A 63,340-nucleotide genomic window follows, 5' to 3' on the forward strand; every position below is an offset into this window, starting at 1 on the left:
TCGTGAACGTCCTTCTTATGACACCGCACCTATTTTTTGTGCAGTTGGGTGTATTCCATTTTGGCTCTGGCTAAGCACTGGTTTGTGATCCCAGGTACCAGCCTTCAGTTTATCATGGAAGCTACTTGCTAATCATTTTGTTACCATAGGTAATTAGTCTCTCCTAGCTTTAATTTACTTCAGTGCTATTCAGATGATCTGAGAGTAATGTAAACTTAGTAAAACTTTGAGGATTGCTGGCTGAAACCACTTATTATTCTTCCCGCCCCCCCCAGTGCAAAGTCTGAGCTGATGCCACCAACTATTAGTAGCATTATTCTTGTATAAACTGTTACTGCAGGTGGATAGCACTTTTACCCAACAGTATTTCTGTCTTATCTTAGACTCAGACACTTACTCTCCTGATTTCAGTTTCCTCAGCATTAGTCCTAAAACTGATTATTAGACCACTGTTTCTTGTCTGCTTCAGAAAAATGTACTGAGGTTGGGCTGGTTCAAGGATGATTACCTAGCCACATAGACATTTGGGCATTCTGGAGCCTATACCTTACAGCTTTTTTTAACTAGGTCCGTTTCTCTCTTTTTCCTGATCAGACCTTAAACCTAGCTGAGTGAATGCTGACAGTATAAAGCTTAAATGTTGCCCCTTCATCACTAGCCTTTGTTATTTGAGCTCATAACTTTCCGAATGCAACGTTTTACCAGCTGCTGGAGTTTAGCACATACAAGTTCAACTAATCTAAACAAATCCTGAATTTTAATCTGTAATCTTTTGGTGGGTTCTTCAGTCTGGTCTCTTCCAAATCCTTTTGTTAACATAGATAATAGTAACCCCACAGGAGCTGGTACTAGCTCCAAAATGTTAGGTATCTTTTTTCATCAGTGAAGGTTCTCTAGATTTCATTAGTCCTATTGCTTTGTTTTAGAATTTCACCAGCCAAAGACTAAATACAGCCTGTGACATTTACTAGCACAATCTACACCTTAGTTATCTTTTTTCTGATTTGGGAGTCCTTCCTCAGAGTTTTCTAGAGGTGTGAACTTACAGTATAAGTTATCCTCAACCTTATTTTCCCACGACGAACTGTCTCCACAATCAGTTTACCAACCACATGTTTCAGTGAGGCATGGTAATTTTAGCAGATACTAGTTTTCTGTTCAGACTGACAGATTTTACCAACCACAAACAAAAATGTGGCCTCATGACCCACATTAGCACGGGTCATATGCTTCTTAAATCCTGTTAGGTCTGATGCAAGAGCCTCCATAGTCAGAAGCTCTGGCACCTAACCTTACCATAACTCTAGCCCAGATACTTGTTCTGAAATGTTTTTTTCTAAATGTGTGTCATATCAAGCCATAGGGCAGTCATGGATGGAAGAAAGTTTCAACAGCAATTTACCCTATTTCTAGCACTATGGAGCTTTGCTGGAGACAATGTAGTTGTACCAGGTACCCCTTTTCTGCATTTGCCAGCTCTTCGTGGGTGTTTTTGTAACCCTAGGGTACTTGGTTAAACTTAAGGTTCCAAGATTTAAAATGACAGCAGCAGGGTGACAGTTAACCTGCAATCAAACTGAAGGGCAAGCTACTGCCAACAAAGATCTGTTGCTTTGTTTTATTGCTAGCTTGCAGTCTGTACTGGGCTATTCCAGTGCTAGGTTAAAGAGTAGTTGAGAGCTATAGTTCAGGGTTGGAGAGCTACTGCAGCTTGGGTGCAAACTGCTAAGGGAACACAAAATTGAAGAGCTGATGCTAATGAACAGACTCTCTTGGCAGGTTTCTGACCTCACTAGGCTGTGGTTGGCACAGGACTAGTTCCAGGGTTTAGAGAATGGCAATAAACAAGGCAGTGATCTTACTGGAAAGGGAACAGAAAGAATGCAGGGGGGTTGTTGCTTGCAGTTTCTTTTCCATTTCTGCTTGAAGTTCATGGAACTTGAAGGATTTTTATTCACTGTTGAAGTCTAGGTTCCTTGTGATTTCTAAAAAGTAGCTCTTCATGCTTAAAATTATAAGAACTAGAATTCCTTAGATGTGGCTTTTTCGTGAATATGCCAGAATTGTATTCCATGCATTGTTTATATCATTTATGCTGTTACACATACAAACACACACAAATATAAACAAGTATTAAAGTCTGGCAGTTATTGTTATATTGCAAACATGAGTTTTGTTAGTTTCCTGTATTTGCATAGTTAACTTTATAGCAAGGAATAATGACAGTGTAGTACCTGGCAAAGATTAGATTAAGGTGGCAGAACCAAGAGAAAGCAACTGGTTTGTGTTAGCATTTGCTAAATGTCTACTGGTCAGTCCAAGCCTAAAGAAGCCTGACCTTAACTAAGGCTGCCTGGGTCCAATGAGGAATACTTGAGGGAATGAAATACGGAACGAAAGAGCTGCTTGAAAGATTCTTCTCTTCCTAAATCTAAAATTAAGATGTATCTTCTCCGTTTTCCATTTGGAAAGTAGTCATACCTAAGAAAATAGCTGTCAGCTATTGTATACAATGTCTGCTTGTGAACTTACTAAATTGCTAGTTAATCCTTGTAGCTTGTAGCTGGTCCAGTGCCAATGAAAACACTGATGTGGAAATTAATGTTATTGTTCAATTAACTAAGCATAATGTACCAGAAAGTTAGGCCCAGTACATAGGCCTCCATTAGCAGTGTTTTAGAAGATGTTTGCTTTGATGGCTTTTCCTTCCCTTGCAAACATTTGCTTAACAACATCTGATATCCGTCATGTAATATTTGCTCTAATATGTAGCTGTACAGCAGCTATAAACATTTTATCCTCCCTTCAGTGGATCATCAACACGATTCTTGTTTCTTGCATTATTACCAAGAATATATAAGGTTTTGGATAGTCTCTGGTTTTGTATGTCTTGGAAAATAAAATATATCAAGAAAATATCAACAAATTAAAATCTCTTAATGTGAACAGATAGCATTTTAAAGGTTTTTGCTTTGCACTGAGGATTCATTTGATCGTGTGAAGACCAAACCGTGGGTCTATAATATCAAAACAGGAAAAAGCTTTGATTTAAAAACTTAATTGCATACACATTCTGACCATTTTGTAGAGATCACTAGTTTTTCTTGCAATTCCATGTATAAAAATATAGCAAATAGTTTTATTTCATCTATTATCTCAAGTGACTTTGAAACACAAAGTGCATTACAGAAGCATTTTGCAGTGCTTTGCATAGAAAAGGACTGGGAAAAGGTCTGTTAATGAAGTATTTCTCCTTTTTTAGTTTAAACAAGCTATTAAATACAGTATTTCAAGACATGTTTCACCATCTTTTCTCTGCTGGTTATTAGAGCTAGGACAGTCTTTAGTGTCTCAGACTTTTATGGGTTGCCAAATAGCACGGGCAGGACAAGAGATGACTCATGTCAGTTGTTGATTGCCTCTTGGATGAAGCAGGATCATGAGTTCTTGCTTCCAGGCACAATGAGAACATCACCTGAACTGCCTCTCTCTCAGAAACCTGCTTACCTGTTCCACGAACTGCCTGCTTTCTGTTTTGTAGATTGTGGATTTGTTGGGTTTTTTTAAAACATCTTTTATAAAAATGACTCCTCTGCTATGTCTAAGATGTGGATGTAGGAGATTCTGAAACAGTCAGGAAGAATGTAGGAGAAAATTAAAGCTTATTTATGTTTGCTGTTAGTCTTAATTATGTCTAAGATGCTTATCTTTCTATCTAAGCAGAAAGATAATTAGCAGCATATGAATCAGCAACAAAATCTTTAAAAATAATATTAATATCAGGCAGCCTTTAGCATTTATGCTAAAAGAGGTTACTTTACTGAAACATTGCCAAGACATACCTCCAAAGTTTATGGAGAGCCAAAGTGTACCTGAGTGGTTCAGCCTGAGCAGATGCAGCGCTATCCCAGTGGGTGGCATGGGTGGGTGGGTTTATATTTGTAGAAAACATGCAAAAAGTTATTGCAATGGTTCTGCACATCCTGCGTCAGAAAGGCAATTTTTATGATACTATTGAGTAACATGGTGGCATTAAAGAGGGACTGCAAACTGATCAGTTTTACTACTTGGTAAACTCTCCTGAGGACATTAAATTGTATCTTGATGGAAACTTACTGCAAAATATTTTTCCTAATAGAACAATAGTTATTTAGACTTAACCTCATTACAGTGTCTGTTTTAACTAAGTACTAGAAGTGAGATGGCTTATCAAGAAACAAACCTCCCCAAATACTTGCAGCTGAAAAAGCTAGGAAATATTTATTGTTGAAATATCCTGAAATATTGGTTTTGGAAGGGATTTCCTTGAAATGAGGTAATACCAGTTGAAGTGAATAATTCAGTCAATGTACAGAAAAATATTGTAGTAATTATTGAGAAACAGTGCACAGAATTTTAAACCGCTTTTTGTCTTTAAGGTTTTCTACATGGCTCAATGCAACTGATAGCAATAAACATCTAGGATTTAAATCTGCTAAAAAGTTTATAAAAACAGACTATTAATAGCTACAGTAAATGTGAGTAGCTAAAGTAAATGTGAGGTTGTGTCAGGAAAGGAAGTCTTCTAAGCCTATTTAATTGTCATGGCTTATTTGTTGAATATACTTAATGTTTCCGTGCAACTTCCCTGACCACGCATCATAAAGCCCTGTTAAGTCTCTCTTCAGCAGAAACAGTTAAGTAGTTCATACCTTTGTCTCCACAGTTTGTATAGTTTAGCTTTAAGTGCTATGGAGAAAGCAGAAGGGAAATGCGCAGTGCTTTTGTTTTCTGATTTTGTTTCAGATACATAGACAATCTTTAACAGAAGATATGAATGTGTCTGAATATTAGAACGTGCTAAAGAACTGAAGTTTTCCTCTTGCCGCTCTGATGATATCAGACGATGATATCATCAGACTTCTGGTATCCATTTAATCTCTCGTGGAAGAAAGTTTCTCATGTAGCCACCTCACAAATGAATGTAATCTTTTCCTATGCTGCAGTTATTAGTACCAATATTGATAAATCTGATGTGCTAATACGTTATGTGCTGTATACTCTTAAAATCCTGCTATCTGGCAGAATCTCTGCTTCCTCTTGGCCGTTTGCCCTGGAGAACCCAAGTGCTTCACTTGGGAATACTCCAGGGAAATACTCATAATTGTCAGTTCCCAACCTTGCCCTGGTTTGCGAAGCAGGTCTCATTTTCGTTAGGCTGGGCAGCAGGAGGGGGCTGCAGTAGGTCAGGCTTCAGCTCCTTCTGGCAGAGGTGTGTAGGACTTGCATCATGACAGCAACAGGCGAGAGTGGCGGTACAGAATGACTCGGAGACTAAGCTTCATCTGCATTGTGCCCTGGATTAACATGGCCTCTTGCAGCAAGGAAACAATTGTTTCTCAGTGCTTTAAGAATATCACTGCTTTAAAAATTAATCTAGAGCTTGACAGCGTTGCTGATGTATGGATGCTGGTTGTATTTTCCAGGACTGAAAATGTGTTGTGCAAAGCATTAGATGCAGCATGGTAGCCAAATTCTATTTCAAAGTGAAAGGTACAGCTTTAATGACAGTTCTGCAGAGACCAATTATTGGTGTATTCTTTCTCTCCTTTATATAGGCAACACTTAATGAAGTATACACATTACTAATGTCCATCCCGGAGAGAAATGAACTGTGAAAAAATTCAAGCAAACATGTTCCACCTGTTCATACAAAGGATTGCATAAGTAACACATTGTGTTTCCACAAAACTTTCCCCACCATTTGCTGCTGCTCAGCATGTACTTCACTTAGTTTCATCCAATTAAAATTTGCAAATAGAAAAGCTTTCCAGTGCTAACAGACTCGTGCTTTACCGGAGATTTGGAGCCACGTGTTCCAGGAACAGCTGGGTACACTACACCGATACAATATAAAGGCAACGTCAATCACCTTCTCTCACTTTTTAATAGCTCCCCTCCATGGTTCTCATTCTCCATCACTAGAAACTTAAGATTAAAGGAACTTTACTGTATTTCAAGTACAGTTTAATCCATAAAGATGGATCTCCTTCATAGCAATGGCGTGCTTATCATTCAGCATTTACAGAGGGACTACAGGGCTTACCAGGATTTCCTTAATTTTATGTCACATGTTGGCGATCCCCGGAATATATTCTCAATTTATTTTCCTCTTTGGTTTCAGCTCAACCAAGTGGTTGGTACTAAAATGATATGGGTGGCAGTCATTGGTGATTGGTTCAACCTCATATTTAAATGGTAAGAAGTTGGATTTATTTTAAAACTTGGTATTTTTAATGACGGTTACTCTATGTGCCTCAAGTTTAGAAAACTTTCTGTGAATAATGTACTAGTAGACTTTCCCCTGTAGTTATAAAACAGGAATTCACAGTGAAGATATTTAAGATATGTTTGAAATGACATGTTGATAAGACAAGAAGAACCTATAGAACTGTTATAGAGTAGTTTTGGCAATATAGTTCATCATATTCATTGTAAGTTTATTTATTATGCTTTGTTAGAGCCTTCTTACATAAAAATCTCTTTATTGCATTTCTGCTTCTTTTTTGGTAGGATTTTATTTGGCCATCGCCCGTACTGGTGGGTGCAAGAAACAATGATTTATCCCAATCAGTCAAGCCCGTGCCTTGAACAGTTTCCTATAACATGTGAAACTGGACCAGGTAAGAAATGTTGGGGATTACATTGGTATATTTCATAGACAGTGGCTTTTGAGGGGAGAGGATGTGACTTCTGAAGATCTTATATGATATTCAAATCTCAGAGCTCATGTTTCAAATAGCTCCAAAACACAGGAAGAGAAAAAGGAAGAAATAAAATGTGATAGGTATTTGATTGCTGTATGACAAGAAAGTTTACTCCATTGCCTTTGAATATTGCAAGGGAGGGGGGTTTGCTTTAAAAAGAACTCCTACTAGAATAAACCAGCACATTGGAAAGGGATTTTTCACAAAACTTGTGTCATAGGTTCAGAAAGAGTGATTCACCTGCTTTGTAAGGTTGTTTTTAGGAACAGTTGCAATGCCAATGACATCAGCTTGGTGAGAGAAATTCCACGTTGCTTAAGAGTGTTCCAAAACAGAGCAGAGGACTGTTGAGTTGAGGGCTTGTGCACTATTGCAAGAATTATTCAAACCACAAAAACTAGTAGGTGGTTCAGTGTAAATAACAATAGTATCAGCAATCGATCATGTGATGTATCACAAGTGGAAAATGGAACCCCTCATCCCAGCACCAGACACTGGCATGGAATGGGGGGGGTGGGGGTGGGATGTATGTGTACAAATAGATAGGGGAAAAAAATTTCTTTTAAAAAATGTACCTTTGTTTTCCCAATATATTTTCACTTTTTTATATCTCATTGTCTTCTATGTGGAACTCAAATGCAGTACTGCTGAAGTTAAATGAGCTTGCGCAACCCTAATATGTGAAATAAGGTAAACTTGCTTGGAGCTAACTGACTGAATTTAGTTTTATTCATTGTACAAGAAAATATTGACTGTGGAAATAAATGTGCTTTGTGCCTCATCAATGTCACTGCAAGCTTTTAAATGGTTTGCAGAGCTGTATTTTGTTAAGAGTATCCTGCATTATATCCTGTCGTAATTTTGAACGAGAAGCTTAAGCTCTTGTATCAGGCAGGGTTTAGTAATGCCTGGTCTATATGTGCTCTGCAGTCTGCTTCAAGTGAGTTCATTGGGGACCTAACCCAAAGTATTAAGGTCCTTCAGGTTTTTTCAAAAGCCTTCAGAACTGAGCCCATTCAGCACCCTGTAACACCAAGTCCTGTCTAAGGACCCAGTCATTGTGTTTCATTTTGATTCATTGAACCAGAAGGCCTTTCTTCCTGAAGTAACAAGTCATTCTCGTTTCTGTCCCGTAGGTATCACTGTCATATTGATTCTTTATGTGTACTTGCAATGACCACATTTTCTCCCACCTCCAGATTTGCCCTTGACCATTGACAATATCTGTCCCTCACCTGTTCCCCATTAACAAGAGGCGGTGCAGTCACTGCAGCTATTGGGTGCACATGGGCCTTGTGTGAGCTTACATGGTGCTTTACACACTTTTTAAATATGCAATTTCTGTGAAAAGGTTAGAGAAGCAGCCACAGATGTGCGAAGGGCTTATCCAAATAGTGCTAGGATGGCTAGAACCCCAAACTCTGCGGCTCAACAAAAGGGAAAGCTTAGGGAACTGTTTATATGATGACATGGCAAGCAATCTAGGACCTGAATTTGGTTGGTACTTCTGGAATTACTAAAACCCTACAGCCACCTTTTCTGTGGTATTTGTAAGGTTTTAAGAACATAAACCTTAAGGTGGAGTTTACTTTTTCAGGTAGGTAATTTGCAGATGAACGATGAAACATTTTTCCTAGATGACAACAAAGAGAAGCTTTCCCAGTGCTGATAAACAACATTATGGCTTCTTTGTCAGTGACATTTATTCTGCTGTGAGGTTTAGAAGTGTACATCTGTTTTGTTACGCAAGTAACAAAAGTGTTGGTCGCGTGACCACCAAAGGTACTGCCAGGCAGAATGCCGAAAGTAGGGGCAGGGAGCCAGAAATCCTTGTGCTTGTCCTCCCTAGGCTTTCCTGTTTTGCTGCTTCACTGAAATATTCTTTAGCTTTGCGAACTGGTGTATAGTGCTGGGTCATAACACATTCTTAAGCCAAAACTATTTCTTCTGCCAGTGAAATAACCCTGTCCCTTTTACTTTTGTCTCCACAGAAGGCCAAGCTGTGTATAGACAGATTCCAATGATCTAATTTTCTCTCCTTCCCTATTTCAATTTGTTGAATGTAAACGTGGTGAACAGGGGAGAAATGGTGACAGAGTAATCCTAGGAATCATTTCCCTTGCATCCATGGGATACATACTTTGTTTTTTGGTGACTTTCACAATTGTAGGAACTTGCCTGTGGCTTCATATTGTTTCAAGTAAAATTAAAATGTGATTCATTAAATTAAAACAAATTACAGGTATATTATTATACCTGGACTAAAAAGAAATCAGTGTTCATTTCTATATGAAGTGTGTTCCCTGTTATAGACTGCTGTGGATAAAACAATTAGTCCAATATGTAACAGCATTGTTTTATGTGCCAGTTTCACTGATAATCTCTTTCCAAGCTTGTTGACATTGTACACCACCTTAAAATTTATAAAATAAAGCATAAAGACACAGTTTTTCCATCACACTTCAGACACATTGCTAAATTTATTACAAAAATACCTAAAATGTGAATTACCCAGACTGTAATATTACTAATGAGACACAGATGACAATCACAATTGCTAACACCATGGTAATTGGAGAAGCAGATAAAAGGCAATTTGGAAGGGCCATCTAAAGTTATACTGGTACTTTAATTTAGAATCTTACAAGGAGCTCAATCTCTGTTGTTCCCCTTAATTATTAGGTAGCCTATTCAAAACCTCCCTCATCTGATCCTCATATAGAACTTCTACATTGTACGCTACAGCCCTACGAGAGCCTTGATGCTCTGGTTTTTAAATCACAATTCAAATCTAAGTATAGAGAAGTGCTGTGCTTTCCAATCAAGATACCAGCTCACACCAATATAAGGTGGTTAAGGTGTTACCTACTTGATTTCGGACAAATATTCTGGAATCCATGTAGAGGAGTCTTCTGAAAAATTCATACTGAGAAAATAAGCTATTGAAAAGCAGTTGACATTCTTTCAGCCTTTGTTAACCATTTTCCTTCTGAATGATTAGGTGCCTGAGTAGCTGCCAGTAGACTTCTTCTATACAACAAATGTTACAGTCATTACTTTTAAGCTTGAATGTTTCCTTTTTGTTTTTACTAGGAAGCCCATCTGGACATGCCATGGGATCTTCCTGCGTCTGGTATGTAATGGTCACAGCAGCACTTAGCTACACGGTTAGATGGAAAGATAAATCAGCAGTTACCCTTCACAGGTCAGTGTCTTTCCATTATTCTAACTTATACAGATACTTCTTTATGCACGTGCTCTGTTTTTAATGGACTTATTTTAACCAAATATTCATAGTCTGTTTTGTCCAGTTTGTAAAAACAAAAACAAACAAAAAAAACCCCAAACACAAAAACACCCAAAAAACCCAAACCTTTATTATGATCTACTTCAGCTGAAGAAAAAGAATGTTAAGAGGATTTACCCATTTGCATAGGTTGGCGTTTATTAACCTACAGTCACTGCATATAGTATCTCTGAATCACCTCCCATTTAAGGTCATGTCAGGTCCTCAGTGTTGGAAACTTTACCTTCTATTAATTTATGTGTTGGATCTTTTGATTAGTCCATAAATTTATTGCTTTGATGGTAGCCCTTCTTACCCCTTTTTACAGCAACTGCGCATAATGTTGTCGAAGTTCAGTGTAACATGTTCCTCAGCTCTTTGGGGAAGTCTTACAGGTGCTTTGGTGGCTGCCCTTTCCAAGCCTGACAAGGCTGTTCCCATACCGTGTGAATTTTGTCACCAAAGTAATGAACTTTTGCATGTACGTATGACTTCATGATGAGAAATATGTTTAAGGTACTAGTGCTAATTTAACTTGCCATTGATAATTTTCATCACTAAAACCACGGTAGTGTCTTGGACCTGAAACTATGGAATGTGGCTGCAAGAGCAGCCACTCTTGCTTGTGTTGTAGTACTGACTTGCAGGTTTTAATCATCTGATTCTAAACTTCTCTACCTGTAAACCTCTGCTTGGTAAAAACTTGATAGTTACACAAGGGGGCCTGTTGTCAATTACTAGGTGAAATATCTTGTCTTAAATTGTTAAGCATCTTACTTTTCCCTCTTAGACTGACATGGTCATTCCTCTGGAGTATTTTTTGGATTATCCAGATCAGTGTGTGCATCTCGAGAGTGTTCATAGCAACACATTTCCCTCATCAAGTTATTCTCGGAGTATTTGCTGGTAATACTGTTATTTTTTCTTTTCTTTTCAATGTATATGCAAAATTTGAAAAAAATTAAGAATGAGAAAAGGCAGGAGATTTTTAGCAGTGCTACTCAGGTTGCGGCTCTAAGGGTGCTCTGCGTTCTTTGTAAGAGCAAGGATTTGATACTAGCCTAAAGGTAAAATTGGCAAGGTAGCAGGTATCTGCTGGCTTTGTAATTCACCCAGGGAGCGAGCCCTTGTCCATGCGCCAGCTGGTGCCCACTACATTATGTCCACACTGCTGCAGGCTAATGCAGTCTGGTTTGCACTGGCTGTATCTTATCTTTATCTGTGCTGCCTGTGTGGAAGGGATCAGAGAGGAAGTTGCTCCTATGAAGCTTTCCTCTCAGGAGGGAGCTACTCAGTTCACTTCAAATGGTGTCCATGTGCAAACTAGGAGGTGTGCAGCATGGACACATGCAGGGCCAGAGACCTGGGGCAAAACAGAGAAAAAGGGAAATTAGCAGCGCAAACTGCTCCGGGTGATTTAAAAAGCTAAAGTATATTTTTCAGAGTTACTTAACTACATTTCAAGTTGGTATTTAGGGAGTTCAAACTATGAACAATCTCTCTGGTATCTGTGTGATCTCAAGGAGGGTGACCAGCGCACTGAGCTGGGGCTGCCTGCTCCTGTTCTCTTTCCTGGCTGCAGAGCAGCCCGGGCGGTACTGGCTAACAGCGGGCAGCCCAGTCTCCCTTTTTGCAGCCAGGATAAAATGAGCGAGAAAGAAGGTAAGTGTTGTCTGCGTCTTTTCCTTCAATGCTCAAAGCCCGCGTGGGAGCTGGTATTGAATTCAGCATTGCTGGGGCAGGTCTTTGAGTGGCGCATTCTCATGGAAAAGGAATGTTCTAGTTTACATCTAATAGGTGATAGGCTGTCACCTGGGAGATGCAGTCAGGCCTAAGGCAATGCCTCATACGAAAAACAGGTAGTGCTTGGTATTTAATTTCCTTTTTTCCAAATTAGCAGTACTGAATGGGAGAAAAAGTTTTGTAATGTACTACCAATGTGGTAAAATATGTGTGTACATGTACATATACAGAAAAACTACATAGATACATTCTTCTGCCTTCAGAAGTCAAATTCCATAGGGGCACTGTGAAAAGTGCTTCTTCAAAGTACGCGTCTGGTGCTCCTTGTAACACTGAGCTTCTAATCCGCAGGCATTCTGGTGGCAGAAGCATTTGAGCACACCCCTGCTATTCAGACAGCAAGCTTGAGAACGTACATCAAGACAAACTTGTTTCTTTTCATCTTTGCCCTTGGCTTTTATCTGGTCCTCAAGCTCCTCGATATTGACTTGCTCTGGTCTGTTCCAAAGGCCAAGAAGTGGTGTGCCAACCCAGACTGGATAAACATTGACACAACGCCATTTGCTGGACTGGTGAGGAATTTAGGTGCACTCTTTGGCTTGGGTCTTGGAATTAATTCTGAAATGTTCATCACCAGCTGTAAAGGTAAAAACAGCTGTAAGATAAGTTTCCGCGTATTGTGTATAGCTGCTTCTTTAGCTACGCTGCAGCTGTATAATTTCGTTAAGATACCTACTCATACTGAGTATTTGTTCTACATTCTCTCTTTTTGTAAGAGTGCAGCTATGCCTCTGACTGTAGTTGCCTTGGTTCCATACTGTGTCCACTCGTTAATGAGGACAACTGAAAAGAAACTTAATTAGATAAAGTTTCCAAATGGTTAGCAGCATGGGGATGAACTGACCAGGAGCCCTCCGCAAAGGCAGTTTTGCAAACTCATGTCAGCCGAGGGGGATGCCACTGCATCTTTGATATGCTCCTGGTGAGGAACCAGTACATCCAAAATCAGTACATTCAAGAATGACTCGGGCAGCTCAGATGTATTAACTGCTGATTTTATTCCTAGAAATATTGCAATGAGGGACACTGCAGTATGGTTATGTATGACCTAATACTCTGGGTCATAATGAAGTTTTAAAGTATAATCAATTAGTTTAATTTAGCTATTTGGTGGCCTTTTAGTTCTTTCCATCTCCAAATAGATGGTTGTATATAGTGATACTCAGTATTTAATTTTTTATATAGAGAGATGTTGCATGTTAAACTGCTAGTTAATGGTGTGACTGTATCACACCACCTACAACTGTACAGCTGTACCCAGGCACTGTTAAAAAGGCCAGCATAGTTATAAGCAAGGGTTTAGATTTAACTTACTGAGCTTCCTGAGCAAAACAGCTTCTAATTAAGACAGATGAGAAAAAAAATAAAAGTTTATTTCAATTAGATTCTGTAATTTTACATTACTGTGTGATTTTTGTTATTTTTACTTTTTGAAAGTGGTCACATAAATCATGAATGATATGGAGTACACCTTTGATTTTGAAAATGCATAAATACGATGTAACAAATCTTTGGGTTCTGCACATCTACACAGGGCAACAAATGAAGAAAGTTGTCATTATTGACATTATCTCAGCATATTGCTCATGCTCCTGTGTTGCAAAGGTAAATGAGTCCAGTTCTGTCGTGTCAAGAGTCTCAAGCCTGAACCAACGTTGGCAGTTGTGTAAGTCATGACAAGGTGATTGCAGACTAAGTCATTGCAAGTTTGTATTCTTGTCTGCTTGGTTTACCAAAGCACACAAGTAACCAATATGGTAAATACAGGTTTGTTACATAAAATTGATGTTCTAAAGAGGCAAAGGCAGGTATTTTCCCTTCGTATTTGTTGATGTTGCCTATTCCCTTTCGGTGCACAATCTTTAAGCAGTATTTTGCTGATACCAGCTCATAATACTTAGTATGCAAGCAGCAGAAAGCTATCGTGTGGGTAATGAGGGCTGCGCACATATGATCTGATAGCAATAAGGCTTAGAAGACGTAAACACGATATTGCTCCTAGACTTCCAATTAGTGGTGGGATAATTGAAATGGAAAGAATCGTGCTTAATTGGGAAAACAAGGTGAATAGTTTGAGGTGGCCCTTGGGAGTGAACATGATACAAATTGCAAAAGCAAACCTGAAGCAGGCATCCTTATTTAAGAGCCTACTAACACTACCTTGGCTTCAAAAAGGTACTAATCTGTTTTTAACAGCCTGAGGAGCATTCTGCTTTATGCATCTCCTGAACTTCTATAATGATTCTCTGAACTCTTTTTCCTGCAGCAGCTGGCCTGAAACCAGTCTTTTCCTTTTCTATAACTGCTTAAGCAAAATGACTAAGCCAGTGGGACTAGAAACAAATAATGAGCAAAGACAGCTGAGCTACGTGATTTCTCCCGTGTTCAAGTTGCTCTGTGCTTTGTTATTCCTTACCAGTGAGGTGTCCTACAGAGGCAGCTCAGAATCCTAGAAGATTGCTCTAGCTGTCCTGTTCCTCACTCCTGGCCAACAGTGGGGGATTCTTTGTGCGCAGCCATCTGTGGCTCTTGTCGGGCCTACTGGCACCATTGGCTATTTTAAGCTGGGAGTTATGGGCAGACAGCATGTTTCTAAGCTCCTGCCACAGGAGGGTCTGTGCTTGCTGGTACTGACAAAGAATCTTGGTGTCTCTGTTGGGAGCGACACAGCCGTTGACGTAGAATGACAACTACCGTTGCTGCAGTATTCTTTTAAGCACCGTACAGAGGCGTAACATGGGCTCTCACTCGCATTCTTGTAGCATCCCGTTAATTCAGCCTGCAACTTCAGGGAATGCTTCAGGGAAGGGACAGGGACCAGCTTCCTGTCTGAGCCACATCTGCAGAAAGAATTCTGAGACTATTAAAACATGACTAAAGCCAGGAATGATAGGAAAACTGAATAAATTAATTTAATCTTGCCACTAACTTCAGAAATTAACCTGTGGATAAAGTCATAGCAGTAGAGTAAGACACTTTCTGAGCAGCTGCGTGTGCTAGGCTATAGAGTTTCGTGCAGCTGCCTGAAGAATCTGCAAAGAGGAGTCCTGAAACTTCCAATGGAGTTAGCCTTTTCCAGAGTGGTGGGATAAGCAAGTGTTTTGAGATAATCTAGTGGCATTCTGATAGAACTAGTTCTGTAAATCAGGAGCTGGCAATTTAGTTGATACAGCAAAATGGGTCTAAGTGTCCCTTAGTCAGGCTTTAGTGAATTTATCACAGCTGAAAATTATACTTCAAGCCTTATTTAATAAAATTGGGTGGCGCCTTAACTAAGAGCTCACAGATTGTTAAACATTTAAACTGTAATTTCATCACGCTTTTGCAGCTGTTTATATTGTTAATATTTGGAACAGGTACAGAGCATATACCCTTAGACAATGATGGGCTGAACTACTCAACCTAGTTGGAGCCCCGAGGCCCCCTTTTGAATTAAGCTTTTCCTACATAATGAGGAGGATGGAAAGCGCTTGACTGATCCCCTTGCTCCCGCTAGTGGGATCCCAGGAGAAGGTTAATCTTTTATTCTTGACCTAGAGATGCCCAAACTGGGATAATGCAATTCCAAAAGTCCTTCCATCTGTCTGCAGAAACATTCTTATGAGCCAGGAGCTAGACGAAGTGGAAGTGTCCCTCGCTCCTCCTACAAAAACAGCTGACAAGTTGGCATTAAATTCAGTTCACAACACTCACTTTTGCCAATACGCAGCTTTTTGTCCTTCCTGTTCCCTGCTGGAGGGCTCTGTCCCCAGCCAAGGCTGTTCTGGCTTAGAGTAGTCCAGTTGGAGCAGGGGCTGCCTTGGCAGAGCAGTTACTCAGGTGCCATCCCGATACAGGATGCATTTATCCAGAGGAGGAGGGTGGCTGGGAAACCAGGTAATGCAGCGGCCGTGGACTATGCAGAGAAACATACAGCGGGACACACCAAACGACACTGCAGGCTACTTACTTCTGTCAAGACTAGTAACTCCAGGCTGCCCCTGAAAGATGTAAGCAAACTCCTTTGGGTCTGCTCACGGGTCCTCTCCCCAAGCTCCAGGGCTGGGAGGTCCTACCTGTGGGACAGCTGCAGAGGAACGGCCTGTCCGGCTCTGCCCCCAGCAGTCCATCAAGTCTTGTTGTTCATGCCCAGACGCACCCTGTAGCTCCGCTTGCACTTCAGTCCCTTCGCACTGAAGGGCCTTATAGTCGACTGGCTGTCAATAGCACACAGGTATGAAGCGGCAGGAGGTGGCACCCAAGAACGCAGCTGTCTGTGTGTGCCCTGAGTGCCTTTGTTACAAGGGCACGCTTCCCGATACATAGGTCCCGATATTCACCACCTGCCTAAAAACAGGTATGACGTATGCTAGTAGTACCACCCAGCTGGGCCTGAGTCGCGTGCTCCTGCAAGGAGGTGGCAGGCTCCTTCGCAGGCAGGGGCTCGCGTAGTTGCATTGGCCGTCTCAGCAGCTCCGTCCTGCGCAGCAGACCCTTGCTACAGACATGATCGGAATACATACAAATACTCGTTATCTGCCCCAAGATACTCATGCACTTGTCTGAAGGGTAAGAGGTGAAGTGCTAAGCACAAGAGCCAGTAAAAAATACCATTTATTGGTGTAATTTGGGCTATGAAAATTGTGTCCTTTAGGCAAAGTAGTTATGGAATAAGTACAGATGGTAATTGTAGTTTTTAATAAAGAATAGTTACTTTTCCATGGCCTTAAATACTAATATAAATGAAATCTCATACTGGTATGTTACTAGGATTATTGATAGTCACTCTGTCAATAGTTTCAGTCCTGAGCCATCCAAACTAATTATTGTTCTAAAGGCTACAAAAAGACTAAAAAGATTAAAACAGAAGGCCAATAATGCAGCTTCCTTTTTCATTTTCAGTTAAGGATTAAAACAGACTTCCTTGGGAAAATAGCATTTTAGTGTCAGCTATGTGTTTTGAGTATGTTCTGTTGAAGTAATTCTCTTAATGGAGTTGTACAAAAGTTGAAATTGTTTTTTTGCTGCCTGGAATTAAGGGATGTATCGTGTAAACTTTTTGCCCTTACAGCTCTACTCAAGTTTCAACAACCATATTTTCCATATTCTTTTATGGACTGCCAATGTTCCGTATTTTTTTAAGAGAAGCCATTGTGATGTGATTTGTTGCAAAGTGGGTGAATCCCCACCCCCCACTAGCTACAGATTTTAAGACCCGGAGAATGACTTTTCCAGTTAATACTCTATGATTTGAAATCAAGATAAAATTTTGAAACTGTAATTTAGACTTCCTGTCTATCATCTGCGTTGTCTCCAAGATCCCAGTCACTAAAGGGAAGAGTCCTGTTGTCCTACAGATAAGAACCAGTAACGTGTTTCAGAGAAACATGCAGCAGACCTTACAATAAACTGTTATAGATACCAGCGTCTGCCAGAAGAAGATGCTTCCTGACCTTTGTCATTTCTGAATGAATTGTTGCTCAATTTATCAACTCTGCTTAACACAAACAAACAGTTAATTATGGCTATTTTTTCCCTACCTTTACTGCATATATTTATGGTTTCTGTAAAAAGACTCCTCATTGTCTTGCCTTCTGAAAAAAAGAGAACATATTATCCATCACCATCTCAATAGAAGTGATTGATGTAAATAACTGTGATGATTAACTGTAGAATATTGCATTGATTCAACCAAAGCATTTATTCCTACTCAAAATCTGTTTGACAGCTTTGACCAGTGGTGAGTGTAGGGCAAATGATCCTCATCAGCTTTGGCTCCTCTTCTTGATTGCATTCCTTACTTTTGTGGAGCTGCCTTCTTTAAGTGCTTAATGGTTGTGTTGGAGGTGCACTGCTATGTCACGCTCGGGGCGCAGGTGTGTTGGAGCTGCGGCTGCACACAGCAGCAGCCCAGCCTCCCCGATGTGTATGGTGTGAAGGGTGGAAGGGTGGGGGTTCCGTACACACAGGGAGGGTACCTGTTGTAATTCTCTGCAGACCGAGCATGAGGAGAGATTTGATCCCTTCAGATACACAGCATCATTCTTGGGATTGTTTTTTATTCATACAGCTTACCTAGACACGTGGCAGTTTCCAGAACACCAGAGCAGGGTCTTCCTCGATTGCTAGTTGAGGAATGAGAGGACAGTGCAGTCTGACTGCAGGTGGTGGCAATTCCCCAGCTCACCAGGAAAGACAGTTCCCATTTTCAGGCTTGCTTTCCCTTTGCAGTGGGCTAAAACACTTCCTGGGTGCTTCAGCCTGTGTGCAGTCCCCTGCATGTGCCTGACAAACGTGCTCGGTGCAGGAAGCCACGTACGCTTAGGGTACCACAGAACTCAGAACATTGTTGAGCACTTTGTAGCACAGTGGGGTACCAACATACACGGTACCTACCGCAGAGTATTGGCTTACGGAAAAAAAAAATATTTCACTTTTAGAATTGCAGTAATTCAGCTAATTGGGGCTCCGGTGGTAACAAGCTTATAATAAGCTCCTTCCATGGCCATCAGTTCATCATGAGTGCCCCTTTCAATGATGAGTCCTTGCGACATCACAGCAATGATGTCAGCGTTCTGGATTGTGGACAAACGGTGGGCAATGACGATGCAGGTACGCCCTTCTCTGGCCTTATCCAGCGCTGCCTGCACAGTCTAAAGGCAACAGACAAAGTGGCGGAGTGAAAACATGCAAACCAAATCAGGGCTCAGAGCTAGAGAATCAAATTGCTTCAGATTAATTAACCATATTGTGCAACACTGGTAAAAGTGACTATGAGGCTAAATCAAAGGTTATGTTACTGGTGTGCTGAGCTGGGTCATGAACTCGGTTTAGTAGCAGTACAAGAAGGGACAGGTGAACATAGGCAGCAGTGGAAATGAAGGGACACCTTTAGTCAGCGGACATGCTGAATATCAGCTCAGTGTGGACATGTTTTTAAATTTCCACCATTTGTCTAATCTCCGAGTGTAACCAAGCCACACAGATTATTTCCCAAGTTCCCAGGCCCCTCACTGCTGTTTTTATTGGCTATTCAGGCTCATCGGTCATATGCTTGAATATATTTTTGCTTGTTTTGTTTTCTTTTTTAACATGCAGAAGCTATATTTATGAAACATTCCCACTGAATGCTTTGAAACCCAGGGAATTAGCACGCACATCTCTGAAAAAGTGCTGCCGCTCACTGGCAGTCGAAGAGCCCCTGTAGCTGGCTGCTGTTTCTATAGCTGTGCTTCCTGGATCTTTCAAAAAGATCATTAAAGGTACAAGTGCTGAATTAACAATGTGGAATAACATTGCGGTCATGTAGTGGAGTATGTTGGGGTGTCTCTGCAGAACAGAAAAAGGTGTTGTACATTGTAAGCCGTTGTACCAACTTTCCCTTGTTGCTTATCACTGCGCATTTACCTTTTCACTTTCTGTGTCTAAGGCAGATGTAGCTTCATCCAGTAACAAAATTTTAGGATCTCGTATGATGGCCCTCGCTATAGCAATGCGTTGCTTTTGCCCACGAGACAGCTGGGATCCTTGAGCCCCAACATTAGTTTCGTATTTCTGAAAAATACACAAAAGGAAGATTTTATTCAGATGTAAGCAAACACACCAGTGTACAAAACCTGAAGGAGGAGCCAGGATGAGAGAGGCAAGAGTGCTGACCATTGCTGCCTTCTCCTTAAAAACCCCAGCAACGCAGAAATACTGTACAAGTGAAACCCGTGTCTAGGGAGACGTTTCCGAGCCATGCTTTGCAGTGCACACAGCCCAGGGGCCCGGCACTACAGTGACAGGCCTGAAAGAAAAATTTGATAGCAAGATGATGCTTGATTTGTCTGAGGCAAAAGAAATCCCCCCACCCTAGATTTGGGAGAAGAGGCTAAAAGTGATTTAAGGGCTTTCTGGCCAAGTGTTTTGTTTGGGTACCTAAATTGTATTCATACCTTTTATGTTTTGCTGATTTATATTTATATGATTTCAGTGCATTTAAATACTTAAGTGCATGTAAAGCAGCCAGCTTCAAATATTTTTGTCTAAGTATCATGCCCTAGTCACAAGGAAAATCTCCCACAGCTAGGAACAGGATTGGTATTTCCCGACTCAGTGTAACGCTTTGACTTCTGAACTGTGCTGCTGCTTCTTTCTTGTCCATGGCTTTGACAAAATCTTCCCTTTTCTCCTAGTCCAGAGTTGTAACTGCTGGTTTCACTTTTATAAGTATTTGCCTACTGTGTAAAAACGCAGTAGCAGCTCACACCCAAAATCTCAGGAACATATGAGGAATGGTCATGACACCCTCTTTGCTCCTACTGTTATAGCTGTAAAAATAAATAAAAGTTATATGTGTGTAGCAAACGTAACTGGGTTTGGAGCAACTCTTGCTACAATGAACGCCGAGCAGCCTATCTGTAGTACCACAGCCAAGGCCTCGCGGGTACTTACGTCAGGCAGTGACATGACAAAATCATGCAGCTGAGCCTTCTGGGCCACTTCTATGACTTTTTCCATCGTTGCTTCTTTGGTGTTGCTGCCATATTTAATATTATCAGCAATGCTGCAGCCAAATAGCACAGGCTCCTGGGACACTATTCCAATTTTTGATCTAAGAAACTGTACATTTATTTTCGTGGTGTCGTGCCCATCGATTAACTACCAGGAAATAGGAGAAAACTTGAAAAATATTCTAAAACACCAGCCTGCAAAACCAAAATAGTTTATAGCAAAACTAAATGATTTAGCCAAATTATTCAAATGCAAACACAACTGATTTAAAGTAATTTGAAGAATGCACTTATATTGAAAGGACTCGTTTGTGCATGATACGTATTTTCTGGGTATGTCTGTGATCCAGCCAAACATTAGACTATTTGCTTAATCTTAAGTCCATTGAACTATTTAATTGCTTAAGGTTAGGCACATGCTTTGTTGCCTTCCTGGCATAGTGATCACCACACTTACTTGTTTCTTCCAAAGAAAGAAAAGTCAAACTAAATTGGTTAAGTATTTACATGAGAAAAAGTTATAAAAAATTTTTAAACTATCCGTAACTGCATAACTGGAAGTTAAATCTAGACAAATTCAACCTGCAAAGAAGCTGCATGGGGATATTCCAGACTATTGTTACACCATTCAGGCTTGATTTTTGCTTGGGCTCCCACAATATACACCACACGTTATATGTTTCATACAGGAGCTATCAAGGTGAATGCCTATGGCCTACATAATGCACAGGCATACACCTGAGGCTTGTAGTATTCTGCTCTTGCCCTGAATACATCTGAGATGATACTCAGGAATTGTCTACAGAACTACAGAATCATTTAAGCTGGAAAAGACCCAAGATCATAGAGTCCAACCGTAAACCTGGCACTACCAAGCCCACCACTAAACCATGTCCCTAAGCGCCACGTCTACACATCTTTCAAATACCTCCAGGGATGGTGACTCCACCACTTCCCTGGGCAGCCTGTTCCAATGCTTGACAACCCTTTCAGTGAGGAAATTTTTCCCAATATCCAATCTAAACCTCCCCTGGCACAACTTGAGGCCGTTTCCTCTTGTTACTTGGGAGGAGAGACTGGCCCCCACCTCGCTACAACCCCCTTTCAGGTAGCTGTAGAGAGCGAGAAGGTCCCCCCTCAGCCTCCTTTTCTCCAGACTAAACAACCCCCTGAGGAGCTCCCTCAGCCGCTCCTCAGCACAAACCCATCACATGCATGTTCTGCAGTCCACATCTGTTTGAGAAGGAGCTGAAGCCCCAAGCTGCATATGTGCGTGCCCCCACTGCTAGGCCGCACGGAGGACACATTGAGAGGAGTCCCTGCAACATTGCTGAAAGCAACAGCACACAAACCACATTTCCTTTGCTTACCACACTTCCTTTCTCAGGGTCATAGAAACGCTCCAGAAGCTGGACACTGGTGCTCTTACCACAGCCACTACTCCCAACAAATGCCAAAGTCTGTCCAGGCTTGACAGCTATAGAAAGTCCTTTCAGGACCTGAATATCAGGCCGAGAAGGGTATGTGAATTTACAGTTACGAAATTCAATGCTTCCCTTGAAATCATCCTGGAAAAAAAAAAAAAGAGAAAGATGCTATAATGAGCTTGGAACTCAAAACTGAGTGGTAAAGTACAACGTAACCCTTCCTCCGATTCCATTCTTGCATCTCTTATTTAAAATATGACATTAATGCTTTTGAAATTAGCCCAGAAAGCAGGATAAAAACCACACTGGAGTAGCTGTCCTGGAGATGAAGCCATTAGTCATAACACTGTTGCTCTGCTTAAGACTTCCCTGTACACCACTGGTCAGAGGCATCAATTGGAAGTAGGATTGCCTTGCAAATGGGTAAGTTTTTTGTTTTAACACAGATGTTAAGTGTAAATTTGGTGACAGTCCAAATACATTTGTCTAAACAATCTGGATTTGGTAAAAAAAAAAATAAAATCAGTCTACCTTTACAACGTAAAAACAATACATGTATTCAGGTCAATTTTCCCAGAACTCTTAAAAAACTGTTTTACAAAACTCTGAAGGGAATAAAGATAGTTCATTGTCATGGTTTCAAGCAGAATATTTAATGTATTTAGTTCATAACAATTATTTCAAGTTTTTGTTTAATTCTGAAGGAAGTAAGTTAAATGAAAAATAAACTATTTTAATTTTCTGGGAGTGACTTTTCAATTCACCAAAAAAATGAGCATTTTCATTTTGTCTGACTCAAAGACAATTCGCCCCCTCATGAACACCCCAACAGTTTGATGTGAGTGGAAAAAAGCCTCCATTGTAAGCTAGCGATTGTCAGGTTTAAGTGCAAACTGTAGAACAGAAAAAAAAAAAAAAGCCATTCTGTGAGTCCTCTGAATTGGCTCCGTTCCAATTGACAGTTTTACAGTGACAAATTTCTAATAGCCACACTTTATATTGCCTTTGCTGTCTAGTACAGAGCTTGCTGCTTCCAAAAGAGCAAAGACAAGTAAGAATTACACAATTGGCATTACCTTCCTGTAAAGCAGTGGTCCTTGTTGACTTACAAATTGCTAGTGCAACTTCAATGCTTATATTGAGCTGAATGACATCACAAATTACTCATCTCCATTCTTACCCATTTTTCCCCTTTTTCACTGTAAACACTGATTTTAGGAAGCCGATCGACCAGTTGAAAAAAGCGTGCAGCAGATGTTTTGGCTTTGGCATAGTTTGGGGTATAGGAAGAAGCTCTTCCCAAAGCAGTTCCACTGGTCACAATAGCAGAGATCACCCTGTGGGAAAGGGAGACACGGTCATTCTTGGGAAGCCATCAGGAAACAGAACGCTACACTGAGACCAGCACTTCTGGAGAGGAGCCTGTTTGTGGCTCCAGGCAGGCTCTCACCTGAACACAAAGCTGTAATGGAGTCCTTCAGTGTCAACGAGAAACCCTCCGTATCTGTAAGACACAGCGTTGGCAATGAACACTACGCTCTGGGCAAAGCCAAAGCAGAGTCCATAAACATGTGCTTTTTTGATTGCAGCTCTATAGGGCATATCCATGTGCTTCTCAAAATTGTCGATAAACATTTTCTCTTTAAGAGAGGGCTTCACTGGAAATCTGGAGAAGAAAAAAAAAAAAAGCGGGGGGGTAAAAGCTCCTAATTTTTACTTGGAAAAGTAGAGTGTGTACTTTCACAAATGCATGATTCTTTCATGAACACAGGCCACTAATGCCATGTATAAATTGATTCAAATATGACACAGACTGGCCCAAATATCAGACAACCTAAAGAGAAACTTTCCGACAAGCAGTTATCTACCAACATCCTCAATAGTAATGCTCTGCCTGCTCCACTAGAGCTACGTTACTGTAAGCACACTTAGGAAATCAGGCACATGCTCTCACTTGTGACTTACTTCACATAATGTGAATAAATGGGACATCCACAAAAGCAAAAACAATTTTAGGAACACTGTTATTACCTTGATTGCATGCATTTATTAAAGAAAGATGTTTATTTCAATTATTTTATGTGTTTTGCTTATAGCAATAGTCAGAGATGGAGTTAGAAGGGATGCTATCCCCAACTTCTGTTTCGTAAATTAAAACTACTTGAATTTACTACATTTCCTCACTTGCTCATCCTCCCTCTTGTTTATGTCCAAAAAGCCTGATGAGATAGAACATATAAATGGAGGGTGACACCTTGATTCCTCTAACATTAGTGGAATGATTTCCAGGATTTTTACCTTGCACATAGACAAAGAGTAAGCAAATAGTTGCCTATGTACATAGAAGAATGCAATACAGGAAATTATGAAAGGATCCCCATGAAAATTTCTCTGGAGCTTTAATTAATTGTAGGCTTTATATTGTGCTTTGTTGCCAGCCAGAATATGGGTTTCTGTCCTCAAAAAACAGCACTCTAATTTCATCTATAGAAGTAAATTGACAGTTTGTTTGATCCTGATTTCACCCTACTTATCTCAAGTAATTTTATTAAGAAATTGGTTTAAAATGCTGTAGTTTGCCTGGACTGTGATAGTAGCTTCATAGTGTGACGCTTCCCTTTGGGAAGCAATAGTCTGGTATACAGCTTATGAATGTTTTCAGCATGTAGGAAGAGATCTGAATATAAATCATTAAAAATATTCCATCCAATTTCAGGAGTTTTTTCCTGGCCAAAATTAAGAGTCAAATCTCTTGCATTATCATACAATGTGAGGAGCAGATACTGCAAATTGGATTGTTCAGAGTGTTCTTTTCCACGTTTAGCATGGCTGATGAGCAATCACTGTGGAAGAACTCAAGAGTGTTTAGCATTTGGATGCAGTGCTGGCAAATAAATTAGAAAATAACACCAGACTTAATCAGTCATAGCCAAAACTGCTGAAGCATTGAGTGCCCTTTTCATCCCAGCCTCTGGGTCATTCTGTTGAATAAAAGCTGATGCCTTGACTCATTAGTGAAATTTCTCTCCTTGTCAAGACAGTATTTTGATTTATCACTTTTCGTAAATGATTAAACCATTATGAATGTGGGAAGTTGGTCAGGTCTTAACTTTTCCTTGGCTTTCTGGAATTGAAGATTGCTCCTAACAGCTCTCAACAGTGGCCTGTAAATGTATTCATTTGATTACTGATACTAAGGTCAAGTGACATTAACTCATGTAATACCTTTCGTGCACTTAAAACAAAATAAATTCCGTAAGTCTGCATGTGTAGGTAGTCAACATGATTAAGTTTGATGCCCCCATTCCTGACATGCTTCTTTAAATCACACCCAGAAATGGGATTTGGGAGCTGAAGATTTACTCCTTCAGAAGTCAAAAAGGGGAGTGGAAGGCTGAGCTAGCTGCAGCAGACAATGGGAAAGAAACAGCCAGTAGGTGTAGAGCTGAACAGGGTAAAGGGCTCCAGTCCATGTGTTTGCTGTACAGATTAAGGTCAAGGCTGAAGATAGTTGGTTGAGAGCTCAGATAGGTGGAGGGAAGGTTCAGATGGCGTGGCGTGGAAAGTGGGATGGGTAAGATTTTTGGTGGGCATGACTTTAATGTAGGAAGAAGGAGGATTGAGCGGAGTGGGAACTCTGCAAGAGTCATTTTAGAATGGGCTAAAGTAGCTCTGCAGAAGGAAAATCTCTGAGGTTTTGAGAGGGCCTGCAAAGTATACACTTTCTGATGCTAGAAATATGGCAGCCTAAAGCAGGGGAGAAGGCTCAGGCATTACTCTGAGCAGGGTAACCTGAGATAGTCTTCCTCATGTTGACTGTCTTCTAAACCCCCTCCATTTCTGATGCAGTTCAGTTTCTGCACAGCTGAACTAGGTATATTTAAAAAATATCAGGTTCTGGATCATGTGCCAGAACTTAGTGATCCACAACTAAAGTCAAAGGAGTTTGAGTATTTCAAAGGCAGCAGATCTGCCCGCTCCTCTTTGTGCATAGGGGTGACCTCATGAGAAAATGACATTCCTTCCTCTTGTGTCCCTGCCTTTTCCTTATTTGGTACATGGACTGGAAGTCTGCTCAGCCAGTGCAAACTTCATAAAGCTATTCTCAGCCTTGTGCGAACTACATAAACCTATTCTCGGCCTTCGAGGTGAGGCAGTTCACAGGGTCCTGCAGCCAACAGAGCACGGCATGCTGCTAACCGTGATACTGGAGTTAGAGTAACAACGAGGAGGGCTTCAGCCAGGAGTCACTGAACACTGGATGCATTCTTTCCAAGGAAAGGGAATTCCTTCTTCATGTCCTGTGCTGGTTGGTTTAATAACTGCACAGGTGTGTTTTCACCGTGGAGCAAAATTTAAAGTGTTATGAGAAAGTGCTATGTCTCCTGTTACAAATTAAAAGAAAAAGGGTTAATGCTTACCTGAATAAAAAAAAGATTTATATACTAGCTGGGAAATGACAATTGATGTCATTTTGACCCTTAAAATCCATACATAAAAATAAAGTTATGCCTGTGATCTAGCAGCACAGAATGATGGAGAAAGCTGGTAAGCTAGCAGAGCCCACCGAAGGAATAATTCTGCTCTCTCTAAAAGCCACGTACTGACCTGTGGTTTAGTGCTGAATTCTCAGATGTGAGGATTTCTAAGTGACCAAGTACCACCACTTTCTGAGGACAGCATAATCACAGGGCATCAACAAATGGTATTTAAATAAAACCCAGCAAAGGTGAAACAGACTGCTGACATGTCTGTGTCTACCAATTAGGTCCAATAACTTTTGAAAAGTCAGTCACATTCAGTGCAGCAAGTGCTTTTGCAGTTAGGGAGTTCCCAGTGGTGTTTCAATGGCTTGACAAGCTGAAATATTACAACTTCTTTGCAAAACATAACCAGTTTCATCACATTTGAATTACTGATGGTCACAAATGCCTGATTTTTCAACTACCCATGACTGCCAATAGAAATTACTTTTTAAATAACATTACCCGCCCAGTAGCTTCCAGTGCTTTCTTGTCCTGAGAGGCGAATCCTGTCAGCATTTTAGCCTGGACAGCTCCAGATAAAGCCAAAAATGGCAGGAAACACAGTATAACTAAACTCAGTTTCCAGCTGAAGTAGAAAGCAATGATCATGGCCACCCCGATGTTGGTAAAGGAATTGACAATCATTCCTATCTGTGATCCAGTTGCCTTCAAAGAAAAGAAAGAGAGATGACTGACTTGTACTCCAATAGTAACTTCAATAATCTTTAAATAAATTTTCCTGTAAAACTTCAGAAAACTCTAAATTATATTAAAATATCGTAAGGCACCAACAGCTGCTGACGGCACTGGAATTTAGCTCATTTGGATATGCTGTTTCCAATTAACTGTATCAAGAGAAGGACTGCAAATGTCCAATATTCCTTTCACCAACCAAACTTTCCGCTGAGAACTTAGTTCCCTTGGCTCCCTGGGGAATCACTCGTCTGAATACTCTGCTTATCCCCTACATCTATCCTTCTAGATTTAAATAAGAAACAGAACCCTTTGGCAACTTAACTATTAACAACAAAGTCTCAGCTGTGCTAAAATCAGTGCGAAACATCACTAAGGAAGGATGAATTAAAGTTGCATTTCTGCTTGTCTCTTTATTAAGGAAAAATTTTAAATATGCCTTTGACATCATCTTTATTAAATACATTCGTCTTCTCCTTACATACTAATAATCGAACACTATTCTTTGTAATACATTTGATTTATTTACTCAAAAGTTATTTTCTTTAATAACAGTAAACAGCAACCCTAGATAGGAACTAGGTTGCTATGTATTAGAAAACAAATATACATTTGATATCCTTGCTCATTTTGAGTCGAAGTCATTTGCAGGATGTGAACTTGCAGCACAAAATATTCATTATCTACTCCTCCTCTGACCTGCAGCAATAGGGCCAGGTGCCTGGGGCCTGGCCACAGTGGAAGGTACAGCTCCCAGCTCTGCAGAAGCTACCAAAAGGAGCAGCCATAGGGCTGCTTTCACCTGGACTCTGCAGCTCTAACAGCCCCGCCACACTCCAAGAACCCACTTCTTACTCCTGGTGCAGATATAGACATTTTCAGACCCCAGACACTTGCATGCATCTTCTCACCTTCAGCTCGCTCTGCAATAGCAGCAGCTGGCTAAGCTCTCTGTCAGGCAGTGTCAGCTGGAGGACACTGCTGCTCAAGTAGCTCTGTTTTTTTCCCCAGAGCTATGGGCTGAATAGCTGTTGCCCCACTAGCTATACACGTGCTTAGGAAGGAGGCTATTAAATGGTTCAGTCAGTGTTTCACAAGCTTGGTTCTTTCAACTGAAATATGCCCTGTAAGTGCCTGTAAGGGCTGAAGAGGTTTGCAGCTGGTTTCTCTGATTCTGTAGAAATTGCTGCTGACAGGGGGTTTGGGAACCTCTTCTCTCGTCAGTCTTTTAAATTCTTAAAACCTCCATTAATAGTTTTTAAAAACTAACCTACCATCTTCAGTCAAGCTGAAACAGGGCAATTTTTGTAACAAAGAAGTCTGTATGTTTCCTTCTTACTTCCTAGAAAATTGCTTGCATTGGAGCCAAGTAAAATGGCATCTGACTCACTTCTACCAAAGCATCAATTCAGATGATAGGTAACATTTATAGCTGAGCATGATTTAACCCTCACCCACTAATGAACGCAACACATGGAGTTAGAGTTAGTAGTTCACTTTCCCAAATACTAAGTCACACTAAAACTGGCTGCAAGATTTCCCAGGTGGAGCATCAGCCAGTACTGTAAACTGTTTTTTTCAAGTGGACTGTCAGTTTCAATCAAAACTGTCACAACAAGCACAATACTATACTGAAAACTTTACATGATTAGTGATGAATGTCACTAAAATACCAGTCTGACATGTTTTTGAAATAAACTTAAGCATTGTGTCAAAAAGCTAATTCATCTCCAGAAAGAAAACCCAAAAACTTTTATACTAGATGCTCCTTTCAGTTCCATTGATAGTTGGTATTTTACTGATTTTTGTGTTCTTGTTCTGATAATATAGGCAGGAATAATGGGCAGTAAATTGCGACCCTATTTGTGCTTTTAGGTAAATATGGTAATAATTCCACATTGACAGTCTATGATAACTAGAAATAGCTTAATTGACTGACCAAGGACTGATCTACACTGACCTCACTGGCTGCGTGCTAGATAATTTCTGTGACAATATGGCAAAACAGGCCTTCAACCAGCGCTTATAGTAAAACGATTCTTAAGCTACCAGATCTTACCCCTTGGACCTGTGAGGCATCTGTTGCAAGTCTTGTAGTCAAAGCACCTGGGCTGTTCTTCCGGTCATCAAACCAACCAATGTCTTGCCCTAGCATAGACTGGAAACCAATTTTCCTTAACCGTCTTGTAAGCAGCTCACCAGACTTGGCAAAGGTGTATCCCTGGGGTGCATAAGAATAAATACAATTATTGTATGGAAAGAGATACCCATAGAATAAGGGATCAGAAACAAAATTCACCTATATTGGACTGCTATTACCTGTAGAAACTGTGTGAAAAATGAAAGAATTCCAACAAAGACAAAGAGCAGGCAGACACCATTGATCTGGATTCTTTGTTCTTCTTCATCAAGAATGGAGAAGGTCTTTGGGGAAAAAAAAAAAAAAACACAGGTGGCATCATATTAGAAGAAGTGTCAGTTTTGCTGTGTGTGAAGTTCATTCGTGACTCCCTATTGCCAAGTGCAGAGGCCCACCCTAGAATGAAAGCCAGAACACAGAGCTCTCCCTCACCTCTTGCAAAGGACCGCTTCCTTATTTACCTAAGGTGAGCCTGGGTACAACATAATGCTTTTTACTCCTGTTAAACAAGTTTTTTATTATTATTATAGTATTATATTATTATTATTATACTTGGTGCTTCCATATACTACTATTACTTGTTGCCCATCCCTAGTTATAATTAATCAATCATCCCCCTACTCTAAACAAGATCCAGTGCGATAACCAGAGAACAGCAATGAAAGAAATAGCATAGTGACAAAGCAACAGTGCAGCAGCTCCCTTACCTCCCCTCTAAACTCTGACAATTGCAATTTTATTGGGCCACACAAAATGAAGTCTGTGGAAATAATTATACTCTAGCATGACTCTCCTTGCATAACACTAATGGATGCTATAATTGGTATAGGTAGGTTTCAAGAGGAACCTATTTCCTTTTACTGAAGGGCTGTGTATATGAGCTATTCACTTACCGCTGGGTACTTGAGAAAAAGCATTAGGGCTTAAAGTAGAGCCCCTCCACCCTGTTCTGCTCCGGTCTCCATGGTATTTTCCTTCTATCTCTTGTTCTAATATCTGGTCTTTTTCAACACCTGCCAGCGTTACTGCCTGCTCCTGAAGTAGTGGTCCAAAGCGAAGTGGCCATCCTTTAGCAATTCCTTTCAGTCAGATCAGTTGATATGTAGCTCAGTTAACCTACCTGAATTTGTTAAACTACTTCTGCTACTTGCAGGTGTAAACTACAGCTCATGCTTGTACTTCTCCACTAACCTTAAATTAATTCTAATTGTATGTCACAGGTAAAAATTACTACAAATTGACTAATCTCTCAACCTGTAAGGTGTAATTAAAAATAACTTGTGCATTTGACTTTTACTTATCTTAAATTCTTCTAGGTAAGTATTTAACAGTAGAAAGAAAAGAAGGAATTTTCATTTCAGCTGCAAAATAAAAAAATTCCACAAAAATAAATTTAAGTACTAGTCTTAAAAGGTCAACCCAAGTTATTTACGGTTCGAAGTGAGCTATGCATCAAAGTAACAGGGAGGAATTAGAGCATGAATTTGAGAAAAAGAAATAGCTGTTCTTTAGTGGGAATTCCACTTCAAGTATTTTAACTTTGTACATCAGTAGCGTGGCAACAAAGTAAATCCTGCAAAATCCAAAACAATACTGTCAAAACCGCACTTAGTGTTTCAAGCTAAGAGCTGTTGCAATGCCATGCCGTCTTATCAGTACCAAGGCATATAACCTTCTCAGATTAACCTTTGTTTAAAAAAAAAAAAATTACCAGTTATATTTTAATCTGTCATAATATGAACAAAACATGTAATGGTCTGCTGCTGTTCCTATACCCTTAATGAAATCCACTGTACACTCAGTAATTCATCTTTGATTCTGAGACTGTGAGCAGATTTCATCTATCTTTGTAACATGTATCTAGAAAAGATACTGCTGTTGTTTGTTTGCTTGTTTTTTCCTGTAGGAAATATTCTAGTTAAACACTTCGACTGAATGAGATACAAGGTGAACTCAGTTCACGCATAAACTGTGTCTTATGAAGATTCTGGATTTTAGAATTGCTGTTGATGGTATTTTCTGTATCATCATGGTATATAATATCTAGACATGAATGGGAAAATGCACTTCATAGCAGTGATCATGCCACATGCATAGCTAGCCTAAAACATAACCAGGGGAATAACTAACTACTCATCATTGTGAACATTTGTTAACATGTATGTCATGTTAATTACAGTGCTGTGGCACTTTTTCATATGAAAAAACATCAGTAAAATCTCTGTTGAAATGAATAGGAATGCTAATAAGTAAAACTAATAAACAGTATGATAAACAGAGTGAGTGAAGGATCATAATATATACACAGTTGTGAACTGGGATGAAAAACACTACACTCCAGAGATGCTGATTGCTTTTTCACAAGTGATTTGCATACTGCCTCTGCACAGTCACCCAGAAACACTGGGATGGCCCCATACATGGGTTGAAGTTAACATTTTTTCTTTTCACACTTCGAATTTTTTCTCTATGGTTGAATAAATAAATATCAAATACAAAACCGAGCATTGAGGAGATAAACACTTACCCTGGGACCCTACAGTACGTATTTATGCTTGTTATAAATAAAGTTTTGATCATTGCTTTTGTATAGCTAGATAGTAGGCAAGACTAAGTAGGGGTCTTCATTTCAAGAAAATCAAAGGCAACACAGTTCCTGATTTCAGGGAGGCTGGATCCATATCCATGCTTATGAAAGGTGCTCATGAAAAGGGAGAGTGCTGTGAGCCTTTGCTTTAATAGTCTATCCATATCACCCACATTCAAAGTGGTTCCCCTGCTTTCTCTCATGCAAGAAATATGTTGTGAAAGGCCTTCCCAGTTCCTGTGGCCAGGCTCTCCATTTTTCCTAGATAAAAGCTGAGAGAATTGCAATGTCTGCAAGACACCTGGAGGGTTTCTGGTGAAGCCAGTTATTGGTCAGTCTGAGATTCCTATTGCAAACTCTAAATACAAGGAAGCATCGCAGCTCAAGAAGAGCAATGGGTTGAAGTACATGCTCGCACTCTCCCTAAACCGAGAGCAATAGCACTTTATAGTCCTACAGAAGAAAATATGGGTAACATTTGTTGTGAAGAGATCTCTGTATTGCAAACAGAGGATTTTTTTTCCCCTTGCAAATCTGTTCTGTAAAATTGAACTATCCCATTTTTCAGCTATCCTAACATGCTCAGCTATGTTTTTGACCTATGTTCTTGGTTTAAAAAAATAACACTGACTACAGTAACAAGTAGCATGGACAATAGCATCAGGTCAATAAAAGGAAAGAGGTGTTGCTGATGTGTCCATGTTCTGATTATACAAGTTTCAACAGTTTTAGCATGGGCTATCTTTTATCTGGGGCCATGGGCTACATGCCCAATAGCAGCTGGAGCACATCTTCTAGTTCAGTTTTACTGGAAATGATCCATTTTTCATACTCTGAGACAGTTCCACAGTTGGAATCAAAACATAGTAAGAAGAAAATACTGAGAAAACTGTTCCAAATGTACACTTCTGATCTGAACTGATCAGAAGACATATCCAGAATTACCCAGTTCTTCATTCAATTTTTGGATTAATTTCTGAGAACCTTCAAGGCAGAGTTTGCTAAATTTATCCTTTCATTTCATAGCTGTGGGGATTTTTTTTCTCCTCAATTCCCCAGCATATTGGTCCCAGACTACAAGCCCACGTGTCTGTCACAACATCATTGCAGATATTCAGACAGCTTGGAAAGCAGATGCATATTCTATCTGCCTGACTGCCTTGGCAACAGGCAGAAATGTTTTAAATTAATGAATAATGAAACACAGATGTTGGACTTTGCTCATGTTCATTATGGCTTGTTTTTTTCTTGCAGCCTCTCTCCTTTGATGGACTGAGACCTTCAAGAGAAGGAATTCATCCTTGGCAATGAAGGCATTTAGCATCTTGCAGGATGATGTCAGCCCAAATCCTCCCAGGGTCTAGAAAACCTCTCTCAATTCAAAGGTTAGGTTAATCACTGAATGCACATAGCAGTGTCTCACCTGCTGTCTAGTGAAAGCCACAGTCCTTGGCATGAGGTCTAGACACTCAAAAAGTGTTTGGAGGTGGCACACCTATTGCTAAAATGACAAGCACATTGGCCAGCAGCCACTAAGTGGATCAACAGGGTCTGGAACCTCTTTTGCTCTTCCCCTCCCTGGATCTTAGCTAGCAAACATCAAACTGCAAGTAGATGTGATTCCAAGTCCTGGATAACTTCCCAGAGAGAAATGTCTAAGCCAAAACAATCCCCCAAAAAGCCAAACAGCGAAAGGTCAATCTTTACTTTGATAGATTGCTGGCACTGCTATTAGGAGCATTTTCTCAATCCTTTTCAAATCAGTAGCTTAGATGCTGGGGCATTCATTCATTCACTTTTTCCTGCCTGAAAGGTTTCAGACCTCCAGTTTCTTGAAGACTGTCTGCCCTTTAGGTCATATATTCTTTGCATGTGTATGTACCTACCATGACCTAAACATGTAAAAGGGAATCACAAAACAAGTTTTATCCTATCTCAGGTGGGTACCTAAACCACGAAACGATAGTGGCATTCCCATTTTCTTCCCAGTGAGTGTGTCATTACTTTACCCAATAAGAAACAGCGTCAACAGAAGGGTTTTCTCTATAATCTTAATTCTTGAAAATTTAGGACACTTTCCGAGGCATTAGTTAGACCAGCGCTGAATTCCTTCAGGTAGCCCTCCAGTTTCCCACTAACTTGGCAAATGTTTCCCCAAGAAGCTGTTTTACAAAAGGGGAAGCTCTCTTTTGAGAGCTTCTTTCTATTATGGCAAATTTTTGAAGGAAAAAAACAGTCACGGTTGAACTCTTGAAAAGTTTCAAGCAAGGGTGTGGATTTTGACGGTAATGCATTCTTTAGTGAGAGCCAAGGTTTAAAGTATATTCCTATTTCCTGCTTGTCTTCCAAACTTGCTGATGCAAATCTACTTTTTGCTGGCAGCTATGAAACCTGTTACAATTATCTACCTCTTCCTGGGCATTCTGCAGGGAGCAGGCAGCAAAGAGCCACCTGAAATGTATGAACAAAAAAGTGAAGTATTTTTTGGATCTGATCCAAAGCTTTCTCAAAGGCTTGGCCAAGTCTGTAGAATAAAATTCTGCAGGGAAGGACCTCTGCATGTCTCTCCCTCCGCTGTACCTGCACATGAGGTACATCTTGTCTCATCTAGAATAAACTGTATGCAAATACAGAAACCCACTCCCAGTAGTTCCTGGAAAGTGAAGAGACATAATGAAGAACACATAACAAATGCTAATGAGCCTACCCCTTCAAAGAGCTCAAATGATAGTGTGATGACAGTGATATAAATATCTCTACTGAATAATTGTTTGTAGGCCAGAAGGCTAACCGCATTTACTTGATGAGATCTAAAGATTTGCCCAAAACATGTCAAGTTCTACCTCATACATTCATTCCCCTGTGCTTCAGAGTTAAAATACACTTTAAAATATTAGCATAACATACCCCAAGAATCTGACTGAATAACAAAGCATAGAGTGGACTGACTGCTCCATTCACAGCTGCTGCCAGAGATCCAAGCACCATGTATGGCCATTCAGAGGCATTGTATTTCAAAATTCTGGTAAATGGTACAGGCTTGACATCTTCCTCCACAACAACAGATTCCTAAAAAAAACCCAGGTTGGATTTATGAAGCAAATGCATTCCCCCAGTGGTGTTCTCCCTTTGACAATGAGATAAAACAGTTAGCATCATCTGTTAAATGGCCCAAACAGCAACTCTAGCTTTGTACAGAAAAGGGCAGTGATGGGTCTTGGCTGCTGTCTGGAGCTCTTTTGTAGGACTAGGGAGTCACAAAAGGGTTACATAAATGACTGCCTTTACTGTCCCTGGAGAAAAAGGGAGAGATTCATGCTTTGTGCAGCTCTACTGATTCCAACTTAAGAGGTTAATTATGATCAGTTTAAGATTTTCTGCCATTGAAACTCAGGCTGTTCCCTTTTTGCTGCCTCCAGATGAGATGTGCTGCAATAGCCTGTGTCAAAACTTAAACTTCTTTCTCACAAGTGGCTTTTTGTGTCACTCATGGCATCTTCTTAAATATTATTTTACAGTATTGTGACTGAACACACTGATCAGACTCTGCATCAAATTAACAGGTATGCTATATAATCAAAACAAGGGAGATCTCAGAGTGATAGTTGGATTCAGGCTTTATACATGCTAATTATGCCTCCCTTCTGTGAAACATCCTCAGACTATATGCTGAATTCCCGTAATTATTCCCAGTAAGAGCAGAATATTCATCATCAAATTATAACTTACCCTGCAGTTTGACTTGTGCAGAATTTTTGTAAATACTCAGTGTGCTGAGCCCTGCTCATCTCCCTCAGTTCATATGGCTGGAAATGCCCAGATAAAACAGGCACTGTGAAGATTTATCTGCTGGAAATGTGTGAGGATGAATGGGTGGAAGCATCCTATATTTTCTCTTCCTTCTGAGAAGTGCCAGAGTGGCAGCACCAAAACCCTCTATTTATCCACAGAATAGGCATAGCAATAGCAAGAACAGTGTCTTCAAAGTTCTGCTTTCTGCGCTGAATAGCTGTAGCCATCCAAATTGGTGCAGGGAGCTTCATAAGCACTTTGGAAACTCAGTGTGTACATTCTTACATATTCTGCATAATTTTAAGGTATACTGTCTTTATTTTCTACACTAGTTGATTGCACAAGGACACTGTCAGTGATTGGACTCTTGGTGAGGTTGCACTGAGGGTCTCTCTTTACTCAAGTCTCCAGATGACTTTGAGATGAAAGTGAATTTACTCTTTATTCAACAACAAGCAGTGTCATTTGTATATGACACTCAGTGGCTATTACATTTCACAGACTAGGCATTTTGCTTTTTGTCAGTTAATTCAGCTTTTATTAATATGTCTTTTTCAACTTAATCTACAACATATGTCAATTTACCAACAGGTCATGCTCTGCTAGAAATTTTGTATGGACCAAAAAGGATAACAGCCATCAAAATGCAGCCTAGGGTTTACACAGAGGATAAGAACTGAAGCCATGGTTTTGTTTAAGTAGAGAAAAGGAGCAATCCAAGAATGTTGACAGATCTGCCAACAACTCCTATAACAGAGGCACATATCTACAGATTATTATTACCATGTAATATAACCTGATCGGTTGAAAATTTAATAACAAATTCTTGGACCTGACCTTTTTTGGTTGTCCATCATCTTCTCCATAAGAAGGCATAAGATACATAGAGTCTGAATGATCTCTTGCAATGGATAATGGAGGGTCAGGGACCACATTAGAGAGCTGAGATCTAGAGCGCTGCCGAAGTGAAGCTCTGTAAAGAGGACAGAAACGATCTGTTCTTCACAGCTCAGTAACACAATCCTTGCTTGCAAAGCAGGTGCAGTTTTCATATTAACTAAATCAGGATTCACTGAAGCAAATCACAGGAATCCCACAGACGACTTTCTTTTTCTATATTCTCTCAACTTCTTGAGAAAAAAAATCCCACAACAGGGACAAAAACTTTTAAAAATCATATTCCACCCCCACCACTCAGACATTGTTTCATATTTACCCTGCACTATGTATTTGTTAAGCAAAATTGTGGTGTATCCTACTATATTTGCACAAGCCATTAAGACAACAAGTCAATTCACCGCTATTACTATCAAGTAATTCAGTCCAGCAAACCAGGATGCTGAAACAATCCACCTGACAAAACATAACCCTGTAATGTAGGAGACATACTCACTTGCATATGTCTGACATGGGCTTGCCTGAAAGAAAAAATAAGTATCTAGCTACAAGACAGTCTGGCTTGTAAAATGCTTTAACTTTGATCACGTAGAAGCCATAATAAAAATGCCCTTGTACATCGCATTGATTTCTCAAGTAATTGAACAGCAAGTAATTTTTCAAGTGACTGGACTGAAAGCACATTAGGTAATACAAATATATGGCTGTATGGTAGTAATATTAAAAATGGAACATTAACACACTAGACCAGAATTGGAGAGGAAGTACTATGGATAGAGAGGGGAGTAAAATCAAGAGTCTTGCTATTTATCCATGGGCCTTCATTCAATCAGTAACGTATTTTCTCTCCAAGTGAACTCTGTCTTAGTAAAATGATTGCAGCCCTTCCACCTTCTTTTACGCAAAATACAGAGAAATAAGTCATTAGCACTACTGGGATTTTGGAATAGTGAGACGAAGTACAGAGATCTGGAAACATATTGAGATTTACCATCATTTTTAAGACTCACCGCAAACTGTCCCGATAGCTTCCTCTGCTGAATGACTGGACTTTCTCAAGATTTGGCTCAACCACGCTATTTTCTGCTGCTGAAAAATACAGTATATAGAGCTCTTCAGTTTGTGCTAAAATTGAATACAACCCATACAAGTCCACTGTGGCTCTGCAAAAAAGTGCATTGTTTCCAAGTCATAGCTGGAATACTTTGTAGAAGGCAACGAATGCAATACAACCTTGCTACTCAACCTACATGTACCACAAGTTTTATGTTTGTATTTGACATGATGAAGTTAACTGAATATTAACCCAAGGACCATCTCACTTGGGATGTTACTGCTAAAGGCTGTTTCCCTATTTTAGCACTGTAATTGCTCTCTTCTTTTAAGATAATCTATCCAAGGTATGATGCTTCACAAAAATACAACAGATCATTCTATTAGACCTCCATTTCCAGAAGCTTTGATTCAAATCTGCCTCTAGTAAAACAAATAGGGTGGTTTCAGCATAATTTGTAATTTGCTTGCTTTTCAAATGCAGAAGGACTGTACTGTCAGCACTAAATGAAGCTATAAAATGACGGGTATTGCAGGTCAGGATTAAGGTTTCAGGGCAGATCTATATTAGGAAGGTCATTCAGTGCACATGCAGTAAAAACACTTTGGCCAGGGCTATCAATGTATTACTTCTATGAAAGCTAACATTCAGCCATAAGGGCAGAAGAAAAAAGCAGCAGTAACTAGCCCTCATTAAAAAAAAAAAAAAAAAATCTGCATTCTGTGGTATTTTACATCATTTTATAAAAGAAAACAAAATGCTTACTTTCTGTTGCTTCTCTATTAAGTGCTGTGTCTTTTTGGCTTTGCAAGGTCATCAACATGAAATAAACCCCTTTCCTCTTCAAGAGTTCCTCGTGAGTTCCTCTCTCCACAGCCCTTCCGTGCTCAAACCCAATGATGACATCAGCAGCTTTGATGGCTGACAGGCGGTGAGCTATTGAGATCGCCGTGCGGCCAAGGCGAGCCTGGCAGGGAACAACAACAGCCCCATTCCCAGGGGAGCAAACAGAAATGGTTGGAACCAGCGCTATGTAATCTAAAGTCTGGTCAAATCAACAGGAGTCTTTCTAGTTTCAGCTGACTTTGACTTGAACTCCATCCATAGCCCATAGATGACCATCTGTTTCTGAGCAAAGGAAGCTATGGATTTCTGTTAATGTCCCAGTATAAGAAAAAATAATTTTCTGTCAATAATACCAAGGTTTTACTTGTGCATATGAAACAGCTATTAAGAAAAGCTTCTCACTGCTTTGTTGCAATTCAGCAGCACTCTGCAGAGTGCATAAAAATAATTTCTGCCCTTTTAAGTCTGATTTATGCTATGCTATAGCAAACCTTATGAAGTGCTTCTTGGACAGTAGCTTCACTTTCATTATCAAGTGCTGATGTAGCCATATCCAGCAGCAAGATTTTCGGGTTTCGCACAAGAGCTCGAGCAATAGCTATCCTCTGTTTCTGACCTCCACTCATCTGGCTTCCACCCTCTCCAACATGAGTGTCAAATTGCTGTGTGAAGGAAAAAAAATGAAAATGAAGCAGAAAACAAAGAGGTCTGTTAAGCTTCTGGTGAAGATGTCGGTAAAATGTCTCTCAGATTTGTCCTGGGACTAGACTTGAAAAAATACCATCGTTGAAAGACAAAAACATTGTTAGTACATGAGATTCAAAGGAAAGCTGATGAAATAAATTTCCTTCATAATGAACAACATAATTTTGCCTGAACTGGGGTTCCAACCCCAAGCCGAAAGTATGTACTGATAAAAAAATGCTATGATTATTACCATGATATTAAATGTTGTGCATATGATTCCTGAGGAACTAATTCTTCTTGGTTTGTGGTTTTTTTTATTTAACTTGGTGACATACACGTAGTAAGACCTAGTTAACTCTAGTCAAAGGAAAGGTTGCTGCCTACTATCCATATTAATCTTCTGCCTTTCCACCTAAGCACAAATGGCTGCACGGAGGGGAGGAACAAAAGGCTTCTCTATTTTCTCTGCCAAACATTTTACAAGGCACAGCATACCTGCGGCAAGTCCATGATGAAATTGTAAGCATTGGCCTGTTTGGCCGCTTTGATTATGTCTTCCATGGTAGCCTCATCCCAACCATAGCGAATGTTCTCTGCAATCGTGGTGGCAAACAGCACTGGCTCTTGTTCAACAATACCAATCTGTGAGCGTAGCCACTGGATATTAAGGGAACGAATATCATGGCCATCCAGGGTAATCTACAGAAGCCAATTAAAACATGGACAAAGGGAAAAAAAAAGAAAAAAATTCAGGGACATTATCCTCTGCAGTTCCAAGACAAAGAAAGACACAATGGAAATGAAGGTCCTGTGATCCTGTGTTTCCATGACCAGTGTAAAACACCGCTTTCATACATAAAAGAATGCAATGCAGTGGCAGTAGTTTATGCCAGTTCTTGGGCCTAGGAGTTGTGCTCTCTGATTTCATTTCCTAATACCTCGTTTTGCTTGGCCTCAGAAATAAAACCAGGTGGAAAGTAATCATCAAAATTATGATTATATGTTTAAAATAAATTGGTTCTTTGTCTTTTATACATGCAAATAGAGGTCATAATGTATGTGATTTGTGCCACCTAGGAACACATAAATGGAATGAGACTGTTAATAGATGTAATTCATATTCTTAGCCAATCCATTTCTAAATGGTAATTGCATATATTAAAGCAATATTATGGAAAAATGAGTAAATGTTCAGTGCTGTGTTTGCTGATTTGTCACTCCTGAATTATTGTATCTATAGGTATAGTTTTTATGCAGATTTAGCACTGAATTTTTCTTTTTTCCTAACAGGTTTTCTCTTGCAACATAATTATTTTTTATAAGACTGTTCAGAACTCCCCTGAAATGCACAAGAGCATATTTTACTCATTTAAAAAAAAATTAAAAAATAAAGTTAGGAGTCTTCCTTCCCACCTTGGAGAAGAACCCATGTCGTTCTTTCAAGTCCCTAACACTAGAGAAACACGTTCTAGGCTGGTACACTCACCATGCCATCAGTGGGGTCGTAGAAACGCTGGATGAGCTGTATTGTTGCACTTTTTCCAGCTCCACTAGCTCCAACAAAAGCTGTTGTCTCCCCTGCTTTAATAACCATATTTAGGTTATCCAAAATCTGGAGAGGAAAAAAAAAACCAACACACCAGAATCTATCTGTTCTAATTCTCTCATTGTCATACAACCAAGTGGGTGGGTATATTCTCGATCTTAATATGAAGTTTCAAAGCAATTTTACAAAACTCAGAAAAATATTATGAAGAGGAAAAGCAAGGCAAATATTTTTATATTGTTTGAAGAGTTTATAAATGCAGAGCACTGTTTTCCATGACAGGCAGGCAGATTTTGATTGATCTTTCTTTGTTTCTGTTGTTCATCATTAAGAACTAGTCAAGTTAAGACCATTGGAGAACTTGGCAATAAATCCCCTTTAAAGAACACTGTACTTGTATGATAAATGCCTGTTAAAGCATAAATATTAAGAAACTAACAGTGAAATTATGTAGAAAAATCTGACATTTTGTATGCTTCTGCCTTTAGAAGCAATAACATTCATTTGCTTGTTCAATATTCTGCTTTTCCAAGGAGAATTTGTCAATTCAAACACGGTAGTAGAGAAATAACGGGGTATACAGCCAATGCTCCTGTACACTTTCCTAGCATTTTAATGGGTCACATGGTGCATCCCCATGGTAATGGAAGTTTTATAAGATCTCCTTGTACTGTTCATCTTATTACTTTGTGTCCTACCATACCACATGTTGATACAAGTGCATAATTGATTGTAAGAGAAGCTGTATGCAGGTGAATTTGTCGGAAATGACTACGAGTTTATGTTCAGCAGCAAGGAATCTGTATGGCAATGGTTATGTCAGAATGGTAAAATAAGCAGAATGGTAAGTAGGAGAACCCTTTAATAGAAGAATTATTCAGTCTACTTTTAAACAGAGGGTCTGGGCTTCTGGAAAACAAACTCTACTGAAAATCTAGAAACTGCTGACAGAACCAGGATATTTTTATTGTTTACAGTAACTGTATTCACAGGATGGATGATGAATAATTACCTTTACATCTGGTCTGGAGGGATAATGGAATGTTACATTATGAAATTCAATTTCACCTTGTACTTTATCCAGCTTGTAGCCATCTTCTGACATGCAGTCAATGGTGGGTTTCTAGGACAGAATTTATTGTGTTATTTATTTACTGTTAAACAGCCAGCACTGCTGCAGTAGATAAATATTCCTAACACCATACAAAGCCGTGGCACTTCTGTTTGAACAGCACTTGGCTGCACTGAGCCAGCAGCAGGCTCTGCCCCAGGGCTAGCAGGCAAGGGACATGAAATTAAAGGCCACAATGATGTGGGAGTTGTTGCCGGTGGGTAGTACAGGCAAGATGAATGCACCCTCTTCTCATTTTAGGCTTACTGCAATTAGCACAGTCAGGCACTCAGCTAGTTTTTGCTGGAACAGAATAGCTGAGTCAGTGAGACATTTTGACTACGTTAATCTAGCCAGCACCTCAGGAATAAAATGGCATTATTTCACTCACATAAACATTCTCCTACAGCACTGAACAACAAATTCACTGCTGAAAATCTGCACACTTCACTACTTTCCATTTAGAACATCCATCCTTGCACGTCCAGTCCTAAGAGCTGGAATCCTGATTTGAAGTTTTCCCATGAAATGCTTTGGGTCTCACACGCTTTTGGCCAGGCCTTGGGTATTGTGGACTACTAGGCATGAGCAGAGAACTAAGAGAAATTTGAGGACTCTCAAAGAAATAAAATTTTCTAAGAATAGATTTTTGAATAATGGAATACAGAGTATTAATTAAAACTAGAGCAACACCAATATTTGATAATCCAAACATGCAAGATTTTTTACGTAGCCTAACAGATTGAAGGGAATTCTAATACGAGAATGTGTGTGTATGTTCTAAGATGTTAAGAACAGTTAAAAGATTGGCTCCTCTTTAGGAATATATCTTACTTAAGTTCAGATACTAAGCTATGAAGAAAAGTTTCACTGATCCTGCAAATGGGAACCTCAGCATGGCCAGAAAAAAATGTGTATCAGGGCAGAGCTGTTCTTTTACTGTCTAATCACAAATCTACAAATACAGCAAGCAGATGGATCTAATTTTGACATCCTTTCTCTAGACAGATGAAATCTCACTTTAGTTTGCCTTTTTTACCCTAAAGCTATCTGATTCCATCTTATCTTGAATTTTGTGATTAATTCTTATTGTGCTTTTTAATTTTTTTCTCTAAAAAACACTTCTCTTATTCATCTCTTTTTCAGTTTATCTTAGCGCTTTAGCGTATGAAGTGCATTTAAAAGGCACATGTGTTATTGTTATTATAGAATGTTGAAGGGTTACTAAAAAGTCCATTAGCATTACCACAGCCCCTCTAGCCTTCCTTATACACTTTATGTGCTCTGTAAAAGACAAGCAGCATTTTAATGTGTTTACACAGCTTTTAGCACAATAAAGCTTGTCAATGACCACAGATACTACATACCGCTAAAAAATCAGCAGTATTTTGCCAACTGCTAAATTTATACAGATATAGAAAGGAACCCTCATCAATAAATACCAGTGGCTCTCAGACTTTCTCATATAACCTTATTTCAAATATCTATCTGTCTCGATAATATTGTGATTAGCATTTATGAATGACCAGAGCCTGTGCTCATTTGGTCTCCTTTTAACTCAGGGTAGCTCTGGGACAGGTGACAGAGGCCACCTTTGCCACTAATGCCGATAGAGCCACATATTTTGATGCCATGTGGAGGCTGGGAGCTAGATGCTTGCTACAATTTTGGCTACAAGGTGACTATTACTGCCTGCCTGTACGCTTTCCGTGGGCCAGCACTGATCAGTAATTGTACATAAGGAGAAATGGGAGTAAGAAACAGCAGTAGCTGAGGTAAATCTTCATTATTCAGAAACAGGCCACTTTAGAAACATGTTCAACACCCTCCTTGAGCCTGTGTACATGCTGCTAGGCCTTTCTATTGAACAGTCAATTTTTCTTTAATTGCAGTCATTTTTCCTCATTTATACAGTAGGTAAAACTACTACTGCTTGAGGCTTATTTAATTATTTTTCCACTACAAAGTGACACAGCTTAGAAATTCATTACTTACTTTATCTATTGTCTCAAAAATGTTTGCTGCAGCCCCACGGCCAGTAGCAAAGGCTTCCAGACAGGGAGATGCCTGGCCAAGATTTAAAGCTCCTACTAAAACACCAAAGAAAACCTGAAGAAGTGGAAAAAGAAATTAACAAAATATGATGTCACATTTTTTATTACAGTTTAGAGCTTAGGCAAATCAAACTACAGTGGCTTAATGACTTCTTGTGCATCAGCTGAGCTGCAGTGATTCACTATATGAGCATAATGAGCCCACAAGAAAGCAAACAAATGCATCTTAAAAGGGATTTTTCAGTGTCTTTCACAACTTTGCTTCCAGATTGAAGTAAATTAATTTATCTCATATTTTCCCTGGTCTAAAAACATGTGCACCCAGATATTTAGTGAGGTGCCACTGATGTACTTTTAAGCCACCTCCATTTGACTGGATGCCTGTGCCTTGAAACAAAGGCTGGAACTGAACATCAGTGGCAAATAATTTATTTTGGAGATGTCTTTTAACAGTAAGCAGATGAGAGGCTACAACAATTCAAAACCAGAAAGAAGCTTAAAACACTGTATTACAACCTTTGTGTATTGCAATTCCTGTCTTGTCCAATACTTGTAAAACATACTTCTGGAGCAGGTACCAGTTACAGAGAATATTTTTTCTCCATCGCTCACAGAAATGAACTGTAAGGGTTGCTACCAACACTGGATAAGCCATTATTTGAGGTGAGATTAGTCTATCAGTGCAGGTGGACAGTTTCTCCAGGTAGCATATAGCCAGCATGCTCAGTTTCAAGTCCTTTTCCAAGAACCAAAGGAAAGAGCTACTCACTAGTGACCCTATTCTGAAAGCCCCAGGATCCCCTTTTGGTCTAAGCCTAGCACAACATGAGAGAAAATGAGCCACAGCATCCACTCTTTCTGGAAGGACAGATGGACGATAAAGGCAGCTGGACAGAGTATCAAATATCAGAGAACACTTCCCTCCAAGAATTCAGCCTTGGAATATGGCTGTGCAGATCAGAAGCAAGTGAAACCGGAGCACGCCAACAAAAATGCCAAAAGCATTTATTCAAAATTTCCTAAGAGCTGTTAATGCTTCATTTCCTATGAAGGAATTTTTTACCAAGGTTCTTAAGTGCAGATGGGAACCATCTAAGGCTGAAAATGTTGGCAATTCGGATAAAAGACAGGGGCTTCAAAGATAAAGGCTCATTTAGCACTTCTATACCACACACATGGAAATGCATTAATTGTCTGTTTTTACAGCAAGAAGTGAGCTGCATTGTAGTGAAGTATAGTTTATTCTTCTCAGTGCTAATATACCAAGGTGTGCTTGTCAGAATGAACATTTTTTTCCTAGAATTTACTCTGCTTTATTTCTCCTTAGTTTTTCAGTTACAGAGGTGGTTTGGCAGAGCAGATTATAAAGGTTTGGATAATGTCTTTGGTGTAGGCTTTTGGTTCATTTTTTCTTTGTTGTCACTGATAGTTTGAACATTCACCCTGAGTATTAGGAGAACTGGTATGTAATCCTTTGTTGTAGTTTGGCAATACCCGAGAATTCTGCTAAGAAGCAATCAAGGACTCAGCTAGCCTTTTGAATACAAACCAAACAGTAGTCAGGATAAATGGGCAAGGTGTATAAGTAAACACCGCTGTAGAGAAAGAAATAAAAAGTACACAGGACTCACTTCTCCCTTGCACAATAGTGATGCTTTCTGAGAATAACCCTAATGGGGTTATGTGGAAGAGTCTGGTGTAGACATACTGTGCACTGCATACATTGACACTGTGATGTATAGATCATGCCATAAGTTCATAATCGGCTTTACTACAAAATAATTTTCTTGTGTGAACAAGTCCCAGAGCAAATAGGTCATATGCATGCCAGAATCTGTCATGAACATGACAGAGCAGGTTCTGTTCATCTGACAGAAGAAGGGAAGACAATGCTTAGTGTATCTCAGTGCGGTGAGTTGGTGTGTGACAGTTTTTCAGAGACCAGAAAAAGCATATTTAAATGTTTCGTATCTACAAATCATCCCCTGCTCCTCCCCGCCAGACTAGGAGTGCATGGTAGAAAACATGAAGTACAAGAAAGATAACTGGAAATGGAAAGAAGAGCATAAGGGAGAGTCTCTCTGTTGACAGCTACAATTTTTCAGCTACAGGGTAGCTCCCCACTGTTTGCCATTTGTCATTTGGAAGCACTGAACTATAGTTATCATGTGCAAGGCAAGGAAATTCCTCATTTTTTTCACGGCACTACCTTGTATCAACTACTGGTATCAAGAGCAGTTGCAAATGATTTCCTGTGAGGGACATCCTCCTTGAACAGAATGACTCAATTTTACAATGTTCTCAGAGCAATTTACCAAGCTCCATTTAAGAGGAAGTTTTGCACTGCATGCTGCTGGTAGTTGGGAGCTCTCATGGTGTGCAACAGGCAGAGAAGGATCAGAAATAGATGTCTGATCAGAACACCCAGGACTTATCAGGGTTACAGAAAAATTTACTGTGGGTCTGGACTGGAACCTGCCATTTAGGCAGTCCTGGCTTAAAGCAAATAACCAAAATATCTGTAGATGTTGGGTTTATTGCATTTAGGTCATCACTGTCTAAAGCATCTACTGTGCAGAAGGGGATGCTTGAGTGCCATGCAGGTTAGTATGTTTTTTCATAAACACTGCAAGAGCCACAGCCATGTGTATTTTTATCAGCATATGTTTACATGTTCTTTGTCATCTGTAGAGCTAGGTGGGCAATTAGCAAAAGAAAAATGTAATTCAAAGGAAGAGAAACTGTTCATGAGAGAGAGGTTAGGTTTGATAAAACTTTCTTTAGTCAGGTTTCTCTTTACCACAATGGGGTTCTTCATCACTAAGTAAGTTCTTCAGAGAAGCCAATATTCCAGAAGCCACATGCTGACCCACAAAATAGGAAAGCTAGTTTCAGGCCTCTGCCAATTGTGTAGCAGGGTCTCAAACAAAAGCATTATTCTGATCGCAGTATGCAGCATTTCAGATCTTTAAAATACACATAGATTTTTTTTTTTTAATCTTATCCAACCGTGTCATATACTTTCATACATATACTGAGTAATGATCTTTAAAAGACACATAGAGTGTTTGTTACCACTGAGACACCAGATACCAGAACGCTACAAATACGTGTACATATGTGTACAATACATACAAATATGTGTTCCAGAATTAATGTTTTAAGAAACAGTCCAGAGAAGTTGCATCAAGCTAAAAAGAGTACCTGCAGAAGAGTGCCAGGTGAATACTCTTCTTCTTCAAGGACAAGTTTAGAGCCATACCAAAAGGCTAATGCGTAACACAGGAAAATTATAAGCCACATGTAACCAGTAAATAACCCCATTATTACTCCTTTTCGAATTCCCCAGTGCTGAGCAAACACCAGATTCTTATCATATCTGTAGAGAGAGAGAAAAATAAAAGGGGATGAAGTGAGTTTGACAGAAAATTCAAAATTAGCAAAGACCAACAAAATAAGGCCTGTTCAATGATTGGCTGTGCTACAATTAACAGAGGGTCCACATAAGGTTAATACCTTTCACTCTGAAGTGAGAAACGGCTGCTGAAATCAGCAGTGCTCCCAGATCATGAAGTCTTTATATGTTCTAGTGTAATAAGCACAAGAAAAGCCACACTCACTGCAGGCACCTCGCCATGGGCTTTGGTGTTTTAGCAGAGCAACACAGGGCTTGAGATTTTGGCCAATGCTTCAGAGCACATCCTACAGCCATGTTATGTTTTAAAAAAATTTAAGAGAAATGTGCAGCTTAACATCATCAACTCATTATGTCTTGCTGGAACTAGCTCTCTTACTTAGCTTGAAAGTACCCAAAGTTTTCAGATGTGCTGCAAAAGTAATATATCAGACAATGTCTAGGGGAAAATTTGACAGCATGTTCCTACAAGTGGGAATGACTTGAAGATACTATTGCTGATGTTTCATTTCACTGATTGACTGAATTATGAAACTGGTTTTGCATACGTGATGTTATTTGAAACCTAAATTTCTGTAACATATATGCATATAATTCTCAAAGCTAACAGATGGTTATTGTTATAGAATTTAGAGACTAATTGCCATGACTCTGAATTGCGTTACAGCATTACGTTACTACAGGAAAAAGAAATCAGAGACCCCACAATTTGTTCAAACAAACCTTTCAACTTCTTTCTTCTCCCCACCAAAAGCAGCCACTGTTCTGATGGATGAGAGCACTTCATCAGCCACCGCTCCAGCTTTTGCATAGGCCTTTAACTCTCGGCCTGTTAGTTTTGCCACAGCCTACAAAAGCATAAGAAGTGCTGGTTACACCTGAACTGTAGGTGCAGACAAGGACAGTGGTAAGTAGTGCTGACTGCCACGCTGAACTGTCTACTCTGCCTGAGGTCACCTCCTCCACTCTGAGCAGGCTTTTATTAGACATGCTGCACACTCGAAGACTTTTGTCTGCTAGTATTAGGGCATATACCTCTGTAGCATATGTTTTGCAGGACAGTTATCCACTTGGCCAACAGCTCTGCTCCAGGTAGCTAGAAAGAGCAGCTGACAACACCTGCTTTCCTTCCCTCCTCTCTCTGCTGCTAACTGGGCTTAAGCAGACTGCAGACTGAGGGGTTTGCATCATGGGAAGAAGGGGGAGCTTAAGCAGCAAGAGCAGCCCTTTAGTCACTGTGGCAGAGCCTCTTCAGGAAGAAGAGGTAATGCTACTGATGGGGGAGGATGGAAACAGATGTTGCCCACTACTGTGCTTTGTTTCTTGGGCTACAGCAAACAGCCCTCTACACAGCAGCCCAGAGCACACTGGATGCCAAAAGCTTACTTAGGCTCAAATAAATGCTCAAATTAATGGAGGAAAATGTAGTCATGTACAATTCTACACAAGGATACCACATTAGCTTGGGAATGACATATCACTAGAAATTGTAAAGTGTCATTATTTGCTTTCTCTCTTCAAATACCCTACCCCAGGCATCTGTTAGCCACTTTTGGAGACAGGAAACCAGGCTAGATTGACCTTGGGTCTGTTTTCTTTACAGTAAAAAACAAAGACTTGGGCTGGAAAAGCTCATAGGGAGGAAACACTTAAGAGTGGGTATGTGAAAGGAAACAGATAAGGACAGAGAAATAAGAATGGAAAGGAGGGAAATTACAAACATAAAGGGGAATGAGCTCAGAAAGAAATGAAAAATTAAGGGAAGAGGCATTTTGGGGTTTATTTCATTCCCTGCCAGGATTCTGCTTTCCTACTTGACACTGAGTCATTATTCATGTCATGTACTTGCAGCCAGCACAAGGTGCTAAAGGAAAGCAGGAAGACGAGAAATTAGTCAGAGTTACATTAGAGGTTCAATAGCAAAATTTTATCAAACTGTTCCTGACATGGAAGAAGTGAGATAGAGAGCCAAAGGGCCGAACCCAGCCAAAGGCAAGTGTGAGAGAGTACAGAAGAGGAGCAGGAATTGCCCAGCCCTGCTGGGTGTGGGAGAGGAGGTGAGAGGGCACACCGTCCTGCAGTTTCTCTCTTTGCTGTCCTTCCTCTGCACAGTGACAGGGAGTTTGTAGGGAGCGGGTAGAGGAGCAGAACAGGAACAACTGGGAGAGGATGCAGAAGCTGCCAGAAGCAGGGAGAGCTTGAGGTAAGTTTGAGCAGTTGTTTTCAACTATTTTACAGCTCTGAAACTTGTTCATCTCTAAAAGACCCTAATCTACAGAAAAAAAATCAAGCCTCACGTCTAGTAACCATCTAAACCAGGTGTGGAGTAATAGAGTGAAAGTGTAGGCCAGGTTCTGATCTCAGCAACCATAATATCCTTCCACAGGACCCAATAGAATGTGTGCTGACACTCCCATCTTAGAAGTAGGATATATTATTCTGAGAATCAGAATAAGCAAAGCAGGAGCAAAGCTCACCCCTCCACACCCCGCTCCTGGTGCTGCTATGACCATAATCTGCCTCTGTGGACTTTAAAGGGGTGTAATAGTCTTCTCTTCCTCCAATCCTTCCAGTTCTATGGCATGACCTTCCCTGCTCATCATACCTTAACATGATCCTCTCACAATTCACTTACCAAGCCATAGACAGCTGCTCCAACCCCAAGCAGGGGGCTGACTGCAATGATAACCAAGGTCAATTTCCAGCCACTGACAAATCCCAGTAGGAATCCACACACAAAGGTGGTTAAGCGCTGGATAAAGATTGCTACTTGGTCAGCAATAGCCTCATTAATTTTGTTAACATCACTGGAAAAAAAAACAACAAAACACAACAGAAGATTGGTGAGCATATCTTTCGTTTGTGTTGCAGATCTTGACCACATTTGGGTTAGTTGTTTTCCCTTGCAGAGGGTCCTTCCCCATCTCTACTCTTTCTACCATCACCCCTTCCAAAGACCCTGGGCCACAGTGAGAAAACCTGGTGCCTTTGCAATGGCAGAAGGCTTTTTATGCATGAATAACTCAAAGAAGAGATTGTCTTTTCCCAGGAAAAGTCGTTCTGCCAGCAGACTCATTCACTAGCTGGTTCCTGCTACTGTGCCCCAGCTGATTCAAAAGAGGGGGCAGAGACATCCCAGCTGGATGTAGCTACCTGATAATGGAAAAACAGTTTAGCTGATATGGCATTCCTCCCATCATGGGGCATTGAGGATGTACCATACCACCTTGCTGAAAGGGCAGGAAAAAGGAGGAGGGCTGTAACTCTCTTCTAGTTCTACCTTCCACCACCCGGTTCCCCTCTCCACCCTATCAGGTAGTTTGTTCTGTAAATGAGAATGGGAAAACTGAGGCGGGCTACTCTATCACTGGAAGCAGTGGGAAAACATGACAGCTCTATCACGTGGGGGACAGTGGTGCAGCAGTTAACATCCTTCAACCCCTAGGCATCTGTAGAATTCATTTGTTCTCTCTTATGCATTGCCAACAGAAAAAATATCTTAAAGCAAAACAGTCATTATACTTCTGCCACTCTTGGCTACTACCTCACCCCTGAGATTAGAAGAACTGGGAACTCCTGGAATAAATAGGAGCAAGTGACCTGGAGGTTTAAAGTGCAAAGTTGTTAGCTCATTGATATATCAAGTGAAATTACAGTCCTTTGAGAGTAGTGAGTTGAAGAACATGTTTATATTTCTTCTGGAGAATGTTTTTTACAGTCAGAAAGCTTTTTGTAGGCACAGAACAATGTTGTTCGAAAAAACAGGGAACTAAGTGTTATTAGACAAATACATGCTCAGTTCCTATTTTTTTCCAGAGAAATTCTTCACAGCAACTTACACTTGGCACTTATTCTTCACAAAAAGAAAGCCACGGAAAGTTATATATACCACTGGGCAGTCAGTACAGGCAAATAAAATCCCTCTCAGCTACAGAAAAATTTTCTGCAGATATGACTACCATTATGCAGGCACGATTGAGAATAGGGAGCCATCTTGAGTCGGCATATTCACCTCGCAGCTTCGTTCAGCCTGTAAACAGGAACTACTAAGAAAAGGAGCGAACCTTGAAGTCTGCTTTTTTCAGGGCTAAATGTTTACCCCGGATAAGAAGATTTCTCTGTCTACTTTGGGCCCTTTCTAAAGGTAGGTGCTTGTACCTTCTTTAGCAGAAGATTAAGCAAGGCTCTCTTCTCTTTTAAAAGCAAAAAAAAGCAAAGTGTGCCCCTAATGTAATTTTTCTTTCTGGGAAATGAGAGAGGGTTCAAACCCACATCTCCAGCTCAGGAGCGTGTGCAGTGGCAGCCAAATTATAGACTATGCTGAGGACTGGGCACAGGAGAAGGGAAGGATAGGACAAGCTGGCAAAAAAAAAACCCAACACAAAATGCAACAAGAAAACTCCCACACTTAATGACAGACAAGGCACAAAAGGGAAATAATTGTGGCTTAACAGTTATGGCACTCAGTTTGAAGATGGTGGAGATAATCAGCCTGGTCTCTGCTTCCAGGACCATAGCTGTATTTTATATTAGAAGGTGATTGTAAAATGCCACGTTATTGGCACTCTGTTGTGTTTGGAAGGAAGTGCAAAATGTTCTCTGTAGCATATGTTTTTTCTAGATTACTTACTCAGAAATTCGGGTGTTCAGTTCTCCTACAGATGTACAGTCAAACCAGCCTATATCCATTCGCATTACTTTCCTGAAATAAGCTTTCCTGATCTTCTGTATCTGACGAGCCGCAGCCATAACCCAAAAGCAGATCTGGGAAGAACATAATGTAGCTGATAAATTGCAGTAAAAAGTCTTTCTACTCCCAATAAATGGGAAAAAGCAATTTGGGTAAAATGGGAAAGAGCATTTTGACTATTGATAAAATTACTCTTCAAGTAAAATATATTCTAGCTACACAGACATGATAGTTGTTTTGTGCCTTTGATCTTTAAATAATCCAACAATTCTATAAAGCCTCTGAATCAAGCATTTGTCTCAGTTCTGATAGGCTGAGAGGAGATGCAAGTTAAATTACTTGTGCTGTTACATGAATGTCATACAGACAAAGATTTTTCCATCTACAGCTGTAATATAGGGATGGCAGCCATCCTGCCTCAGCAAAACTCTGGGATAGTTTTCAGGAAGGAGGATGACAAGTGATTTTTGCGATTATAAAAAGCTTCAAAAGCAGTGGACATTTTAGCAGATTATGCAGGAATCATCCAAGCTTGTGGCTCACCTCATTCATAAGGATTGAACCATTACTATGGCATATGTAGGGTGTGATTTTTCTCCAACACTAGCTTTACACTAGTATTAGTCTGTAATATCTCCGTAATAGAAAGACAGGGCTCAATGCAGTTGAGATGCCTACTGGGAATCTGCATGCCCTTCAGCTGTTATTTTGGGAGGGCATGTTGATTCCATAGTAACCACACTTCAGGAAGTATTTCTTGTGGTGTGAAAGCAGCAGCATGCATTCATCTCACTGGGTAAGACATACCCTTGTACAAAGGTATACATGCACAAATCCAAGGAGGTCTCAGATTGCCAGAGCTAACATATTTCAGCCGATAAAATGAGAACTGTAAGCATCTGCTCTGCTCAAATGGGCAGCTGACTAAGCAGTTAAAGGGAACATAATTAATATAAACTTAATTACTTAGTGATTTAAACTTGGAAAAAAATACTGACTTGGAGGTATCCTAACAGAAGTATGGCACAACCAATTCCTGCATAGTAGCCTGCAAACTTGGTCATTTCTTGTTCAATGTCCAGCAGCCTAAAAAAGAGAAAAAAAGAGTTAGCAATATTGTTTTAAGTTTCTCTCAGGTTTCTAATCTGGTGTTTCTTCAAGTTAGAGTCACATCAGCTGGCAAGTCAGCTTGTTTTGCTAACAGAGGCATTATTTCCCAATACTGAGGCTATCGCTAGCAGTGTCTTGTTTACTCACACTGCCTGTTGCACAGAGTAGAGTGCTGGCAGGTACCAGGAAATGCTCTGTGGCCCTGGAACAGCCCTGAAGTCTCTGAGAATCCCCACCAGACTGCATGCTCTGACACAGCACAGGTAGGAGGGTGTTTCAGGGAAGAGCCACCCAGAAAGTTTTCATTAGATGTTGAATGCACTTGCTTTGTGCCATTATACCAACTAATAACACTCAGATTTAAACAGTGTTTTACAGAGAGAAATGAGGGCTGCTGAAGTCAGTTCAAGTATTACTTTGTACCGTAAGCTTGCTAATATGAAATGATCATGTCTTTTAGCTCAAGTAGGAGTATTAAATTACTCCTAATATCACTGAAGAGCATTGAGTTGCTGCTATTGCATTTAGATCACTTTGAAACAGGCTTTTCAGGTCATTATTGGTTATGCTTTTAGACAACTTTTTTAAAACATCCTGCAGACAGCAAATTTTATTCTCTTTACCCAGAATTTGGTACACTGAAATTTTAAGCTAAAAGGGAACACTATGCACCTGACCCAATCTCTTGCAAAACACAATCATGGAAATAACTCAGGTGCCTGACACAGATATTCAGTGCCATATTTAATGTATTAATGTACCCTGCTTGGTGCATAGTTGCTGCTTCAGAGGAACAAAGGTCTGTAGCAAATCCTGTATTCTATCTGCCAGCCCCATCTCAGAGGGCTGGCTTGGAAAGCCTGGAACAAATCATTTGGCCCCAGTGATCTACATCTGGGAATGTAAATCACTTCCCATTTGCTCTGAATTTCAGAGACTTTGAGACAAGTAACTTTTAATTCTAATTAAATATCTAATTAAACGTCACTCAGAGATTAGAAAACTCTTAGAATGATGCACTGAAAAACAAGCCTTAGGAAAGGTTACAGGTTCAAATTTGGCTTTGACAGATATCCCTATCTGAATGAATCATCTAGACTCTGTTTATTACAGTTAATGGAAAGAAATAGCCACTCTTATAGGGCAGTTCATCTGACCTGCCTTAGACATCTCCCATAAGCTAAGATGAATTGCATCCTAGAAGCGCTCATTTCTCTTCAATGGCTAAAGTTTAGCTAATTGCCCAGAAGTCAGCAGGCACCTATTAGTACCTAAGTCCTAACCAGAATTACCAGAAGTCATTATTACCTACGGTGTCATGAGAGAAAAGAGATTAATGAACTCAGATGTGTAGCAGATACATCTGTTATCAGAACAACCATCATCGAAGAATATCCTTGCTGACATCTAGAGCTGAAAGACCAAGACCCAAGCTGACCTTCTCCCCCTCCAGGTAATATCTCCAGCTCAGAAACAGGAATCTGGAACAAGAACCATGCCCATTTTCTGCCTTATGGATAGAAAATGTAAGGTTTAAAGGCTGAAGTAGACTTTCATTAACAATACATTCTCTGACAAGCCATAATAACAAAGGAAAAGAAACAAATACATCTACTACTTACCCACATCTTATTGTGGCATTCTTTTCATTCTGATGAGTAGTACCATTAATCCACACTATGGTGTTATTTACACATGTCTTGCCTGGGTCTTTAAGCTCTTGCATTTCAATGTCATATTCAATAAATGTGTCTGCCATTGCACCAAACACAAGCAACACAGCTGGCTGGGCTGCTCCATGAACAACAGCACAGAAACTACCAACAGCCATCATAAAAATTTCCATAGATGAAGAAAATCGAAACTAAAGAGACAGGAAAAAAAATACAGTCTCTGCTGAGAGGTAGTCTTCACGCTGGTTGTTTACTGATAAATCATTCATCAGGTGGATCAGGTACAAAATCATTCTCTTTAAATTTCAGAATTATCTTCAATACAGAAAGAAGACAAATTTCTCTCACCAATCTAATCTAATTGCACCTATGATTACAGACTCATAAATTATTATGAGCTCCCTTTTTGTTGATGGCAGAATCTGACCATGTGAATGAATGTATTATCATATAATATTAATAGCCCAATATCATTCCACATTATCATCATTCCAGAAAGTAGCTAAAAGATTAAGAATAGTAATTCTAATTCATATGTATAGTCTGCTTTGCAGATTTCCTGTGGGGACAGAGGGAGAGGGAAAGGAGAAAAAATCCTTAGGGCATTACACAGAGCCTCTGAATAGAGTTAGACAATTTCTCAAGTGTCGCGGGTGCTGTGGTAGAAAGCCGACTAAACGTCTCAGATCAAGTTCTCATAATTAATGTTCTAAAATGTGTTGGCTGACCCAGGCAATTGTGCATTGGCTCTTAATCTGGGAGGAATGTATAGAAATATGACATAGTATGCAGTAAAAAAAGGATTGAGCTAAGTCTTATTACCTTACATTTGCCATGGGCCAAGAGCATGCACACATGCAGCTGGTGACTCAGCTAAGATACAGCAACTTAAGTTATCTTTGTCATGATTGTGTGAAGTCATGCATAATTATATAGATCAAACTGTCCATATAGAATATCAGTATCAAATGCTATATATTTTGAAATAGGAGTGTAAAGAGGAATCATAGCCTACTGAAGAACCTGTCCAGGTTCTGTAGGTGCTAAAGTGTCCAAGAGAAGAAAGGGTGTGAATTTGGAGCACAGAAAAGGGACATTAGGGCAGAGACAAGATAAAGGGAAAAACAAATCACTTAACATGAAAGAGAAATAAATAGAAGGTCTTTCTAAAAAAAAAAAAAAAAAAATCAGAAGAAAACTAGCACTACCACTGTTTTGCAAACCTTGCTCATAAAAAGACTAGGAATACCCTTGATTAAAAAAAAAAACCCACACAGAAACATGATATCTAATCTCTCAACACATCTGATGCAAACACACTGTGTTTACCAACTGCACTTTAGGAGTTAAACATCTGTGCAAAACAGGCTACAGAATTCAAACCCCTCTGCTTGACAGACACAGGCCTCTGTGTTGACCTACTGTTCTCTCCACCCAACTAAGAGTTGAGATACTTAGCCAGGTAGAGTACAAGTCACATGGATGTAACTGCACTAGCCCAGTACTACAGTCAGGACACCATCTTAGTCTGGACACATTACAGGCTAATTGCCTAGACTACATGCAAAACAGAAGTAATAAAACCTCTTAGCTGCATGCTGCTGGGCTGGACATCGCTCTACTACATTGATTTTAAAATTTAGATGCACCCTATGGGATTCCAAGACCCATCAAAGGCTAGGCATACCATACAGTACTGTGCATTCCCACGTTCCTATAGTTACCAAATCTCCTAATACCCATGGACCAATTACAAGGGAGCTAAATTATCTGCCAAATATCACACAGCAGATTTGTGGCAGAAGTAAGAATGAACCAAGGTCACCTAGATCCCTGCTGTGCATCTTAACTCTTTTCCCCATATCTACCTGTAGGCTCAGTATAATGTGTTTAATAGACGATGATGACACAAATATTGATAATCAATACCAAGCTGACAAAATGACAAAGGGTTCTGTTAAATTCCCATTGACTTTAACGGCAGGATTTCATGCCAAATGGTTTAATCCTTAAAAGTTTGTCTTAGTCACAGCTGTTCCCTAAAACAACCACATAGATTATTGTCACTTATTCTGCAGGACAATACACATAAAATATTTATAGCCATTGGTTTCATTACCAGCTGAAAGAAGCCAACACGAATACTGTTTTCTTTCTTTTCTGATGACCTTCAAGAACAGAAAACATAAAATTATAAACTTGTATTTTAGTACATATTTTGTTCTATACGCAAAGATAGTACACAGAATTGAACTTAACTCACTTTTCACTTTTCTTCTCTATAAAAGGTTCTTCATAGGTATAGCTATTCCTAGCAAAAAGGATAAGATTTTACATTAAAATTACTTCTCTGAAATGTTTTTTATTTTAGACATTTTGCCCAGAATTTTAAAAGACAAGCTGTTTCTTTCAGATTTCTTTGGAACCAGTAATTTTATCATTCTTTTAAGTTTTAGACAGGGACTAGAATGGAGGTTAGGTTAACATGACCCGAAGGTTTGTGCTTTGTTTCATAAGCAGCTCCGCAAAACACTGTTGCTATAATGTGGATTGTGGGTTCTTGGAAGTCAGTTAGAGAAAAAACTACCATCCAAATTCTTGGCTAGTCCTTTCTTTATGACAGAGAAACGTTCTGTTCCCATTCCTTTTTATATTGCCTGTATGTTTGTATGTCCACAGTGGTAGAAGAATCTCTCACCCGACTATACAGGGTTTTTTTCAGTGCTCACATTATGTGTTGCTATTCTGTATGATCAGTTAAAATCTAAAGGACTACTTGCACCATTATGGATGGGATTCATACTATAGCAAGTACTCATCAGCTGTGCACATTCAGTGATAAATGAGTAGGGATTTTGAATTTTGATTTTTTTTTAATTAAACAAATTAATTCAAGCTATATTTGCCATGAACAGTTTTCAGAAACCAGATCCTAGAAAGCCTGAAGGATGCTTCATATGCATAGTAGGTAGGATTATGTTTGTTATGTGTGAGAGTCCAAGTTGGGTTTCAAGATATGTGCGAGGACCTTGGTAGACCTTGAGTACTGGGCTGGTGTTCTCTGAGGTGGGCAACCTGACAAAGACAAAAATTAAGAGATGCTCTTGCTTCCTCATTTGAGGAGTAGTTCTCAGACTGTGTACACTGTGTCAGAAAGAGCTGGCACAAATTACAGCACCCATTAGGATGTCCAGTCTGCTACTGAGTTGTCCCAAAATCTAGGAAGAAGGAGGCTCTTAACCTCATTCAAATCTCAGATTATAGCTGAAGGTCAAGTTCTCTAAGTCATTTCAGCTTTTAACTACCTAGAATTCTACATTTAAATCTTAATATCTGAGTTCAAATGATGTGAGCTAATTCCTTTTCTTTTAAAGTCTCACAGATAAGCTTTAAGAGCAATTAATCAAAATTGATTAAAATTCCTGAAAAATTTATTTCTCAAACTAAAAGCACAGAAGAAAGACAAATTTGAATATCAAAAACATTTTCAGAAGAAAGACCATATTTTGCTGCCAGTACTCTGTGTTTTTAAAGGTTTCTAGGCCTGTTTTGGTCTACCTGTGTCAGTTGTATCAAATAAGGCAGTTTAACTCCTAGAGAACAGCTTTTCATTAAATACCATATATTCTATAAATGCTTCAGTTTGATCCAATGACATTAACTTCTTTGAATATTCCTAGAAATACCGATTATTCCATTCGTGTACATGACTTACTCTGATTTCTTGAAGCTGTTACCTGTTATGGAAAATAAATGCAGTCTTGTTAATAATTATTGTTAAAGTACATAATCTTCCGTACACATGTGAAAAATAAACCATAGAACCCCATGGGACCTTATCATTCCTGAGTTATAAGCATCTTATTCCCACTGAAACATCTAGCCAGGGACATGAACTGACAAGGGTCCAAAAATTCCTTGGTAAATTTCTATCAATTTATGCCTGCTTTGCCTTGAAGAAGTAGTTTCAAGTTTTTGATCCCCCAGATCATGGAATCATAGAATCAAAGAATAGATTGGGTTGGAAGGGACCTTTAAAGGTCATCTAGTCCTTTATGATGATAAAGATGAGAAAATGGTTTTCACTAAGTACATCATTCAGAACTATTGCCAGAAGTCAACTCATTTTCATTGCAAACTGCTAGTGTTCAACTAGTTCTCTTGGACACTGTCTCATGAAGAAATACTACTCTACTGGCAGTGCATGCATATTTCCTGAAAGGAGGAGCAGTAGGTCTTTACTCTTGCCTTCCAACAACTGAGAGACTGCAAATCCTATGGAAGAGGGGCAGCTGTGCCCCTGGACAGTAAGATGAACTTGCCACATTGATGTCTATTCTTGGTACTTGAATCAAGTGATGAAAAATTGTATTCAAAAGGCTCCCAGCTAAAGCTGGCTCTTAACTACACCTACTGATGTGGTGTTCAAGGGTTGATCCAGAGAGGGCTATTTCTTACTAATATGTACAAAAGATGGTTATTGAAACAAATCTCACTGGAGATTACAGAGCAGAAAAGATCAATCAGCATAATGCCAGTAGGGTTTTAAAGCAATTATGTTTGCTTTGGGAAAGGTGCTCTAGCAGTTCAACAAACTGCTCATTACATTAAGCAGGAAACAAGGTGCATTTCCAAGGAAACTGAGAAACCAGAGGAAAACTCACTTGGATAGGCCAAAAAAAACCCCCAACTGTGATAAGAGAAATAGCTTTGGTCCCGATAGCAAGTCTTTTGCCAAAATCCTGTAACAAGTAAAAGCGACAAGTACATAACACAAACTAGTAGACAAAAAAAAACCCCCTCAAACCAGCTAGATAAATCTGGGAGAAGTTCTAAGTAAGTGGCTGGAAGAGATTAACAGTCTTCTGTCCCAGAAGTAGAAGGACATTGATTTCCTTTTGTTGGTAAAAAATAGTTCCAAGAGCGAGGGACTGTCTTTCAACATGAGTCTTCAGTTTTCTGGAGGTAATCTGTCATAAAGTATTTCAAGTGAAATAAAACTGCATAGTCTTTATGACTATCCAGCTTGATTGTTCTAACAATACATATGATGAATTAAAAGAAAAAAAGAGAACCCAAAATAAAAAAGCATCCCTCCTCCTTAAGCTGTGCTTTGTTCAGAGTCAACCTGAGAGCACCAGTTTTTGTAATGAAGCAGGTGAAATGGGGAATGAATGCCACATTTGTAAATCTCAGTAAGACCTGTGTTTAGAACACAGGCTATTTCATGCATGGTCTGAACCATTTCATTGGGTCCTAGGAGAATTATTTTAACAAAAGTTTAAACACTTCCAGGATTAGGCCACAGCTATCAGGGAATTTGAAAATACAAAATGTATGTATGCTTAGGGAATCTGGTGACACCTGAGTGCTGGAATCCTTTTGTGAACCTTTTTTACTCTATGTGAGAAGCATGTACATTTCACTGTATTGCAATTTATCTTCCATTATGTGCTACTGTTTTGCTTTCCTTTGTACCTCACATTCAGTATAAATATTTAATGCCCCTCTCTCTGTCTGTTTTTCTCAAGTCTTATAAGCAGATCTCAAAATATGTAGCAGTTTCTCTTCATGTTTCTGCTTGACTCTTGCCATATCTGGATTGGCAAAATGGAAAAGCACACATTGCAAAGGAAAAATGAAAGAAAAGAGAAAAGCCCTGATAAGGAGAAGGAATGCAGATCTGTATAGCAATAGCTCATAAGAATTCTGCCTAATATAAGTATGACTACAGATATATGTCTTTGGTGAAAGCAGCTCTAGAAACTATGGAAGACAGAACTTTTTTTTTTTCCTCCAGTAAAGGCCCTTTACCTGTACACCAAAGTGCTGAGTATAAAAACCTCGGTAGATACGATGAACTTACAGGGTGATAAGTAAAGATTGTCCACGAGTAAGGATTGTTATACGTAATTTTTACAGAGAAGTTGTTTTGCAGGCACCATACCCATAATAGCCGGTACCACATAACTCTGTATTTATTCCACAGACTATTTGCTTTGTATTCTGTAGACTATTTGCTCCACTTAGGCCACCCACCACCGATGTTACATGCTTTATAGAATAAGGAGCTGGCTGAAGAATAAACTTCTTACATTTGCCATCCAAGTCAAAAGCATAGTTATCTTCTCCCAATCTCTTGATGCTACGCAGAACAACAGGGTCAGACATGATGATCAGTTACTTTTCAGAAGTCCTGAGGGGGTGGGGGGAAGGGGGGGGGGGGGAAGAAAAGAGTATCAGGATACATTTGTCTCTGAACATATGGCAATATTATTTTAAACTCCTGCTTACATCAGTTTTGTCTTGGTTATCCCAGGGCAATGACACTGATTACAGCACAAGTTATTAACAGAATCGATGTCCCAGACACAGTGAAACTACAGAGTAGAACACCTCAGAGAAGCATGCCCAACTCACCCCTAAGTGCAAGGCCTCCGACAGGCTTCAGTGCCTCCTGCCTCGGGTGAGGGCTGCTCCGCAGGGCTTTGCAGCCCACTGCAAACAGCCCGGTCCCTATAAATGGCTGTATTAAATAAACTACTGCTTCTGTGCAGGGGACATCTGTAGGTTATAGACTGAGGTATTAATAAGACAGATCCTGCCCCAGCTATGAGGGAGCAGCAGGCAGGAGACCTGCCCCTGCCTTGTCCCATCCCAGCTGGCAGTGGCCAGCAGGACCATGACAGGGGACAACTGGGGAACAAGAGGGGTGGCCGGTGGGGGGACTCCAAGGCCACACTGGCATCTTGCAACATCACCACCAGTTGCACTCCCACAGCTCTCGGCTGGGATGAGGTACCCAGCAGACCTGCTCCTCTGGACAGGTTTATTCCTAACTAATCACTGACATGCTGAGCAGATGTCATACATGAGAAGAAATAAGGAGATAAAGTTAACAATTTTTTGTTAAAGAAGCACTTTTGTGAGGCAAAATCTGCCAGTAGCACTAGTTTTGGTCAGGCAGGCCTGGCATCCAAGATGGCACCTGGGGAAAAGTGCTGCAGAAGCCCTCCCCAAAACATGCCCTTTTATAACCAAAGTCACCTCATCCACACCTTTGTTTCATATAATGGATCCCAAAGCATAGTCATACTACCTTATTCCAGTCATTAAACAACAACATTTGTATTTTTATACTTCTTTATAAACCTCTCAAAACCTCTCATTTTACACATTTAGATATCAAAGTTTTAACATCTTTTACCCAAATAACACAAGAAGTCATCTGTGTGAAAGACCCATTTCCATAGATTATTTGTGTTACACTACCTGACTTCCCAGCCAGCTGAGTTTTTACCTATTTAGCCTCTAAAGGAACCACTTCTTTCCTGCTAATAGTATTAAAACTACCAAAATCCTTCATATTGGCTACAGCTGTGTGATTAGCCACAGCCAGGCAGCTCCTTCCAAGTGGGAAGGGCTGAGAAGCAGCTCAGCTCTGAAATTACCAGAGGATGAAGGAAATACGCCCATTCCTAGATCCAAATAGAGCAACGTAACAGAGGCCGGTCCAGTGGCTCAGGATGCATATGTGACTTTTAATAATTCCACTTCCCATAAAGTCCCCACCTTTCAGTTTTGTTACTTTTCCCTCCAAACTGGCTTTCAAGAACTGCTCACCCCAACCAAACCCTTCTCTTTTTTTATTCTCTTCTCCTGAATTTTATGGGTACATCTCTTGGCACATCACTCAATCGTCAGTAAGTCAGGCTGGACAGACAAAAGTCTCTTGACTACTTCCAAGCATCCAAGGCAAAGGATTCAATTCATTCAATTCATTCAATTATTCTTGTGTCATTTTAACTGAAGTTTATCGAAGATGCCTGAAGAACTCCCCCGGCAATTAGTGCTTCATTATCCTTATTGCTAAAATATTTTTTTCCTAATGTCTAATCTGAATCTTACCTGTCATAATTTAAACCCCTCACTTCTTGTGCAATCCACCAAGGATATGGAACATCGTAATTCCTTTCCACTTTGTTAGTAGGCTGTATTTATTTAAATAATACTAGAAAGTCTCTCCAGATGAAGAAAGCAACTCATTCAGTTTTCCTTGGTAGGGTCTATTTCCTAAACCTCTGATAATTTCCACTGGTCTTCTCTGGATTCTAGGACATCTTTCTTGACAGCACTACAGCACCAGTCTTACCAACACTGAGCAAAGGTGAAGGATTATTTCACGTTTCACGGATTATATTACTGTTTATGCAACCCAGTATGACATTTGTTTCTTTTAACAGAAGTATCACATTATTGATTCACATTCAGTTTATAGTCCACAAAAGCCACTCATTTTTTGCAAACAATTTGCTACAACACCAGTTGCTTTCCAAACTGTATTTTCATAGTTGATTAATCCTGCCTGCTATTGTTGATATTTAATAACACCTTACATTCTTCAGTCCATTTTACCTCTTTGTTAAGGGGCTTTTGATTTGCTGTTCTTGAGCATATTTGCAGTCTGTCCTCCCTTTATGTCATGTTCACATTTAATAAGGGTATTCTCCATTGTGTAATCCACATCATTGTCAATATTACTGGATTATACCAGAAGCAAGACAGGCCTCTGTAGAACTTAATTCAGTTCATCCACTTATATGGACATTGGTTCATTGATTGCTACTCTATAAATGCAGTCTTTCTCGCCTAAAAGTTTCTGATGAGCAGAGATGACTTATTCATCCGTGGGTCAGTAAATTCTCACCCACACACGCTCCATGACACCCTAAATTGTTACTCAAATTCTCTCCTTAAGTAAACGTGTAAAGCCAAATCACCAC

General features: G+C 39.8%; 2 protein-coding genes across 3 annotated transcripts; one reads left to right on the forward strand and one right to left on the reverse strand.

Annotated features, from left to right (window-relative positions):
- Nucleotides 1-5,597: 5,597 nt before the first annotated feature.
- Nucleotides 5,598-13,204, forward strand: G6PC2 (glucose-6-phosphatase, catalytic, 2). Of its 2 annotated transcripts, XM_010294162.1 has the most exons (6): nucleotides 5,598-5,897; nucleotides 6,164-6,237; nucleotides 6,553-6,662; nucleotides 9,840-9,951; nucleotides 10,823-10,938; nucleotides 12,127-13,204. In XM_010294162.1, the coding sequence occupies exons 2-6, from the start codon at nucleotides 6,188-6,190 to the stop codon at nucleotides 12,636-12,638; spliced, it is 900 nt and encodes a 299-aa protein (XP_010292464.1). In that variant the 5' UTR covers nucleotides 5,598-5,897; nucleotides 6,164-6,187; the 3' UTR covers nucleotides 12,639-13,204. The 2 variants fall into 2 exon arrangements, with proteins under 2 accessions (XP_010292464.1, XP_010292463.1); XM_010294161.1 differs by lacking the exon at nucleotides 5,598-5,897 and having other exon boundaries at nucleotides 6,020-6,237; nucleotides 12,127-12,638.
- Nucleotides 13,205-18,266: 5,062 nt separating this feature from the next.
- On the reverse strand, nucleotides 18,267-60,728 carry ABCB11 (ATP-binding cassette, sub-family B (MDR/TAP), member 11). Its single transcript, XM_010294163.1, is given in 29 exon segments — nucleotides 18,267-18,467; nucleotides 19,222-19,368; nucleotides 20,251-20,457; nucleotides 21,680-21,877; nucleotides 22,917-23,073; nucleotides 23,187-23,381; nucleotides 23,383-23,402; nucleotides 26,725-26,928; nucleotides 29,015-29,176; nucleotides 29,275-29,379; nucleotides 34,590-34,751; nucleotides 36,312-36,447; nucleotides 37,382-37,457; nucleotides 38,191-38,392; nucleotides 38,763-38,933; nucleotides 39,454-39,657; nucleotides 40,445-40,570; nucleotides 41,517-41,627; nucleotides 43,611-43,724; nucleotides 46,874-47,048; nucleotides 47,808-47,932; nucleotides 49,720-49,891; nucleotides 51,715-51,848; nucleotides 52,773-52,860; nucleotides 54,507-54,748; nucleotides 56,677-56,725; nucleotides 56,821-56,868; nucleotides 58,273-58,294; nucleotides 60,653-60,728. Coding segments are annotated over 29 exon segments (4,029 nt in total).
- Between the last annotated feature and the right edge of the window lie 2,612 nt (nucleotides 60,729-63,340).

The sequence above is a fragment of the Phaethon lepturus genome, unplaced genomic scaffold (genome assembly GCF_000687285.1).
Source record: "Phaethon lepturus isolate BGI_N335 unplaced genomic scaffold, ASM68728v1 scaffold40719, whole genome shotgun sequence".
Classification (NCBI taxonomy): domain Eukaryota; kingdom Metazoa; phylum Chordata; class Aves; order Phaethontiformes; family Phaethontidae; genus Phaethon; species Phaethon lepturus.

Excerpts from the sequence above, each read along its gene's own strand:
- G6PC2 (XM_010294161.1), top strand. The coding sequence starts at position 6,020 with ATGGATCTCCTTCATAGCAATGGCGTGCTTATCATTCAGCATTTACAG. Across the intron at positions 9,952-10,822 it reads TCAGCAGTTACCCTTCACAG|ACTGACATGGTCATTCCTCT; the intron begins GTCAGTGTCTTT and ends TTTCCCTCTTAG. Across the intron at positions 10,939-12,126 it reads TATTCTCGGAGTATTTGCTG|GCATTCTGGTGGCAGAAGCA; the intron begins GTAATACTGTTA and ends TCTAATCCGCAG.